This window comes from Oncorhynchus keta, chromosome 33, assembly GCF_023373465.1.
Source record: "Oncorhynchus keta strain PuntledgeMale-10-30-2019 chromosome 33, Oket_V2, whole genome shotgun sequence".
Taxonomy (NCBI): Eukaryota; Metazoa; Chordata; class Actinopteri; order Salmoniformes; family Salmonidae; genus Oncorhynchus; species Oncorhynchus keta.
In genome coordinates this window covers 9,081,074-9,153,162 of record NC_068453.1, presented here as the reverse complement: position 1 = coordinate 9,153,162, position 72,089 = coordinate 9,081,074, and the positions used below count along the sequence as shown (strand labels likewise).

Genomic DNA, 72,089 nt, shown 5'->3' with positions numbered 1-72,089 from the left:
TAACTCCCTGACTGATGTCTTGAGATATTGCTTCAATATATCCACATAATTTATCCACATAATTTTCAATCCTCATGATGCTATCTAGTTTGTGAGGTGCACCAGTCAGTCCTGTAGCAAAGCACCCCCACAACATGATGCTGCCAACCCCGTGCTTCACATGATGGTCATTATGGCCAAACAGTTCTATCATCAAACCAGAGGACATTTCTCCAAAAAGTCCAATCTTTGTCCCCATGTGCAGTTGCAAACCGTAATCTCGCTTTTTTCTGGCAGTTTTGGGGCAATGGCTTCTTTCTATCTGAGCAGCCTTTCAGGTTCTGTCGATATAAGACTCGTTTTACTGTGGATATCGATACGTTTGTACCTGTTTTCTCCAGCATATTCACAAGGTCCTTTGCTGTTGTTCTGGGATTGATTTGCACTTTTCGCACCAAAGTACATTCATATCTAGGAGACAGAAGGCGTACTTGCGTACTATTTTTGTACAGATGAACATGGTACCTTCAGGGTTTGGAAATTGCTCCTAAGGATGAACCAGACTTATGGAGGTCTACAATTGTTTTTCTGAGGTCTTGGCTGATTTATTTTGATTTTCCTATGATGTCAAGCAAAGAGGCACTGAGTTTGAAGGTATGCCTTGAAATACATCTACAGGTACACCTCCAATTGACTCAAATTATGTCAATTAGCCTATCAGAAGCTTCTAAAGCCATGACATAATTTCATGGAATGTTCAAAGCTGTTTAAAGGCACAGTCAACTAAGTGTATGTAAACTTCTGACCCACTGGAATTGCGATACAGTGAATTATAAGTGAAAAAATCTGTCTGTAAACAATTATTGGAAAAATTACTTGTGTCATGCACAAAGTTGATGTCCTAACTGACTTGACAAAACTATAGTTTGTTAACAAAAATGTGTGGAGTGGTTGAAAAACAAGTTTGAATGACTCCAACATAGGTGTATGTAAACTTCCGACTTCAATTGTACATGCTGGCACAGCATCATTCAAAGACTGGAATTTGATAACCCTGGTATTGGATATGACTGAAAAATAATCTTAAAGACATTCATACCTGAACTGCACCTTTATTTGCCAAGGTAGAGTACATGATCAATGAATATATTAAATGTACAGACTACAATGTAGGGATCTCATGCATGGTAATTACTACATGTATAAACAACCTGCATCCTTGACACAAAGTTATATTATATTCTACTCAATCCATAGGCTTCATTAATGTCATTCAGACTGTTTTGAAGTTGATACAACTGGCTATGAGAGCTGAGGTTCATAGCTAGGTTCTGAACTAATATGTATACCAAACGTTTGGGTTCATACACAGATCGGCAAGATAGCTAGCTACACATCCATAGGCATACAGGTATTTTTATCCTCCACTGCACAATAAGCAAGAACATACACTCAATTTGCAGTAAATGCTTTAGCTAGCTAGATTCTTTACATCCACTGTTTCACAAGACGATAGCCTGGTTTGCTGGTTGTTTCAGGTGTCCCTAAAACATGAAACAACCAGAATGACAATTTCATACTCATGTCACAACACCCATAAAGCTAACCAGCTAACTGGCTAGTCAGCTAGCTTGATAAATCGTAATTTTTGTAAATTAACTTTATGATAAAACAAATATGTATAATCATTTGTCTCTACATTAACTAACATATTCCTGTCAACTGTAAATGTTTTGCATGATTCGTTATGACATTATAATCACTTCCATTTGCTTCGATTCTAGTATTTTTGTCACCCTCAACTTTGTGAGCAGTGCCGCACGGACTTTGAACTTTCCTGCACAAGCAAAGTTGTCTCCTCGTACCTAGCTATATAAAGCGGTTACCTATGTCAGCATGTCTCTCTGACTGTTGTCATTATCGAATAACTCAGTGTAAGTAAATTTGGACACGAAGTTTGAAGCGAATGTGACTCGTTAGCCAATTCATTCTGTCGCCAAACAGTTTTCACAGGTTAAAGCCAGAACAAATGGAATGTCAATCCCACCATCTTTACCAATATGCGGTTGTTTCTGTCTTGTCTTTTACTACAGGTGTTTGTCCACCATGGTTGGGACTTTCCCGCTTCTATCAGTGCAGCCAATGCGGGGGCTCGTGGATGAGAAGATCCAGGTAGTTGTGAGGAATTTACCTCCAGCGCTCTCGGTGACACTGCATTCCCTTCATCACTCTGAGGATAATGACTTTTGGGAGGCATTCGGCCATTACACCAGCGACGGCCAAGGCATGGTGACAGGTAGGTTTGTGACCGCCGACCGGGCTTACAGACCGTGTTCTTGGATGTAGCCGTGGCCTAACTTCTGTATGAAATCCCATACTCTTCTTTAATTCAATTACACGTTGTCCTGGTGGTCGCCAATAAGATCAGCACGCGCTGAAACATGAGATGCTGGCGGCTGGCCAATATTTTTGCCTGCTAGTTTGCCTTCTATTGTCATGAAGTTAGTACAATATCACTGTACAACACAGCAAACCTTGAGTAAAAGATAGCAAAATAGATGTTATTAAAATCAATATGGTTGTTTGTAGCTCCCTCCAGTAACCACGAGCAAAACAGTTCCTTGATTTTAACTGGTGGTTTTATTCTGTAGTTTTAGTCATAATTATCACCTTCGTGAGAACTATAAAGTAAATGAAAATACAGTTAGGCACACTCTTAAAATGTTCTTGTTTTATGACTTATTAGCTTGACACAACTCTGATGTGCATGGGGCGGTAGGGTAGCCTAGTGGTTAGAGTGTTGGACTAGGAACTGAAAGCTTGCAAGTTAACCCACTGTTCCTAGGCAGTCATTGAAAATAAGAATTTGTTCTTAACTGACTTGCCTAGTTAAATAAAGGTAAAAAAAAAAAAAAAAAACATACATAAAACCAGTTTAGCCAGAGATCTAACCATATCAGATTAAACACATAAACAAAGGAAAAATACCTTGTTGGCTGCTTATTGTAGAAGGGAGGATATCCCAAACTTCACACGTCTTATTCCTGTCATGAATTCACGCTTCATCCTTAACTTCTTACGGTATAGAGGGCAGCATTTTCACTTTTGGATAAATAGCATGCCCAATTTCAACTTTCTGCTACTCATGCAGGAATTATAACGTTACCATCCTATTATAACGTTACCATCCTAACATACACACTTCAACCGTTACGAACTACACCCGAACACTGTGTGGGATTGCCTCACCCCAAAAGTGTGTTGCTACGATAATAATCCCCGTTACAACAGTTCTTAGCCACGTAGTTCCGTTTGTTTTACAGTTTCCCCGCATAGCGAACACGTAAACAATTCAAACAAAAAACAACGACAAAGACTGACAGGTTAGTTGTCAGTTACAGTCATGCAGTGGACCTGTAGTCAGAAGTAGTATAATTATTCAAATGCAACACACGTTGAAAGGTGTGACCAAAGTTGGTCAACATCTTGGCAATAGTGTTCCACTAGAACAAGTTCAAAACAACTGTGAACTTTGATATTGGAAATATTCGACTTCAGTGTGTTCAAGGCAACTGGGCTGAGCTCCGACTAGGAAAAATAAAAAAAAATTAAACTGTCAATCAAATTCCAAATCAGGAACTCGGCCTCTTTCTTAAACTCTAACTTTCATACCTGAAGATCACTGACATCATTATTCGTTTTTTTCTGAGTTGTTTTGAAAGCACCATTCAATGTGTTTGAGAATTTTTAAAAAAAGTAATCGTTGTTCTTTACTGGCTTGCCTAGTTAAATATATTATTGTTTACAATGACGACCTACACCGGTAAAACCCGGATGGCACCAGGCCAATTGTGCACTGCTCTATGGGATCCCAATCACAGCTGCTTGTAATACGGCCTGGAATTGATCTAGAGTGTCTGTAGTGATGCTTCTAGCACTGAGATGCAGTGCCTTAGACTGCTGCGCCACTCGGGAGCCCCAGTTGACAGACTGACAACTCTTAAAAACGAGCTCTGACTACAAAAAAAATAGTTTTGAATGGTCATCCAAAGTCCAAGTCAGGAACTCCAGCCTCTTTCTCTTTTCTGTTGTTTATGTAGTTGCTAAGGATGCCAGTCTTGGAGGAACATATGAAGGAGCAGAGCCCATGGGTCTACTGTGGAGCATGCAGCCTGTTCCAGGCAGTCGGACAGGCCTCAGGTAATACACCAATGCAATTCAATATTTGCGGTCAATTTTACATAGGATAAACGCATCATTTAGGGTGACCGGGCCCGGCTAGACAAGTCAAATAAACTCTCTCTGTCTCTCAGGTTGAGAAAGATGGATGTCCTCACTCCTATGGTGGTACACATCTCTGTGTACAGTGGGCACATGACTGAGGGCTTCAGCAAGCAGTCTCCTCTAGCGACCGTTGTCACAGAACGATGGTACATGGCACCGGGTGTGTGCAGAATTGACATCAGGGAACATGGAGTCCGAGGGACCCTCTTTTTACCTCCAGGTCCTGGACCCTTCCCTGGGGTGTTGGATATGTGGGGAGGGGGTGGGGGGCTGGTGGAGTACCGCTCTGGCCTCCTGGCGTCACACGGTTTTGTTTCCATGGCGCTAGAGTACCTTTCCCATGACAAGAACAGAACCTCAGACATCGAATCAAAAACCTACTTTAAGGTGATTCTCATACTCTGTGTGTGTGCCTACATGCTTGTGCTTGTCTTAATGTTCAGAAACGGCCCTGAGAGGGCAGAGTCCTCCTGTGACCCATTATCCAGACTCACTGTTATATTACATCACCTCACGTTATATTACATCACATCCGCTACATTGGATCCTACATTGTAGCCTTATCACTTGAACTTGAGCTCCATCTCTTTGTTATGTAGAAAGCGTTCAGGATTGTGCAGGAGCACCCCCTGGTGATGAAGGACAGAGTTGCTCTGTTTGGTCTCTCCTTAGGCGCGTCAGTCGCCCTCAACTTGGCAGCCTACTCCAAAGACATCAGCGTGAGCCTCTCCCTCCCACTCTCCTCTTTTTCCTCCAGATTGGAGCTTTGTATTTATAGAGTGAATTCAGATTCAGTCATCTTTAATGTCCCAACCCTGACCATGTGCATATGAGTTTGTTTCGTGTGTAAACAATAAATACTGTGTGTATTCCAGCCCAGATGCTGTGTGTGTATCAGTGGGAGTCACATCCACCGGGTCAACCAGGCTTTCAGCAAATTGTTTAGAAAGATGAACAAGTGAGTGGTGTGTGGCTGAAAAATAAACCCAAATCTGTTCAAAGTGAAGGTGTAGGTACCGTGAAGTGAAGGTACCGTGATTATCGTGAAGTGAAGGTACCGTGATTATGAAGCTTGTGACATTCAGCCCAAATGAAGAAAAAGAGACTAAAAACATAATTATTTATTGCCAGGGATAGGTATAAGATCCGATTTGATGAAGAGGGCCGTCTGGTCGCGAGAGACATCATTCTGCCTATCCCAACCGACCTTGGAGAGAAAGTGGATGTAAGTCAACACACACAAACACACACAGTGGGTTTGTTTACTCATTGCTGTGTCTTCTGACAGATGGGGAGGATAAAGTGTCCATTGATGTTGGTCGTCGGGGAGGATGATCAGAACTTGGCGACAGTGGAGTCTGCCAAGGACGTGAGTACACACACAAACATGATTACAAGCTTCCTATGAAATCCATCATTTTCATTGACGCTGAATATTACCTCTAACTTCTGACTTGCAGATGACCCAGATGATGCGTGCAGCGGGTAACGAGCACCTGCTGACCATTCTACAATACCCTGATGCTGGACACCTCATTGAGCCGCCCTACACACCCCACTTCAGAGCCAGCAACTTCATGGTGCAGCAAACACGACAGAAAGGTACTGTACACACAACTTACACCTATAGTATACACACCTGAACTAAGATATATATATATAAACCAATTCTTTACTTCCAATGTAACTAATGATTGTGTATGTGTTGCAGTGATGGTGTTGTGGGGAGGGTACACCAAGCCGCATGCCGATGCTCAGGAAGACTGTTGGGAGAAGATCCTTAGCTTCCTACGGCAACACCTCTACCCCAGTCCCGACTCTGTCCCTGAGGCCAAGCTGTGATGTCACACCCGGGGAGCATCAAGGGCCTAGTATGATTGACTAAGCTATAACTGTTCAAATAAATGAACACTTAAAATATGATAAAGTCTAAGCCTTTGGGGGGGATGGGAGGGTTCTACTAAGCTGTCATGGAATTGTTTTAGTCATACCATAGATAATTTAGCTATTTGATTTAGAATTGTAGGACTCCTAAGCCAGGTGTATGCTACACGATTTTGGCCCCAATTTAGCTCTCCCAGACAAGTTTTTGAAATTGAAGACCAAATCCCCATGTCATTGCCTACCCGAGGCGTTTGGCCGTCACAGCGCTCATTTAATGTGAGCGGGTAAAATACACAATCTGAGGGCTACAAATCTCATCTTTGAGCAGTCCCAGACGTCCCAATATTTTCAAAATGTTTTGAGAACGGGTGATCAGCAATAGCCAATGAGAGCTCGCCAGAGAAGAAACCAGTGAGATGATGATATTTCTCATCCCCCAGAATGTGAGCTACTACTACTACTACTACTACTACTACTACTACTATTACTACTACTACTCAAAGTATGCGTTTTACTTGCCTTTAACAAAAGCGTCAAATCGTTGAAGTTCACAAGCAAAGTTATTCAATTCAAAATGCTAGATATTTCAAGTCAGTATGGCAAGCGTGAATGTCTGACTGAAAACGTTTGAGGCTGCTTTGAGCCACTGCTCGTTGTAGCTATGTTAACAATCTAATCACATAATTATTTTCGCGAGACAGCGTGGTATCGAAAATCCTAACGACCAAGTGAAGTATCTTGTAGTGTGTGATCCCTCTCTCCTTCCATCCCTCCTTCTCCCTCCACAGTATCCATCTCTCCTTCCATCCCTCCTTCTCCCTCCAGACTATCCCTCTCTCCTTCCATCCCTCCATCTCCCTCCAGACTATCCCTTTCTCCTTCCATCCCTCTGTCTCCCTCCACATTATCCCTCTCTCCTTCCATCCCTCCTTCTCCCTCCACACTATCCCTCTCTCCTTCCATCCCTCCTTCTCCCTCCACACTATCCCTCTCTCCTTCCATCCCTCCTTCTCCCTCCACGCTATCCCTCTCTCCTTCCATCCCTTCTTCTCCATCCACACTATCTCTCTCTCCTTCCATCCCTCCTTCTCCCTCCACAGTATCCATCTCTCCTTCCATCCCTTCTTCTCCATCCACACTATCCCTCTCTCCTTCCATCCCTTCTTCTCCATCCACACTATCTCTCTCTCCTTCCATCCCTCCTTCTCCCTCCACACTATCCCTCTCTCCTTCCATCCCTTCTTCTCCATCCACACTATCTCTCTCTCCTTCCATCCCTCCTTCTCCCTCCACACTATCCATCTCTCCTTCCATCCCTTCTTCTCCATCCACACTATCCCTCTCTCCTTCCATCCCTTCTTCTCCCTCCACACTATCCCTCTCTCCTTCCATCCCTCCACACTATCCCTCTCTCCTTCCATCCCTCCTTCTCCCTCCACACTATCCATCTCTCCTTCCATCCCTTCTTCTCCATCCACACTCTCTCTCTCCTTCCATCCCTCCTTCTCCCTCCACACTATCCCTCTCTCCTTCCATCCCTCCTTCTCCCTCCATATTGTGAAAATTAACAGCTCACCTGACTAACAGCTACCAGCTCCCCCGTGAGCTAATGCAGTCTCGCTCTAAATTCAAAAGCCACTGAAAAGCCATGCAATAAAACACACACGAGAGCGCGGGTGCACACACACAAACACACACACAGACATTGTTCCAGAGTGATGATAAACTTAATTGGGGCCATACTTGCGAACATTAGAAACAGTTCAAATTGAAAGTTTCTCCATCTCAATATGCGCATTAGCCTACTTAAGTATTTGATTTACTTGCATGTGATAGAACGCTACAATGTAGCTGGTCCCATCAGATAGTGAGTGATTATTTCCTGTAACAATGTTCCCATCAGGCTTTCAAAGATCTTAGACTTCATATCCACTGACCAATGGCTTTTCTTAAAATAAGTCAACCATGGTCACTAGTGGGATATTTTAAAAGGTTCAATGCAGCTGTTTATATCTCTATCCAAAAATATCTGCTGATTGTTTTCAACTAAAATCAGTGGTGTGGATTTATGGACGCCAAGGGAAGCTAGTCTTCCCCAGATATTTGACTAATACATTTTTTTTAAATGATCTTTCGTCTCTGTATTTTCATAGTTTTTATCAATTCACAGATCTCTGGATCTCACCGGAGAAGCAAATGGCTGGGCACTGATTCCTGTCTGCACTTCTCCATTGGGACATTCAGGACCTCAGCCTTGACCAGCCTGACATCTACAGGGAGAAGGAGGGGGCCACTGAATAAGGAATTCAAATCAACAGACTTTTGGATATGTGTTTAGAATTAAACATTTCTGTACTTCCTGGACTTTGGAATCTCTCTCTCACTGTGTCCCTCACCTAGCTAATGAAGTAATGGCTCGTCCAACATTACTAGCTGTTCCAGCTGGCAGATATCCTTTGATACGTACAGTAGCTAGTTTTAATGTGTTATGGGATTTTTATCAATAATGACTAAATGAGGTATATATTTATATATTTTATTTATTTAAAAAAAAAAGTTTTACCTTTATTTAACCAGGCTACGCTGCCGCCCGCTGCTGCTCCAGTTTCAACTGACCTGAGCCCTAGGACCATGCCCCAGGACTACCGGGCATGATGACTCCTTGCTGTCCCCAGTCCACCTGGCCGTGCTGCTGCTCCAGTTTCAACTGTTCTGCCTGTGATTATTATTATTTGACCATGCTGGACATTTATGAACATTTGAACATCTTGGCCATGTTCTGTTATTATCTCCACCCGGCACAGCCAGAAGAGGACTGGCCACCCCACATAGCCTGGTTCCTCTCTAGGTTTCTTCCTAGGTTTTGGCCTTTCTAGGGAGTTTTTCCTAGCCACCGTGCTTCTACACCTGCATTGCTTGCTGTTTGGGGTTTTAGGCTGGGTTTCTGTACAGCACTTTGAGATATCAGCTGATGTACGAAGGGCTATATGAATAAATTGGATTGGATTTGATTTGATTTGATTTTTCTTTTGACTCACCCTATCAACTTTTCTCGACTTTTTTCATTTTTCTATCTCTATTATCCCTCCCTCGGCTTCAGCAGGCTTCACATATATGGGTGGTGATATTGCAGGTAGCTCCTGCAGCCGTATTCTCACAACCACGATTTCATCGACAGGATTACCTCTGTATTCTTGGTATACTCGAGATGGATGTAGTTTGTTACCCTCACCCCCGCCCAAATGGCTAACTTTTTCATCTGCGGGAGTGGAGGGCAGCGCATCTTGGCTCTTTTTGGGTTTCCTCCTATTTTCACCCTCAACTCTCTTTTTTGCTTCCGAAAGCTTCCGAAAGCCAAACTCTGTGTACAACCTCTGTGTACAACCTCTGTGTACAACCTCTGTGTTCATACCGCTTACTCCATTTTGGACAGAATTCTATGTTTCTCTCATCTTTATGCTCCATAAATCGCTGGTCTCCCGTTAATACCGGGACCTCCTTTGAGGATTTACTACCCATATTTGATAAATCCTTGCCGTTACTTGTAGCTATGGTATTTAATCACTTATCTATGCCTTTCTATTTTTTACCTTCTATGTGTGTGTATTTCTATGATCTAAGTATGTGCTATATACCATTACCTAGTTACAATCTATGTGTATGGACTTATATGATTCTTCTCCTTTCTGGAAACTTCGTCTATAGATTTGACTTTTGATCGGACATTAAATTTCACCCGTATACAATTATAAGCTCATTATAAACTATTGTTCCTTGGGACTGTCAACGTTAATATCTCATATCTCACTTCTCTAGACTAAGTTTCCCTCTTCACTTTTTTGGATATTACTTTCTTTAAGTATTGAATATTGAGTATTGTAACGGGGTTCTTCTGTCGAAGGAGAGGCGGACCAATACGCAGCGTGGTTGAAGTTCATGGTTTTTAATAAGAAAAACTATACATGAACAAACTACAACACAATAAATGTGAAAACCCGAAACCAGTCCCGTGTGGTACAAACACTGACACAGGAGACAATCACCCACAAAACCCAACACCAAACAGGCTACCTAAATATGGTTCCCAATCAGAGACAATGACTAACACCTGCATCTGATTGAGAACCATATCAGGCCTAACACAGAAACAGACAAACTAGACACACAATATAGAATGCCCACTCAGATCACACACTGACCAAACAAAACATAGAAACATACAAAGAAAAATATGGTCAGGGTGTGACAAGTATTGAATTGTTTGTACCAAACGAACGTCCTATTTACCCATACCTACTATATCCCTTCCTTCCTTCTGTTATATTTATTTGTGGTAGAATTCGTTACCTCAGGTCTTTTCGGACCTGCCTTGCTTTCTATCGATTTTGGTTCAACTACAAAGTAGTAACCTAGTGTATTTGTTCAGAATATTCAAGCACCTATCATTGATTAATTCTAAGCTTCTTTAGAACATCCAATCAAAAATATCTTAAATCATTCATCCCAAATTCGAGAATAAAGACTGTTTACCGTCGTCCTGTAGACTGGGAAAAGCAATGCCGGTTCGATTCCGTCACCTTCTCTGTCGACCTCAGATATATATACTGGCCTGTCCTTTAAACCTCAATTCAGAGGCCAGGTCTTTAAATAACGAGTCCAGACCCGTCCGTGCACGGCTTTCGACTCTACCCTCGGACGACAGAGGCAAGTTTTTGGAAATCTGCTCTAAGGACCAATTGTTACTGTAATTTCATTATTTCCAATATGTTTTCATTAATTGAATTCACTTAGTCTATTTTATGAGAATTTGTAAGATTCTTATTTGCCTAAAATAGACGGAGACCAGTCTGATCAAAAATAGATAATAGTATTTATTCTCGGAGCGCGTGTGGTGGAAAATCGGATCAAATACAACGCATACCAGAACTTGTGAAATCAATCAGGCTTTAATACAAAAGTATAGCAAGCCGGAGTGCCCCGCGGAACACACACCTTTTCCAGAGCCCTGGCTCCAGTATTTATCCACATATTGCATATGAGCCCATCCTACATGCAAATAAAGTTACATTCCAATCCGTGCATCCTGCTTGTTCAGCTCAATAACGCCCATACCTGGTTTCCGTCAAATTATAATGATGACAAGACCCTTGCTTTGTTCCTGCACTTTGCTAAATGCATTCTTTTGTTTGTGTATTATCTAGGATCAGCAGACTATGTGTCTCCTCAGTTTCTAGCGTGTCCAGCTATACTAAAAATACTATACATTCCTCTATTTTACAGCCCTATGCTATGGCTCTGCACTTAGCAGAATATGTTACTATGTATGTGTGTCTTTATCTCAGAGCAACAGACTATGTGTCTTCTCTGTCATTCCTTCTGCATCTCTACGTCCTAAAAATATGCGAACTATGTCTATTGGTCATCAGTTAGTCATTTGACTGACCCCCTCCTTTGTATATCCCTCTGGCCTTGGTATGTCCAGCTATCCTAGCACCTGTGTCACCTTCCCTTAATGTAGTCTGTTTTTAGTGTTCAGCTATTCTATACATCTTATGCATTTGTCTATGTGTTATATTTGCTCCCACACGCGCTGCCATGTAACCACGAACAACAGTTTATATACAAAATATGACGTCACAGGTTCTAGAATGAATCTCCTCCTTCCGACCAAGACAGAGCAAGTTTAAAAGTTCATTCCGACCCACTAGCGCACACACAGGACACACAACATAACTAAATTAACTCTTGATCCCTCACCATTATCGATCACCACTTAGCTGACAGTTCTAGTTAACAGAAAACCTGGGAATGCACTAACTGCCTTAAACACCCCAGAGCTAAGTTTCGTCGGTTCAACCATAGGTTAAAGACCTTTTCTGCTTACTTAAAAAAAACACTTCCAACCTCATCCAACCTGGCTGGAATGGTATTTATTTAAATGTAATTACCCCCTGTTTCAGGCTCCACAATCCCTCACTTATGAACTCATATTGTTAATCAGATATAATAAAACAGAGTATAAGTTTACTTAGTTACAGTTCTATTTAAAATGGGGATATTGTTTAGTCAGGTATTCATACAATTCCTAACACCAATGTACATTACACCAGTGGCATTGGTAGACAATGTAAGTAACCTAGTTTATGTCCCTGAATGCCTCTGTTCAATGTGCCTAGCCTGTCAGATGGCTGAGAGGTATGGTGAATGCTTCTGTCTCCCCCTGCTGCCAACAACTATGATGATGATGCGCACATCAATGAGAGAGAGATACAACATCCCGGGCAGCTTAATTGATGACTGGGCAGTGTACATGTTCTGTGGGCCCTGTGCTCTATGTCAGATGGCAAGAGAGATGAAACACCAGGGTTGAGATTGAAAGGCAATCAATCCATTTGAGTTTTGGGGGTCTGTGCATACCTAATAAAAGAAGAAGAAAAACATTGATGGATTTATATTACATACAGTATCTGATGAATTCCAATTGAATAAGTCATGCATGGAATTTAGAATTGTAAGTCGCTCTGGATAAGAGCGTCTGCTAAATTACTTAAATGTAAATGTAAATGTAAATGTTGAGCCTACAGCTATTGTATGCAAAAAGCATGTGCATATGAACCAGACTTATGCTGTTAGCACTGAGGCGGTGTGCCCTAGTAGGAAGTCCACTGTGTGCAGCTAACCCTGCGCTAACATAAATAACATGAGAATGTCTACTTCTGCTAACCTTCCCAGTAAAGCAATGAAAACAAGCAAGCATCCTAGAAAAGTGCTCAAAATAGCCCATGTTAACATAATAACTTGCTAGTAACATAATAACTTGCTAGTAACATTCAAATTCGGAATATATCTGAAACTGACTTAGATAATACCTTTGATGATACCGAGGTGGCAATACAAGGTTATAACATTTACAACAACAAAAAAACAGAAATGCCAATGTTGGAGGTGTTACTGTTTATATTCAGAACTTCATTCCTGTAAAGCTTAGAGAGGATCTCATGTTAAATACTATTTAAGTAATATGACTACAGGTTCATATGCCTCAACTAAAGCCCATGCTTGTGGGAAGCTGCTATAGACCACCAAGTGCTAACAGTCAGTATCTGGATAACATGTGTGGAATTCTTGATAATGTATGTGATATCAACAGAGAGGTATATTTTCTGGGTAACTTAAATATTGACTGGCTATCATCAAGCTGCCCACTCAAAAAAAGCTTCAAAACTGTAACCAGTGCCTGTAACTTGGTTCAAGTTATCAGTCAACCTACCAGGGTAGATACAAACAGCACAGGAATGAAATCATCAACATGTATTGATCACATCTTTACTAATGCTGCAGAAATGAGCTTGAAAGCAGTATCCAAATCCATCGGATGTAGTGACCACAATATAGTAGCCATATCTAGGAAAACCAAAGTTCCAAAGGCTGGGCCCAAAATAGTGTATAAGAGGTCATACAATAAGTTTTGTAGTGATTCCTATGTTGTTGATGTAAAGAACATGTATTGCTCTGTGGTGTGTAATGAGGAGCAAGCAGATGCTGCACATGACATAATTATGAAAGTGTTTATCCCAGTTACTAATAAGCATGCACCCATTACAAATGTATGTAAAAACTTACATTCCTGTGGACTGATGAGGAATTGAAAAAAATGTATGGTTGAGAGGGATGATGCAAAAGGAATGGCAATGTACTGTAAATTGAGAAATTATGTAACTAAACTGAATAAAAGGAAGAAACTACACTTTGAAACAAAGAAATTACATAAAAAATGATAGTAAAAAGCTTTGGAGCACCTTCAATGACATTTTGGGGGAAAGGGCAACTCAGTTCCATCATTCATTGAATCAAATTGCTCATTCATCAAAAATATTAAATTCCTTGAAGTGAGTGTGAAAGAGGTGAAATAATTGATATCCATCAACAATGACAAGCCACGGACGATATTGCCTATTTGCCATATCTTCAATTTAAAGCCTACTGGAAAGTTGTCGTGGGAAATTGCAAGATTATGTTATAGTGCTTGTAAGATTATATTATAATCTTTGTATTGCATTAGAACGGTTGTTTTATTCGACAGAATATAATCTGTCGACTATTGTGTGTGTGTGTTCCACTGAGGATGTGTAACGGTTTTCTTGGTGTGGTGAAGGAGATTCCGACCAAAATGTAGCGTGTAGATTGCGATCCATGTTTAATGAAAAAAAACGTAACACGAATCTAAAATACAAACACTACAAAACAAAGAACGTAACGAAAACCGAAACAGCCTATACTAGTGAAACCTGACACAGCCAGGAACAAGGACACTAAGGACAATCACCCACGACAAACTCAAAGAATATGGCTGCCTAAATATGGTTCCCAATCAGAGACAACGATAAACACCTGCCTCTGATTGAGAACCACTCCAGACAGCCATAGACTTTGCTAGATAACCCACTAAGCTACAATCCCAATACCACCACCAAAACCCCAAGACAAACACACCACAATACAAAAACTCCATGCCACACCCTGGCCTGACCCAATACATGAAGATAAATACAAAATACTTTGACCAGGGCGTGACATGATGGGCCTCTATGTGATAGCACTGGCTGTTGTTCTGTGTATTTATAGTATCATTCAAGTCATTTGTTGAAGGCCCAAGCCTATACTACACCATCTACTGGTATAACGTCGTTATAGAATGCCCGTTCTAAAACAAGCTCTAGACTTTTATTTTGGAAATGAAATCAGAAGCTGCAAAGCAACTCTAACGTCTTGGGCTAAAGTTGCTTGATTGATTAGCAAACTTCTGATAGATACGTTCGGTTCATGTCCTTTACAGTTGCCACATTCCTGACACAAGTTTGTACGTATAAAAAGATCTGTAACCGAGTAAAGGGAGACGTAAAGTAAGAATTGAAGGTGTAAATATTCATTGATAGTCGTAACATAGTGTGTGTACTTTTACAGATTTAATATAACAGTTACGTTTCATATTTCATGCGTTATTAACATCACATTAGTCAGCGACAATTTTTTTGCATACAAAAGAGCTGAGCAGATTTGTCAAATGCTGTTGGTAACTTTCTATATAAATGAATCTCCCAGTATCTTGTATTTTGTTTTCTATGTTTAACTTATTTTGTGTCAAAAATGTGTTTGAAGTTATTCAGGGGGAGGTGGGACAAAAAGGGAAAAATTAACAATGCCCGAATGTTTTGTCTTCCATTTTCTGTGAAATTAAGTTATAACATATCATATATATTTTTGAACGGAATCTACAATTCTACAATTGAACCTTTTGTGTCCATTCTGAATCACCACCTGTTCTGAAACTGTTCTGTTGCTGTTATGACCATGGGGTTACAGCAGGACATCAGCACACCACAGCTCTTGATGCATGAATGTTTCATAAATATGCAGTACATTCCTTTCAGTTACACACGTCATTGTTTAGAGAAAGTGTCTGTATACCTATATTGATAGCAGTACAATTTTATTTCTAGATGCATGGAATTAAAAGTGTGCGATAAAGTGTAATTGTGACAAAACATTTAAGGTGACCTTATTGGATTTCACAAAACTATAAATGTACTTCATCATTCCCCATGATTGTTTTTCCATCACAGTGACATAAACACCACCAGGGGGTGCTGTGAATCCTGTGCTGCGGTTAGGACCATGGGGTTACAGTAGGACATCAGCACACCACTGCTCTCGATATGTTTTATAAATATGTTGCACATTCCTTTCAATAACACACGTCATTGTTTAGAGAAAGTGTCTGTATACCTATAATTTATTTCTGAAATTAAAAGTGTGCGATAAAGTGTAATTGTGACAAAAATGTAAAGGTGACCTTGTTGGATTTCACATAACTGTATAAATGTGCATTATCATTTCCCATGATTGTTTCTCCATCACAGTGACCCCCCCAATGGATTTTTGACATGTTTTGTACAGATTGCAGGACTAAGAACAATCACCCCCCACACAAAGCACACACAATACAGTAGTCATGAGCCCCAGCATCAAAGGGCTTACCCTCGATTAATAGTACATTATGATAAAACACCTCTCCTTGTGTTTCTGCAGATGATTTATGCAGCTGCTGTTGATGTAGGATCTGTTTGTTTTTTAATGACTGCACAGAAGTCTGCCAACACGGGGATTCACTTCCTATAACTTCCTCTCTCAGTTTTCAGTTCAGACACTTTCTTTTCTTTTATGTAAGTACAATGAAGTCTTACATTGCTGTTGAAACAAACTTCTCATCCTTGAAGAATGTGGGAACAGCTCATTCAGACACATCAAAAACCTTCTGGAGGTAGTTTAAATATATTTCAAATGGGAAGGACGCAGTACAACAGGGATCATTATCTAAATAGAAATTACATTGAGGGCTACCAGGTAGTACAGTATGTGCTGGTAAATAACATTGCTGTAGGTGTTCTCACTTTATATGGCGCCGATGCAGGGATGCTAGTATCTGACTGAAAGTTATCCCACTGACTTCACCTGCCCTGGGAGATGACAACTGTCTCTCCCATGGTGAAAGGTTCCCTTCTTACTCTATAAATGTTGCCTTGTTAACTAAGTATGTTCTGTTATGCGCATCCTATCGAATCCTGTACCCTGTTACATAGCGGCAGTTGACCTTGGTCCGGTCGGTCTGCAGAGACACAACTCATACCGATGTGACCCCTTTGGGGTGTTGGTGGCAGGTTGCTTGAGTTCATTCTTAGGACATGGGTTGGAGATGGCCTGTATCCTTCCAGGACCCTCTGAGTTGAAGTTAATGAGTGAACAGGTGAGAGGCAAGTAACCTCATTGGCAGCCTCATCTGATGGTGATTGACACACACACACACAGGAAGCAATCAGTCTGATCCTTCACTAGTCTGGTCAGATTACGTGGGCATCTCTCCCTTGTAACAGGTTGTACAGGGGTTGTTGATAATACGTTTTCTAGCAGCTGATGTGATATGCATGTCCTTGGTAGAGGATGAATAGGTTGTTGTTGAAGATGATGTGTTTGATCTCAACTCTATAATCCCATTGTTCTATGAGGTATCTGTCAGAATAGGTTTCTTGAGTTATTGCTAAAGATGAGAATGTGTTTGATGTCAACTCTATATAATCAGATGCACTATACGTGATATGATGGGTACTGTTTGTTCTCAGGAGAGGATGAAGTGATTCTGTGGGACTGGGCAGCCAAAGGCAGCACTGGATCTGATTAGCCCTCCTCTTCTTTGCCATTCCTCCTCAAGTACTAGTCTTTTTCCAGAGACGCACCACACGCACCCTTACACTCTACAATATGTCTACCATGTGTGAGACTCTTACCCAATACTGTGCTATACTGTGCGCTCTCTTGCCAAAAGCTCCATCTTCTTCTAACGCAGAAAATATAATATAAGTTCTTTCTGCTATCTAAGATTTCACAAAATCTTCCTTCATATACCCTGTAAGACTACCTTTAAACCCATATCACTAACATGTCATCTATAGCCCTGTAATAACAAGAACAACCCCGTAATAACATCTCAGTAATATTACTCATCTACAGCCCTCTAAGCCGCATATGTGCGTGTGTGTGTTTTGCACGTCTGTGCAACGGATCCACTGTGTGCCTCTCCCGTTATTATAGGAGTCTGCTGTGATATTAACAGGGTTAAAACGTAATAATAATAATAATAATAATATATGCCATTTACCCTCCCTTAGGCCACCAGCCAAGCTAAAACGACCTACCAACTGGCAGTATTGGCCTTGTGATGATAGATTTGCTATGTTTCTTTTATTAAAGGTATTTGTTTTGGCCATATCTTGTTCCTAATCAATGCAATGCTAGGTGCTGACATGTTTACAGTTCTCCTTATCCAAAACAACAATGAGTGAGGGAAGGAGAAACTGAGGGGAAAAACCCCAGATTGGAATGGTTACAAACTGTAGAGAGAAGGACAGTAAAAGGGAGAGTTAGCGAAAGAGTGTAGGGAAGTCAGAAAGACAAATAGAGGGGTACGGGGAGAGCGAGAGAGATTGACAGACCTATAAAAGACGGACTGAGTACGATGTATAGTTTAGATATATGCCATTTTGGTGTTAGGCAGGATGTGACTCCACCCTAACGTCTTTACAATTAATGTTTTGGGGTCATTCCATCTCCACTGCCATCTGTACTTCCTGCCTCCAAAACAATATATGTCCTTTTCCTGTCCTGTCCTGTTTGGCTTCCTACTGGGACGTAGCGTCCAATCCCAGGAGACCACCTGGCCGCTGTACACCCTCAACCCCAGAGACTGGGCCAGCTCTCTCCCTCTCTCCTCTCTGTGTGTGATGTGTTTGTTGAGTAACTTTTACAACAGAAAATAACCAAGTGGGACACAGGAGTACCATTTCAATAAATTTAGTGAAAGTCAAGCTCGAGAGATACAAAATAATAATGATGTCATCTGAGTGGTCAATCAAGGTTTAACAGAGTTTTTATTCTATGCCTATGCATTCACTGTGCCGAACACTAAACTGTCTCTCTCTTCCTATCTCTATCAAGCTCTCCCTTCTCTCTCACTTCATCTCCCTCTCTACATGTGGTCTTATAACTGGCTCAACCTTTCTCTCTGAGAGAGTCCAGTAATTTTTAAGTACCAGTGTGCTGGCCTTTGACCCCCCCCCTGCGTTTCCCTTTCTGACTGGGCATCTCTGGCTCTGCTCAGCGTTGCATTACCCAGAGCTCTGTTGGTGTCAACCGGTGCTTGTCTCATAGATCTAGAGTTTGTATCAGTGCATGTTGTCTATATATTGTGAAGGGGGTCATGTTGAAGTTCAGAGTCGGCAGGTGAAGGATATGGAATAGCCTATATGTAGATGCTGGACTGAATTTGATATGTAAGTGATGATGATCATCATCAATGGAGTATTGTGACATTGTGGTATAGTAAGTCAGTATACCCTTCTTCTTTACCCCACTCAGCTTGTGTACATCAGTCCTTGAGAGACACCCGAGTCTCCCTGCAGTTCCCCAAGAAGAAAGAACAGACCCGCCCCCTCCTCCTTTTGGACCCTCCAGTCCACACATCCTCATATAAAAAATAAAAAAATTGAGTCATTTAGCAGACACTCTTATCTAGAGCGACTTATAGGAGCAATTAGGGTTAAGTGCCTTGCTCAAGGGCACAAAAAAAAGATTTTTCACAGAGTCGGCTCTGTGATTTGAACCAGTGATCTTTCGGTCACTGGCCCAACACTCTGAAACTCTAGGATACTGATAATGACAATAATAATTAGGTGGGTATCACGCCCTGACCTTAGTTATCTTTGTTTTCTTTATTATTTTGGTTAGGTGAGGGTGGTTTGTTTAGTTTTTGTATTGTCTAGGGGTTTTTGTATTGTCTAGGGGTTTTGTGTTTATATGTCTATGGTTGCCTAGATTGGTTCTCAATCAGAGGCAGCTGTTTATTGTTGTCTCTGATTGGGGACCATGTTTAGGTAGCCATTTTGCCTAGGGTATTTGTGGGTTCTTGTCTATGTGTAGTTGCCTGTTAGCACTTATGTGTATAGCGTCACTGTTCGTTTGGTTGTTTGTTTCAGTGTTTCATTCTTTAATAAATTAAGAATGTACGCTTACCACGCTGCGCCTTGGTCTCCTCCTTACGACGACCGTGACAGTGGGTGCTTATATTTGTCCTATTTCACACATGCACACGTGTGTATTATAAGCATGTGTGAATTGGAAATGTTTTTTGGGGATATCCCAACCCCCGAGACACCCTCAGAGTGGGGTCACGGCGAGTGTCTGCCATTATCAACAGTAACCCTGGAGAAATTAGGGTTACGTGCTTTGCTCAAGGGCACCTGGACAGATTTTTCACCTTGTTGGCTCGGGAATTCAGAAAGCAACATTTTGGATACTGGCTCAATGCGCTAACCACCGCTAGGCTACCAGCCGCCCTGGGTCGTGTGTGTGTGTGTGTGTGTGTGTGTGTGTGTGTGTGTGTGTGTGTGTGTGTGTGTGTGTGTGTGTGTGTGTGTGTGTGTGTGTGTGTGTGTGTGTGTGTGTGTGTGTGTGTGTGTGTGTGTGTGCGTGCGTGCGTGCGTGCGTGCGTGCGTGCGTGCGTGCGTGCGTGCGTGTGTGTGTGTTTCTTTTAGGAAACACAGACACAGCAGCACATTTTGGGAATGTGAACTTGACCCTAGAAAGGGAGTAGGCAGACATGCACAGTCTTACACACACACCTGAGGGAACAGGGCAACAAAAGGACAGGGAGAACTCAGTGAACCTTAGTGAATCACTAGCCAAACTAATCCCATTTCTCCAGGGGAAATGTCATTCCGGCTTTCAAATTACTCTTGGAAGTTGTGACAGTAGAATGCACAAGGTGCAATTGCGACATTTGGTAGTGCATCATCAGTTTTCCTCTTGTCGTGTCAGTCATTGCATACCTTAGAGAGCTATTTATAACTTATAATCAGAAATGTGCAGATCATCTAACCGCTGTTAGCTAATGTTTTTTTTGCTAGGTTTTTTACCCCATAGATTTTGTTGTAATGTTTGAATCACTCAAATATCAAATGAACACACATTGGACATGGAAAAATGTATAGAATTGTAAGAAAATAAGCTTTAAAACGGCAAAATGTTCTCTGCACCCCATTACAAAATGTGTAGAATTGCAGAAAATAAGCTTTAATCATACAAAACCTTAAAACCAACAACCAACTCTTTGTGTCATGAACTGTGTTTGTGCTCATAGAAAAAGATGACTTGCGTGCGGAATGTTCCCCCCCCAGTGAAAAAGTTTGGGCACCCCTGTTATAGAGTACTGTGTGTGTGTGTGTGTGTGTGTGTGTGTGTGTGTGTGTGTGTGTGTGTGTGTGTGTGTGTGTGTGTGTGTGTGTGTGTGTGTGGCAGTGGTGTAAAAATAACGACTACTTAAGTCGTTTTTGGGGGTATCTGTTCTTTACTTTACTATTTATATTTTTGAAAATGTTTACTTCACTACATTCTTAAAGAAAATATTGTACTTTTTACTCCATACATATTCCCTGACAACCAGAATGACTTTTAATTACTTAACAGGACAGGAAAATAGTCCAATTCACGCACTTATCAAGAGAACACCAAGAGAACACGTGGTCTTCCCTACTACTGTCACGTTCTGACATTAGTTCTTGTGTTATTTCTTTGTTTTAGTTGGTCAGGACGTGAGTTGGGTGGGTATTCTATGTTTTGTGTTTCTTGTTTGTCCTGATATGGTTCTCAATCAGAGGCAGGTGTTAGTCATTGTCTCTGATTGGGAACCATATTTAGGTAGCCTGTTTTCTGTTGGGGTTTGTGAGTGGTTATTTTCAGTCTTTGTGTGGCTGCACCAGATGGAACTGTTTCGGTTGTCACTTTGTTGTTTTGTATTTTTGAAGTGTTCAATTGTTTATTAAAAAGATGAACACTAACCACGCTGCGCTTTGGTCCTCTCTATCTCCAGATGACAACCATTACAACTACTTCTGGCTTGGCGGACTCACTAAGCACAAATGCATCCTTTGTAAATAATCTGAGTGTGCCCCTTGCTATCCGTAAATGATTAAAACAAGAAAATGGTGCTGTCTGCTTTTAAGTGATTTTTTTAATACTTTAAAGTACTACTTATTAAGTTGTTTTGGAGGGTATCATGCTGAAACATGAGGTGATGGCGGCAGATGAATGGCACGATAAAGGCTTCAGGATCTTGTCACGATTGGCAATTGTGCATGTTGTCCGTAATTTATGCCTTCCCATACCATAGCATACTCAAAATCCAAGATGGCGTAGCAGTCAGACTTCTTTGTCCTGTCGTGTCCCTTGTATATATCGTTTTACATATTTTTCGTCGCATTTCCTTTAAAATATTTTGCTAAAGCTCAACATCTAAATACTCTCCTGCAACCCGCATCACCCAATGTTATGTGCATCTGCTTTTTTTCCCTAAAGTATTTATATTTACTTAGGATCTGGAATCTCTCAACTGAAGCTAGCCAGCTAACTATCAGCTATCAGTCAGCAAACCATTGCCAGTGGTCATCAGCAAACCTTCAGATCGGAAAGCTCTCGTCAGTTCAAACAACGTGACTCTAACCAGAGCGTAACGGACCTGTTATTTTTATCCCCGGATTCCTACCGCAAACTGAACATTTTCATCTGGATCTTCACAACTAGCTAACCGCAATCCCGGTTGACTACTCCTGGCTAGCGTTTCCATCCCAGAGCAAGCACCAATTAGCTTGAAGCTAGCCCGGCCAGGGCTCCTGTGCGACCACCGAAGTATACTCCTGGGCTACAGGGGCTAGAAAGTTAACCTTTGGGGGATGTCGCGATGGGGGTAAGTCTGTTTTTGCCTCTTCGTACGGTGACGTCGATGGACCAGTCGTGGAATTAATAGGGTTCCAAGTAGCTCTAGGTAGCTAGCAGGCCTAGCTGGTTAGCATAATGGGCCTTCAGCGGGCGTCGCGGGCGTCGCGCCTGTTGGAGTCCTCGGGCAGATTATGTCGGTATTCCAGTCGTAGGGGATCTGTGGGGTTCCATGCCCCATACCGGCTGTAGAAGGGGAACCCGCAGATCCCCTACGACTGGAATACCGACATAATCTGCCCGAGGACTCCAACAGGCACATCAGGTGCGACGCCCGCTGAAGGCCCATTATGCTAAACAGCTAGGCCTGCTAGCTACCTAGAGCTACTTGGAACCCTACTAATTCCACGACTGGTCCATCGACGTCACCGTACGAAGAGGCAAAAACAGACTAACCACCATCGCAACGTCCCCCAAAGGTTAACTTTCTAGCCCCTGCTATCTGCTTGCTTGCTAACCTGGTCTGCTAACTGCTAGCTTGCCTGGCCCAGTCTGCTAACTGCTAGCTTGCCTGCCCGGGCTGCTAACTAAAAGCCCTTGCTAACTGCTTGCTTGCTAACCCGGTCTGCTAACTGCTTGCTAACCCGGCCTGTTAACTGCTAGCTTACCCCAGTCTACTAACTGCTAGCTGCCGGCCCTGGCCTGCTAACTGCTTGCTTATCTGCCCGGTCTGTAACTGCTAGCCCATGCTAACTTCTTGCTTGCTAACCCGGCCTGCTAACTGCTAGCTTGCCCCGGTCTACTAGCTGCTAGCTTGTTTAGTCCCGGCCTACTAACTGTTAGCTTGTTAGTGTCGGCCTACTAACTGTCTGAATCACCATGTCCCCAGCCAGCCCAACCACTCACTGGACCCATATGTTCACTTGGCTATGCATGCCTCTCTCTAATATCAATATGCCTCATCCATTACTATCCTGGTTAGTGGTTACTGTCTAATTTCACTGTAGAGCCTCTAGCCCTGCTCAATATGCCTTAACCAACCATGTTGTTCCACCTCCTACATATGCGATGACATCACCTGGTTTATATATCTCTAGAGACAATATCTCTCTCTTCATTACTCAATGCCTAGGTTTACCTCCAATGTACTCACATCCTACCTTACCTTTGTCTGTATGTAACGGATGTGAAACGGCTAGCTTAGTTAGCGGTGCGCGCTAAATAGCGTTTCAATCGGTTACGTCACTTGCTCTGAGACCTTGAAGTAGTAGTTCCCCTTGCTCTGCAAGGGCCGCGGCTTTTGTGGAGCGATGGGTAACGATGCTTCGTGGGTGACTGTTGTCGATGTGTGCAGAAGGTCCCTGGTTCGCGCCCGGGTATGGGCGAGGGGACGGTTTAAAAAAATTATACTGTTACATTGATGCTGTTGACCCGGATTACTGGTTGCTGCGGAAAAAGGAGGAAGGTTAAAAGGGGGGTGAGTGTAACGGATGTGAAACGGCTAGCTTAGTTAGCGGTGTGCGCTAAATAGCGTTTCAATCGGTTACGTCACTTGCTCTGAGACCTTGAAGTAGTAATTCCCCTTGCTCTGCAAGGGCCGCGGCTTTTGTGGAGCGATGGGTAACGATGCTTCGAGGGTGACTGTTGTCAATGTGTGCAGAAGGTCCCTGGTTCGCGCCCGGGTATGGGCGAGGGGACGGTTTAAAATTATACTGTTACATGTACACTATGCCTTGAATCTATGCTATCGTGCCCAGAAACCTGCTCCTTTTACTCTCTATTCTGAATGTGCTAGACGGCCAAATCGTATAGTCTTTAGCCGTACCCTTATCCTACTTCTCCTCTGTTCATCTGGTGATGTGGAGGTTAATCCAGGTCCTGCAGTGCGTAGCTCCACTCCCACCACCCAGGTGCTCTCATTTGTTGACTTCTGTAAACGTAAAAGCCTTGGTTTCATGCATGTTAACATTAGAAGCCTACTCCATAAGTTTGTTTTACTCACTGCTTTAGCACACTCTGCCAACCCAGATGTCTTAGCCGTGTCTGAATCACGGCTTAGGAAAACCACCAAAAACCCTGACATCTCCATTGCTATCTATAATGTTTTCCGCCAAGATAGAACTGCCAAAGGGGGCGGTGTTGCTATCTACTGCAAATATTAGTCTGCAGAGTTCTGTATTACTATCTAAGTCTGTACCCAAACATTTTGAGCTTCTACTTAAAAAAATTCACCTTTCCAGAAACAAGTCTCTCACTGTTGCCGCTTGCTATTGACCTCCCTCTGCCCCCAGCTGTGCCCTCGATACCATATGTGACCACCCCTCATCACTGTCAAACGCTCCCTGAAACACTTCTGCGAGCAGGCCTTTCTAATCGACTTGGCCGGGGTATCCTGGAATGACATTGGCCTCATCCCGTCAGTAGATGATGCCTGGCTATTCTTTAAAAGTGCCTTCCTCACCATCTTAAATAAGCATGCCCCTCTCAAAAAAATTAGAACTAGGAATAGATATAGTCCTTGGTTCCCTCCAGACCTGTCTGCACTTGACCAGCACAAAAACATCCTGTGGCGTTCTGCATTAGCATTGAATAGCCCCCGTGATATGCAACTTTTCAGGGAAGTTAGGAACAAATATACACAGGCAGTTAGAAAATCTAAGGCAAGCTTTTTCAAACAGAAATTTGCAGTAGTACTTACTAAAAAAAGTTCTGGGAGACTGTAAAGTCCATGGAGAATAAGAGCACCTCCTCCCAGCTGCCCACTGCTCTGAGGCTAGGAAACACTGTCCCCACCGATAAATCCACTATAATTGAGAATTTCAATAAGCATTTCTCTACGGCTGGCCATGCTTTCCACATGGCTACCCCTACCCCGGTCAACTGCCCAGCACCCTCCACAGCAACCCGCCAAAGCCCCCACCATTTCTCCTTTACCCAAATCCAGATAGCTGATGTTCTGAAAGAGCTGCAAAATCTGGAGCCCTACAAATCAGCCAGACAATCTGGACCATCTCTTTCTAAAATGATCTGCCGAAATTGTTGCAACCCCTATTACTAGCCTGTTCAAACTCTCTTTCGTATCGTCTGAGATTCCCAAAGATTGGAAAGCTGCCGCGGTCATCCCCCTCTTCAAAAGGGGTGACACTCGAGACCCAAACTGCTACAAACCTATATCTATCCTACCCTGTCTTTCTAAGGTCTTCGAAAGCCAAGTTAACAAACAGATTACTGACCATTTCGAATGCCACCATACCTTCTCCGCTATGCAATCTGGTTTCAGAGCTGGTCATGGGTGCACCTCAGCCACGCTCAAGGTTCTAAACGACATCATAACCGCCATCGATAAGAGACATTACTGCGCAACCGTATTCATCGACCTGGCCAAGGCTTTCGACTCTGTCAATCACAACATTCTTATTGGCAGACTCGACAGCCTTGGATTCTCAAATGATTGCCTCGGCTGGTTTACCAACTACTTCTCTGATAGAGTTCAGTGTGTCAAATCGGAGGGCCTGTTGTCCGGACCTCTGACAGTCTCTATGGGTGTGCCACAGGGTTCAATTCTCGGGCCGACTCTCTTTTCTGTATACATCAATGATGTTGCTCTTGCTGCTGGTTATTCTCTGATCCACCTCTACACAGACAACACAATTCTGTATACTTCTGGCCCCTCCTTGGACACTGTGTTAACTAACCTCCAGACGAGCTTCAATGCTCTTAAACGCAAGTAAAACTAAATGCATGCTATTCAATCGATCACTGCCCGCACCTGCTAGCCCGTCCAGCATCACTACTCTGGACGGCTCTGACTTAGAATACGTGGACAACTACAAATACCTGGGTGTCTGGTTAGACTGTAAACTGTAAACTCTCCTTCCAGACTCACATTAAGCATCTCCAATCCAAAATTAAATCTTAATCGGTTTCCTATATCGCAACAAAGCATCCTTCACTCATGCTGCCAAACATACCCTCATAAAACTGACCATCCTACCGATCCTCGACTTCGGTGATGTCATCTATAAAATAGCCTCCAACACTCTACTCAACAAACTGGATGCAGTCTATCCCAGTGCCATCCGTTTTGTCACCAAAGCCCCATACACTACCCACCATTGCGACCTGTACGCTCTCGCTGGTTGGCCCTCGCTTCATACTCGTCGCCAAACCCACTGGCTACATCTACAAGTCTCTGCTAGGTAAAGCCCCGCCTTATCTCAGGTCACTGGTCACCATAGCAGCACCCACTCGTAGCACGCGCTCCAGCAGGTATATCTCACTGGTCACTCCCAAAGTCAATTCCTCCTTTGGTCGTCTTTCCTTCCAGGTCTCTGCTGCCCATGACTGGAACGAATTGCAAAAATCTCTGAAGCTGGAGACTCGCATCTCCCTCACTAGCTTTAAGCACCAGCTGTCGGAGTAGCTTACAGATCACTGCACCTCTACATAGACCATCTGTAAACAGCCCATCTATCTACCTACCTCATCCCCATACTGGTATTTATTTATTTATTTTGCTCCTTTGCACCCCAGTATCCCCAGTATCTGGGGTGCTCTGCACCCTCTGCACACTCATCTTCTGCCGATCTACCATTCCAGTGTTTAATTGCTATATTGTAATTACTTCGCCACCATGGCCTATTTATTTCCTTAACTTACCTTATTTGCACTCAGTCTATATAGACTTTTTGTTTTCTTTTGTTCTACTGTATTATTGACAGTATGTTTTGTTTATTCCATGTGTAACTCTGTGTTGTTGTATGTGTTGATTTGCTACGCTTTATCTTGGCCAGGTCGCAGTTGCAAATTAGAACTTGTTCTCAACTAGCCTACCTGGTTAAATTAAGGTGAAATAAAAATATGTTTTTAAAAAACAAAACATCGCCACCATGAGGCACTCTGTCACAACGTTGACATCATGACATGGGGCGGCAGCGTAGCCTAGTGGTTAGAGCGTTGGACTAGTAACCGGAAGGTTGCGAGTTCAAACCCCCGAGCTGACAAGGTACAAATCTGTCGTTCTGCCCCTGAACAGGCAGTTAACCCACTGTTCCCAGGCCGTCATTGAAAATAAGAATATGTTCTTAACTGACTTGCCTGGTTAAATAAAGGTAAAATAAAATAAATAAATAAACACACCATCTGCCTGTTAATTAACCAATTAAATTGTAACAAAGCAAAACACGTTTCTAAGAATTTGTAAGGTTATTATTTGCATAAAATAGACAAAGATCAGTAGCGTTTATTTCCTGAGAGCTCTGGTCATAATACCATGTACATTGGTTTATATACCTCACATTTCGTAATAAATGTCTCTCAGATACAATGGCAATATAGTTCACAAGCCTTCTCACATCCACCTGTTAAACAATATACTACAAGCCCAAGGTCTCTCTCCTCCCTGGGTAGGGACAGAATGTCCTGTAAGGAACAAAGTATTCCAGCCAGTCTGACGATAGCTCCATTCGTTTATACCAAGGAACAGAAAGTCATTGTTCTAATTCTTGACTAAAACTACACACATTATATTCAGTATTATGATTATAATAAGATTCATACATTCCTACAGTAACAGAGTAGTATTCTGTTTAGTTAAATCAAAATCAAATCAAATCAAATGTATTTATATAGCCCGTACATCAGCTGATATCTCAAAGTGATGTACAGAAACCCAGCCTAAAACCCCAAACAGCAAGCAATGCAGGTGTAGAAGCACGGTGGCTTGGAACAACTCCCTAGAAAGTCCAAAACCTTGGAAGAAACCTAGAGAGGAACCAGGCTATGTTGGGTGGCCAGTCCTCTTCTGGCTGTGCCGGGTGAAGATTATAACAGAACATGGCCAAGATGTTCAAATGTTCATAAATGACCAGCATGGTCAAATAATAATAAGGCAGAACAGTTTAAACTGGAGCATCATGTCAGGTAGTCCTGAGGCATGGTCCTAGGGCTCAGGTCCTCTGAGAGAGAAAAAGAAAGAGAGAAAGAGAGAATTAGAGAGAGCACACTTAAATTCACACAGGACACTGAATAGGACAGGAGAAGTACTCCAGATATAACAAACAGACCCTAGCCCCCCGACACATAAACTACTGCAGAATAAATACTGGAGGCTGAGACAGGAGGGGTCAGGAGACACTGTGGCCCCATCCGATGACACCCCTGGACAGTTATAATTCTAAGCTGAATGTATACATAATTTAGTCATTATACATAAAAATCTCATAACACTGCCCGATACAGTTGAAACCGGGATTAATCCGTGAAGAGCACACTTCTCCAGCGTGGCCATCAAAGGTGAGCATTTGCCCACTGAAGTTGGGACGATGCCAAACTGCAGTTAGGTCAAGACCCTGGAGAGGACGACGAGCTCACAGATGAGCTTCCCTGAGACGGTTTCTGACAGTTTATTCGGTTGAGCAAATCCACAATTTCATCAGCTGTCCGTCCGGGTGGGTGGTCTCAGATGATCCCGCAGGTGAAAAAGCTGGATGTGAATCTGAATTCTGTAAAATGATGTTGGAGCCGGCTTATTGTAGAGAAATGAACATGACATTTTCTTGCAACAGATCTGGTGGACATTTCTGCAGTCATCATGCCAATTGCACGCTCCATTAAAACTTGAGACATCTGTGGCATTTTTTTGTGGCCTTTTACAGTCCCCAGAACAAGGTACAACTGAGTAATGATCATGCTGTTTAATTAGTGTCACGTCCTTCGTAAGGAAGAGACCAAGGCACAGAGTGGTAAGCGTACATTCTTAATTTATTAAAGAATGAAACACTGAAACAAACTAACAAAATAACCGAAAGAAAGGTGCCGCTATACACATGCATGCTAACAGGCAACTACACATAGACAAGAACCCACAAATACCCTAGGAAAATGGCCACCTAAATATGGTCCCCAATCAGGGACAACAATAAACAGCTACCTCTGATTAGGAACCATATCAGGCCACTATAGACCTACATATACCAAGACTTACAAAAAACCCTAGATATACAAAAAGCCCTAGACAATACAGATTTCTACTTCTCAGGTGAGAATGCTGTTTAGGTAAGGGTGTGATGTCTGTACAAAAACAAAACAGGCTATTTTAAATCACCCAACAATATACCCAATACACCCTATAACCCACACACTCATGTATCAATCTGATTGACGGATTGTGTTGTGCTGTAAGCAGGCTTAGGTGTATAACTGTGGCGCCTTCCACCTTCAAATAATAGGCAAGAGGGCCAACCATGGAGAATAGTAAGATACTTCAATATTTCTATAACTACTCTATATTGTTTGTCCTCGTGTGTCCGTTCATGTTTTTCAGCATAAAGTACTCTGCAGCCCCTTAGTGTGGTGTGGACACCAGGAAAGGCCACACAGAGATTTCTGTTGAACACTGTCACGTTAACTACCTTATTTTTCAAGAACAGTCTCGTTCAATTCATCCATCTCTCCTCTTCCGGGGCGGCAGGGTAGCCTAGTGGTTGGAGAGTTAGACTAGTAACCGAAAGGTTGCAAGTTCAAATCCCCAAGCTGACAATGTACAAATCTGTGGTTCTGCCCCTGAACAGGCAGTTAACCCACTGTTCCTAGGGCGTCATTGAAAATAAGAATTTGTTCTTAACTGACTTGCCTAGTTAAATAAAGGTAAAATAAAAAATAAAAGAATCCTCTAAGTTATATCAACTGTGTCAGTGAACCCTTCCCACATCTGAACTGGCTACATAGAGGGCACAGGATGATCTGAGGTTAGAGGTCACTTGGCCATGTCAACAGGAAGTTTATTAAAGAGATACTTTACATTGAAATACAGACAGAGATGCAGTAGTCCCAGAGTTTATGATCCAAGGTCAGTTTTGCATTTCACCTCCTGATTATTATGATGATTAACAATGTTAGAATAAGAACACAAGCACATGGTCTCTCTCACTGTCCATCTGTCTCTCATCTGCAGATATGTTTCGATGTGAGAGGATGCCAACCCCCAGTCCCATCATCGCCACCTCACCCGCTTTTAAGATAACCTTCGGGCGACTAGAGACACTTATGTAATTGTGATGAACTGAGAATATTTAGGTAGCACTGTGATTCATTAATCATATGCTGCCTTCCCTGCTCCTATGTTTTACCTCTTTCCCTTTCTGTCTTTTACACCTCTCTCGCCATCTCCTCTTTCTCCCTCTGTTTTTATAATGCACAAAAAATGTGCATTGAAGTACAGATTAAACTTCTATTTATAATATTACAATTCTAATATGTATAATGCATATATTTATAACACTTTGATAATGAACTTCTTTCAATAAAGCATTTCACATTCTCTACTGGTTAAAATTAAGTCTGATTTGATGAAATATTATCCTGTGTTTATCAGATCATTGCATTATATAGACATTATATAGACGTCGTTAATGACAACTTACATCAGCCTCGTAAACTGTGGATATTGGCTTGAAAACTCCCCATAATGTAAAAGCCTGTAGTATTGGCCTAGATATTGATGATGTTTTATGTTATGACCAGGCAAAGGTTGCAAATTATTTCAACACATTTTTTACCACTATAACCTCATCTCTGGTTAATAAGTTACCTATCTGCTCTGGACACTCTGGCTAGTCTTTCATTAACAACTTTTACCATAGCAAAGGTATCACAAATGATTTGTTTGAGCTGTGCTTGTCTCAACCTTGATTCAGTGTAATTTTGTTTATGCCTAATCTGCTTTGTATACTGGGCTATCAAAAAAGCTGAAAAAGAGAACACAGGTCATGCAAAATAATCAGGTGTATGCTGAATGTCCCCCTAGGACCCACATGGGGTACAGGAGTTCTGGGAGGTGGGCTTGTTGCCTTTGGAGTCCAGAGTGGTGCAACTTAATCATGTTTGACATCTTAAATGACCGTGCCCCACATGAAAAACCACATTGATATGGTCTATAACCAACACAGCACGTACTTCCTTGCCAGGCATGTGTCTATGGAATAGCCTTCCCTTGGAGATCAAGCAAATAAAAAGTAAAAATAGCTTTAAAAAGCAGGCAAACTTTTTCATTTGGCAAGGTAGTCTAAGTAAGGGAAACCACTCCATTGCCCCTTGTGCCCCTTCTGCCTGTCCGGTGTATTTATTTGAAGGATCGGTATGATGTGCAATTAATAGATTGTTTTAATGTGAAATGAATATGGTTGATTTAGGGTTAGAGAGAAGTGTATTGAATAGTGCCACTTTTTAGGATGTCAATATAAATTAATGAATTTATGGTTGTTTGTCATTTTGTCTTGTCTTTTAATCATGTGTTATCGTTTTTACCATCAAGGTGTCACGTTCATCACGTTCTGACCTTAGTTCTTTTGTTATGTCTTTGTTTTTGGTTGGTCAGGGCGTGAGTTTGGGTGGGTAGTCTATGTTCTTTTTTCTATGTTGTGGTTTTGAGTTTGTCCTGGTATGGTTCTCAATCAGAGGCAGGTGTCGTTCGTTGTCTCTGATTGAGAATCATATTTGGGTTGCCTTTTCCCACCTGTGTTTTGTGGGTGAATAATTTCTGTTTAGTGTTTTTCGTCACCTTACAGAACTGTTTCAGTTTCGTTTCATTCTCTATGTTATTTTTGTTTAGTGTTCTGAGTTGAAATAAAATCAACATGAACACACTGTCACGAATCCCGCTTCCTGAGTCTGTGTTTGCCTGTGTTTCTGTCCTGGAGTGTGTTTCCGGTGTCCTGGAACGCACCCTGTCTGGTTGCCGGGCAATGTAGCCAGTTGGGAGTTCTGATTACCAGCACCTGTATCCCATCAGCTATCTGCACACCTGGTCCTGATCATCATCTCTCCTCTTCATAAGCCCGGACCTGACATCCATTCCCTGCCGGATCGTTAGCCATGAACAGTATGTTGTGCCAGAGTATCAGCATCAAGTTGGATAGAATTTAAAAAAAAAAAAAATTGTACGTATTGTTTACCTTAAACTTACCTCCGTTTGTTCTGTTTTCAGTTACTCACCCGGATCATTTACCCCATTCCCGCCTGGTCGTCGTCGGATTCCGCTACCCCATTGGATCCACCTATTTACTCCCATCAACTCACCACCGCTGCCCGCTACGCCACCTGGATATATCTACCCATTCACATTCACTTGTAAATAAATACTCACCTTCTTCCTACTCTCCTTGTCCTGGTCTGCTTCTGGGTTCGATTTTGAAAGAATGTGACACACATACCACGCTGCACATTGGTCCGATATTTCCTACTCGTCATCAGACGAAGAAGACAACCGTTACACGAGGACCACTTTGGAAATAAGCGTTTTAATTCATACTTTCAAGTGATAACCTCTGGGTCCACATTGTACATGTTGTTGTATATGTATGTTGCCCAAAATAAATTCAATTTCATTCCATTCAAGGACATTAGATATTGAGATGAACTGGTTTTAGAGTATTTACATGATGCATAGGAAGTGTAGTGTACTGTTTTTTAAATTATATTTCTCTATATATGAATTACAAATCAGAATTTAACTAGTTAAATCCTGTTTCTAGTCTATTAGCTTCAATGTGTAACCATTGATGTCCCAGGACCAATATTGGTAAACACTGTTGAAGTGTATAATTGTAATACATACAGTTGAAGTCGGAAGTTTACATACACCTTATACAAATACATTTAAACTCAGTTTTTCACAATTCCTGACATTTAATCCAAGTACAAATTCCTTGTCTTAGGTCAGGTAGGATCACCACTTTATAAGAATGTGAAATGTCAGAATAATAGTAGAGAGAATGATTTATTTCAGCTTTTATTTCTTTCATCACATTCCCAGGGGGTCAGAAGTTTACATTCACTCAATTAGTATTTGGTAGCATTGCTTTTAAATGGTTTGACTTGGGTCAAACGTTTTGGGTAGCCTTCCACAAGCTTCCCACAATAAGTTGGGTGAATTTTGGCCCATTCCTCCTGACAGAGCAGGATGCTTGTAGGTTTGTCAGATTTGTTGGCCTCCTTGCTCGCACAAGCTTTTTCAGTTCTGCCCACAAATGTTCTATGGGATTGAAGCCAGGGCTTTGTGATGGCTACTTCAATACCTTGACTGTGTTGTCCTTAAGCCATTTGCCACAACTTTGGAAGTATGATTGGGGTCATTGTCCATTTGGAAGATCCATTTGCGACCAAGCTTTAACTTCCTGACTGATGTCTTGAGATATTGCTTCAATATATCCACATAATTTTCAATCCTCATGATGCTATCTAGTTTGTGAGGTGCACCAGTCCCTCCTGCAGCAAAGCACCCCCACAACATGATGCTGCCAACCCCGTGCTTCACATGATGGTCATTATGGCCAAACAGTTCTATCATCAAACCAGAGGACATTTCTCCAAAAAGTCCAATCTTTGTCCCCATGTGCAGTTGCAAACCGTAATCTCGCTTTTTTCTGGCAGTTTTGGGGCAATGGCTTCTTTCTATCTGAGCAGCCTTTCAGGTTCTGTCGATATAAGACTCGTTTTACTGTGGATATCGATACGTTTGTACCTGGTTTCTCCAGCATATTCACAAGGTCCTTTGCTGTTGTTCTGGGATTGATTTTCACTTTTCGCACCAAAGTACATTCATATCTAGGAGACAGAAGGCGTACTTGCGTACTATTTTTGTACAGATGAACATGGTACCTTCAGGGTTTGGAAATTGCTCCTAAGGATGAACCAGACTTATGGAGCTCTACAATTGTTTTTCTGAGGTCTTGGCTGATTTATTTAGATTTTCCTATGATGTCAAGCAAAGAGGCACTGAGTTTGAAGGTATGCCTTGAAATACATCTACAGGTACACCTCCAATTGACTCAAATTATGTCAATTAGCCTATCAGAAGCTTCTAAAGCCATGACATAATTTCATGGAATGTTCAAAGCTGTTTAAAGGCACAGTCAACTTAGTGTATGTAAACTTCTGACCCACTGGAATTGCGATACAGTGAATTATAAGTGAAAAAATCTGTCTGTAAACAATTATTGGAAAAATTACTTGTGTCATGCACAAAGTTGATGTCCTAACTGACTTGACAAAACTATAGTTTGTTAACAAAAATGTGTGGAGTGGTTGAAAAACAAGTTTGAATGACTCCAACATAGGTGTATGTAAACTTCCGACTTCAATTGTACATGCTGGCACAGCATCATTCAAAGACTGGAATTTGATAACCCTGGTATTGGATATGACTGAAAAATAATCTTAAAGACATTCATACCTGAACTGCACCTTTATTTGCCAAGGTAGAGTACATGATCAATTAATATATTAAATGTACAGACTACAATGTAGGGATCTCATGCATGGTAATTACTACATGTATAAACAACCTGCATCCTTGACACAAAGTTATATTCTACTCAATCCATAGGCTTAATTAATGTCATTCAGACTGTTTTGAAGTTGATACAACTGGCTATGAGAGCTGAGGTTCATAGCTAGGTTCTGAACTAATATGTATACCAAACGTTTGGGTTCATACACAGATCGGCAAGATCGCTAGCTACACATCCATAGGCATACAGGTATTTTTATCCTCCACTGCACAATAAGCAAGAACATACACTCAATTTGCAGTAAATGCTTTAGCTAGCTAGATTCTTTACATCCACTGTTTCACAAGACGATAGCCTGGTTTGCTGGTTGTTTCAGGTGTCCCTAAAACATGAAACAACCAGAATGACAATTTCATACTCATGTCACAACACCCATAAAGCTAACCAGCTAACTGGCTAGTCAGCTAGCTTGATAAATCGTAATTTTTGTAAATTAACTTTATGATAAAACAAATATGTATAATCATTTGTCTCTACATTAACTAACATATTCCTGCCAACTGTAAATGTTTTGCATGATTCGTTATGACATTATAATCACTTCCATTTGCTTCGATTCTAGTATTTTTGTCACCCTCAACTTTGTGAGCAGTGCCGCACGGACTTTGAACTTTCCTGCACAAGCAAAGTTGTCTCCTCGTACCTAGCTATATAAAGCGGTTACCTATGTCAGCATGTCTCTCTGACTGTTGTCATTATCGAATAACTCAGTGTAAGTAAATTTGGACACGAAGTTTGAAGCGAATGTGACTCGTTAGCCAATTCGTTCTGTCGCCAAACAGTTTTCACAGGTTAAAGCCAGAACAAATGGAATGTCAATCCCACCATCTTTACCAATATGCGGTTGTTTCTGTCTTGTCTTTTACTACAGGTGTTTGTCCACCATGGTTGGGACTTTCCCGCTTCTATCAGTGCAGCCAATGCGGGGGCTCGTGGATGAGAAGATCCAGGTAGTTGTGAGGAATTTACCTCCAGCGCTCTCGGTGACACTGCATTCCCTTCATCACTCTGAGGATAATGACTTTTGGGAGGCATTCGGCCATTACACCAGCGACGGCCAAGGCATGGTGACAGGTAGGTTTGTGACCGCCAAACGGGCTTATAGACCGTGTTCTTGGATGTAGCCGTGGCCTAACTTCTGTATGAAATCCCATACTCTTCTTTAATTCAATTACACGTTGTCCTGGTGGTCGCCAATAAGATCAGCACGCGCTGAAACATGAGATGCTGGCGGCTGGCCAATATTTTTGCCTGCTAGTTTGCCTTCTATTGTCATGAAGTTAGTACAATATCACTGTACAACACAGCAAACCTTGAGTAAAAGATAGCAAAATAGATGTTATTAAAATCAATATGGTTGTTTGTAGCTCCCTCCAGTAACCACGAGCAAAACAGTTCCTTGATTTTAACTGGTGGTTTTATTCTGTAGTTTTAGTCATAATTATCACCTTCGTGAGAACTATAAAGTAAATGAAAATACAGTTAGGCACACTCTTAAAATGTTCTTGTTTTATGACTTATTAGCTTGACACAACTCTGATGTGCATGGGGCGGTAGGGTAGCCTAGTGGTTAGAGTGTTGGACTAGGAACTGAAAGCTTGCAAGTTAACCCACTGTTCCTAGGCAGTCATTGAAAATAAGAATTTGTTCTTAACTGACTTGCCTAGTTAAATAAAGGTAAAAAAACAAAAAACATACATAATACCAGTTTAGCCAGAGATCTAACCATATCAGATTAAACACATAAACAAAGGAAAAATACCTTGTTGGCTGCTTATTGTAGAAGGGAGGATATCCCAAACTTCACACGTCTTATTCCTGTCATGAATTCACGCTTCATCCTTAACTTCTTACGGTATAGAGGGCAGCATTTTCACTTTTGGATAAATAGCATGCCCAATTTCAACTTTCTGCTACTCATGCAGGAATTATAACGTTACCATCCTAACATACACACTTCAACCGTTACGAACTACACCCGAACACTGTGTGGGATTGCCTCACCCCAAAAGTGTGTTGCTACGATAATAATCCCCGTTACAACAGTTCTTAGCCACGTAGTTCCGTTTGTTTTACAGTTTCCCCGCATAGCGAACACGTAAACAATTCAAACAAAAAACAACGACAAAGACTGACAGGTTAGTTGTCAGTTACAGTCATGCAGTGGACCTGTAGTCAGAAGTAGTATAATTCTTCAAATCCAACACACGTTGAAAGGTGTGACCAAAGTTGGTCAACATCTTGGCAATAGTGTTCCACTAGAACAAGTTCAAAACAACTGTGAACTTTGATATTGGAAATATTCGACTTCAGTGTGTTCAAGGCAACTGGGCTGAGCTCCGACTAGGAAAAATAAAACATTTTAAACTGTCAATCAAATTCCAAATCAGGAACTCGGCCTCTTTCTTAAACTCTTAACTTTCATACCTGAAGATCACTGACATCATTATTCGGTTTTTTTCTCAGTTGTTTTGAAAGCACCATTCAATGTGCTTGAGAATTAAAAAAAAAAAAGTAATCGTTGTTCTTTACTGGCTTGCCTAGTTAAATATATTATTGTTTACAATGACGACCTACACCGGTAAAACCCGGATGGCACCAGGCCAATTGTGCACTGCTCTATGGGATCCCAATCACAGCTGCTTGTAATACGGCCTGGAATTGAACCAGAGTGTCTGTAGTGATGCCTCTAGCACTGAGATGCAGTGCCTTAGACTGCTGCGCCACTCGGGAGCCCCAGTTGACAGACTGACAACTCTTAAAAACGAGCTCTGACTACAAAAAAAATAGTTTTGAATGGTCATCCAAAGTCCAAGTCAGGAACTCCAGCCTCTTTCTCTTTTCTGTTGTTTATATAGTTGCTAAGGATGCCAGTCTTGGAGGAACATATGAAGGAGCAGAGCCCATGGGTCTACTGTGGAGCATGCAGCCTGTTCCAGGCAGTCGGACAGGCCTCAGGTAATACACCAATGCAATTCAATATTTGCGGTCAATTTTACATAGGATAAACGCATCATTTAGGGTGACCGGGCCCGGCTAGACAAGTCAAATAAACTCTCTCTGTCTCTCAGGTTGAGAAAGATGGATGTCCTCACTCCTATGGTGGTACACATCTCTGTGTACAGTGGGCACATGACTGAGGGCTTCAGCAAGCAGTCTCCTCTAGCGACCGTTGTCACAGAACGATGGTACATGGCACCGGGTGTGTGCAGAATTGACATCAGGGAACATGGAGTCCGAGGGACCCTCTTTTTACCTCCAGGTCCTGGACCCTTCCCTGGGGTGTTGGATATGTGGGGAGGGGGTGGGGGGCTGGTGGAGTACCGCTCTGGCCTCCTGGCGTCACACGGTTTTGTTTCCATGGCGCTAGAGTACCTTTCCCATGACAAGAACAGAACCTCAGACATCGAATCAAAAACCTACTTTGAGGTGATTCTCATACTCTGTGTGTGTGCCTACATGCTTGTGCTTGTCTTAATGTTCAGAAACGGCCCTGAGAGGGCAGAGTCCTCCTGTGACCCATTATCCAGACTCACTGTTATATTACATCACCTCACGTTATATTACATCACATCCGCTACATTGGATCCTACATTGTAGCCTTATCACTTGAACTTGAGCTCCATCTCTTTGTTATGTAGAAAGCGTTCAGGATTGTGCAGGAGCACCCCCTGGTGATGAAGGACAGAGTTGCTCTGTTTGGTCTCTCCTTAGGCGCGTCTATCGCCCTCAACTTGGCAGCCTACTCCAAAGACATCAGCGTGAGCCTCTCCCTCCCACTCTCCTCTTTTTCCTCCAGATTGGAGCTTTGTATTTATAGAGTGAATTCAGATTCAGTCATCTTTAATGTCCCAACCCTGACCATGTGCATATGCTTATGAGTTTGTTTCGTGTGTAAACAATAAATACTGTGTGTATTCCAGCCCAGATGCTGTGTGTGTATCAGTGGGAGTCACATCCACCGGGTCAACCAGGCTTTCAGCAAATTGTTTAGAAAGATGAACAAGTGAGTGGTGTGTGGCTGAAAAATAAACCCAAATCTGTTCAAAGTGAAGGTGTAGGTACCGTGAAGTGAAGGTACCGTGATTATCGTGAAGTGAAGGTACCGTGATTATGAAGCTTGTGACATTCAGCCCAAATGAAGAAAAAGAGACTAAAAACATAATTATTTATTGCCAGGGATGGGTATAAGATCCGATTTGATGAAGAGGGCCGTGTGGTCTGGAGAGACATCATTCTGCCTATCCCAACCAACCTTGGAGAGAAAGTGGATGTAAGTCAACACACACAAACACACACAGTGGGTTTGTTTACTCATTGCTGTGTCTTCTGACAGATGGGGAGGATAAAGTGTCCATTGATGTTGGTCGTCGGGGAGGATGATCAGAACTTGGCGACAGTGGAGTCTGCCAAGGACGTGAGTACACACACAAACATGATTACAAGTTTCCTATGAAATCCATCATTTTCATTGACGCTGAATATTACCTCTAACTTCTGACTTGCAGATGACCCAGATGATGCGTGCAGCGGGTAACGAGCACCTGCTGACCATTCTACAATACCCTGATGCTGGACACCTCATTGAGCCGCCCTACACACCCCACTTCAGAGCCAGCAACTTCATGGTGCAGCAAACACGACAGAAAGGTACTGTACACACAACTTACACCTATAGTATACACACCTGAACTAAGATATATATATATAAACCAATTCTTTACTTCCAATGTAACTAATGATTGTGTATGTGTTGCAGTGATGGTGTTGTGGGGAGGGTACACCAAGCCGCATGCCGATGCTCAGGAAGACTTTTGGGAAAAGAGCCTTAGCTTCCTACGGCAACACCTCTACCCCAGTCCCGACTCTGTCCCTAAGGCCAAGCTGTGATGTCACACCCGGGGAGCATCAAGGGCCTAGTATGATTGACTAAGCTATAACTGTTCAAATAAATGAACACTTAAAATATGATAAAGTCTAAGCCTTTGGGGGGGATGGGAGGGTTATACTAAGCTGTCATGGAATTGTTTTAGTCATACCATAGATAATTTAGCTATTTGATTTAGAATTGTAGGACTCCTAAGCCAGGTGTATGCTACACGATTTTGGCCCCAATTTAGCTCTCCCAGACAAGTTTTTGAAATTGAAGACCAAATCCCCATGTCATTGCCTACCTGAGGCGTTTGGCCGTCACAACGCTCATTTAATGTGAGCGGGTAAAATACACAATCTGAGGGCTACAAATCTCATCTTTGAGCAGTCCCAGACGTCCCAATATTTTCAAAATGTTTTGAGAACGGGTGATCAGCAATAGCCAATGAGAGCTCGCCAGAGAAGAAACCAGTGAGATGATGATATTTCTCATCCCCCAGAATGTGAGCTACTACTACTACTACTACTACTACTACTACTATTACTACTACTACTCAAAGTATGCGTTTTACTTGCCTTTAACAAAAGCGTCAAATCGTTGAAGTTCACAAGCAAAGTTATTCAATTCAAAATGCTAGATATTTCAAGTCAGTATGGCAAGCGTGAATGTCTGACTGAAAACGTTTGAGGCTGCATTGAGCCACTGCTCGTTGTAGCTATGTTAACAATCTAATCACATAATTATTTTTGCGAGACAGCGTGGTATCGAAAATCCTAACGACCAAGTGAAGTATCGTGTAGTGTGTGATCCCTCTCTCCTTCCATCCCTCCTTCTCCCTCCACAGTATCCATCTCTCCTTCCATCCCTCCTTCTCCCTCCAGACTATCCCTTTCTCCTTCCATCCCTCCATCTCCCTCCAGACTATCCCTTTCTCCTTCCATCCCTCTGTCTCCCTCCACATTATCCCTCTCTCCTTCCATCCCTCCTTCTCCCTCCACACTATCCCTCTCTCCTTCCATCCCTCCTTCTCCCTCCACACTATCCCTCTCTCCTTCCATCCCTCCATCTCCCTCCAGACTATCCCTTTCTCCTTCCATCCCTCTGTCTCCCTCCACATTATCCCTCTCTCCTTCCATCCCTCCTTCTCCCTCCACACTATCCCTCTCTCCTTCCATCCCTCCTTCTCCCTCCACACTATCCCTCTCTCCTTCCATCCCTCCTTCTCCCTCCACGCTATCCCTCTCTCCTTCCATCCCTTCTTCTCCATCCACACTATCTCTCTCTCCTTCCATCCCTCCTTCTCCCTCCACACTATCCATCTCTCCTTCCATCCCTTCTTCTCCCTCCACACTATCCCTCTCTCCTTCCATCCCTCCTTCTCCCTCCACACTATCCCTCTCTCCTTCCATCCCTCCTTCTCCCTCCACACTATCCATCTCTCCTTCCATCCCTTCTTCTCCATCCACACTATCTCTCTCTCCTTCCATCCCTCCTTCTCCCTCCACACTATCCATCTCTCCTTCCATCCCTTCTTCTCCCTCCACACTATCCCTCTCTCCTTCTATCCCTCCTTCTCCCTCCACACTATCCCTCTCTCCTTCCATCCCTCCTTCTCCCTCCATATTGTGAAAATTAACAGCTCACCTGACTAACAGCTACCAGCTCCCCCGTGAGCTAATGCACTCGCTCTAAATTCAAAAGCCACTGAAAAGCCATGCAATAAAACACACACGAGAGCGCGGGTGCACACACACAAACACACACACAGACATTGTTCCAGAGTGATGATAAACTTAATTGGGGCCATACTTGCGAACATTAGAAACAGTTCAAATTGAAAGTTTCTCCATCTCAATATGCGCATTAGCCTACTTAAGTATTTGATTTACTTGCATGTGATAGAACGCTACATTGTAGCTGGTCCCATCAGATAGTGAGTGATTATTTCCTGTAACAATGTTCCCATCAGGCTTTCAAAGATCTTAGACTTCATATCCACTGACCAATGGCTTTTCTTAAAATAAGTCAACCATGGTCACTAGTGGGATATTTTAAAAGGTTCAATGCAGCTGTTTATATCTCTATCCAAAAATATCTGCTGATTGTTTTCAACTAAAATCAGTGGTGTGGATTTATGGACGCCAAGGGAAGCTAGTCTTCCCCAGATATTTGACTAATACATTTTTTTAAATGATCTTTCGTCTCTGTATTTTCATAGTTTTTATCAATTCACAGATCTCTGGATCTCACCGGAGAAGCAAATGGCTGGGCACTGATTCCTGTCTGCACTTCTCCATTGGGACATTCAGGACCTCAGCCTTGACCAGCCTGACATCTACAGGGAGAAGGAGGGGGCCACTGAATAAGGAATTCAAATCAACAGACTTTTGGATATGTGTTTAGAATTAAACATTTCTGTACTTCCTGGACTTTGGAATCTCTCTCTCACTGTGTCCCTCACCTAGCTAATGAAGTAATGGCTCGTCCAACATTACTAGCTGTTCCAGCTGGCAGATATCCTTTGATACGTACAGTAGCTAGTGTTAATGTGTTATGGGATTTTTATCAATAATGACTAAATGAGGTATACTGCACTGGCAAGAATTCTACCCTGTCTTTCTTGTAGTATTAAATCATGTTTGTTCATTAGGAAGGGGTTATATGGCATGTACCTTGGAAGAAAGCAATGTATGTGGAGATAAGAGAGGACATGGAGAGCTCCTCCAGAGTTATAGTGTCTGGGGGAGCTTGGGTTATAAACTGTGGTTAGACTCATGACAAAATCCATGTTGGTGTGTATGTATGTGCCTAGTTTAGGATGGTATAAGAAGGAATGTATTTGTGAAAACTTGAGAGCTCTCACAAATAAATTGGGATCTGATCAATTGTGAGCTGGGAATTCTGTCTGTTTCATTTAAGACCAGAACTTTACAACCTCTGGGTATCAGACAGATAAATATAATATATAAATATAATTGGAATTTATGAACACTGATTAAATAATGACTTGACATAATGGTAAGCAATACATTTTTGGACCAACCTTTACTTGGCGGTACTTTTCTAAATTCCTGACTTGGAAACCATCGCTGTCTCTATGGCCAGTTGCAGGTGAAACGTTGGACTTTAGAAAATGCTCCGTTATTATTTTAAATATTTTCTCATTGACTTAGACAAGTGAGTGTCATTCAAAGCCATGCTTGATTTCCTTGATACGTTCATGACATGCAGCACTTTGGGGTGGACACCTAACCATCTCACTGAGAGAAGATCTAAAGTAGACAAGATGGCAGCATACACATTGTTTGATTACTTCATGGAGCAAAAATATATACATTTTTAATAACGAAGCATTTTTTAAAGTCCAACATTCCACCTGTCACTAGCCATGGAAGTTTAGAAGATTTCCCTGCCTGATAATGTCACGACTCCTACCGAAGGTGGCTCCCCTTCCCGTTTGGGTGGCGCTCGGCGCTCGTCGTCACCGGCCTACTAGCTGCCACTGATTTTTTGGTTACACCTGTTGTAGATAAGGTTATTGGTTGGGCTTTATTAGCCAGCCGGCCCGCCTGTTCTTTGTGCGGGATTGTTCTATGTGTACTTGTTGTGCACTCATGTATGTCACGACTGTATTGTTTACGTGAGCTGTTTTTGGATACGGTTTAGTTCCCCTGTGGTTTGGGGTATTTGTGTTGAGTGGCGTCTACTTTTTCACCTGGTCGGTGTATTAAAGACGTGTCTACTCTGAACTCTCTGTTTCCTGCGTCTGACTCCTTCCTCCACTACACCCCGGACATTACAGATAAATAACAATATAGCAGTAAATTATAAAATAGCCTCCACCAGTTTTGCCTTACAATCAGTCTGTCAGTCTTGCATTAGAATAATAAGGGTTAAACTTACTCTGCCAAAACGCACGGTCCTCTGGTCAAGCATTGTCAAAAATGCTTGATGTGGCATGCCATGTTCAACTCTTCATATGAAGAGATCACGTCTGTTGAGAAGACAGCGGCAGGTCAATAGCCACTCCTTTGCAGGTCTTTCATGCCTGCTGTACCAGTCTCCTTGCAGTTCTCACAATGGACCTCTGGCAATGCCAATTTCGAATGACCTAAGGAGAGGAATGGGTCAGGAAAGTGGTTATAAGTCTAACAGACCTGCCAGGACAAACCCAAGTTGCCTGTTGTGGACACAAGCCAAAATTTGCAGTATCTCTACAGGCAGAATACGAGCTAAATAAAAACCTCAGATATCAGAATACAATTAACAAAAAAGGTTATTCAACATGGCAAGGAAGGCAAATAAAATTAGTGCTCTTTAAAACAGTAAAAAACTGGCAGTGGCAGTGGCTGTAGGAAGCCTTTAACTATGGCATCCCGATTGTGGACCACAAAAATGGAATGCCTGGCTCTGTCTCAATTGGGACAGAAGAAGGGGCACGGAATGCAATTTCTACCACGCACGACAGCTGGATTGGAAGCGCACTGTTGACATCTGGGTGATGATCCTCTACTGCCAGCCAGTTATCAATGAGATATGGCCTCGCATCTTTACACCATTTTGAAGACATTTGCTGTCTGGTAGCCTGGTTTGATGAGGCCGTTGAGTGGTGGTGGTGAGGCCTCATCGTGGACATCGGAACTGTCCAAGAGCTCCTGCTGTTCTTGGAGCAGGGCATCTGTCCAATAAATAGCTGAAAGATTAAGAAAGTATTGAAAAGTGGCAGATCTAGGTATTATGCGCTTGAATCATCACACAACTAATTCAACGGAGTCAAAGGACCAAAGCAAGAGGAGCATGGCAATCAACAATGGTCGCGTGTCACGAGCCGTGGAAGCCGAAGACTGCGGCCTCCCGCAAAGCAGTCTACTATCCCAATGAGAGGTCCAGAGCAGATACAAACAACTGATAGTTTCGCCACCCTGGAGTCTGATCCCTCCTCTGCTCTCATCCTTCTAGACCTATCGGCTGCCTTCGATACTGTGAACCATCAGATCCTCCTCTCCACCCTCTCCGAGTTGGGCATCTCCGGCGCGGCCCACGCTTGGATTGCGTCCTACAGGCAGGTCGCTCCTACCAGGTGGCGTGGCGAGAATCTGTCTCCTCACCACGCGCTCTCACCACTGGTGTCCCCCAGGGCTCTGTTCTAGGCCCTCTCCTATTCTCGCTATACACCAAGTCACTTGGCTCTGTCATAACCTCACATGGTCTCTCCTATCATTGCTATGCAGACGACACACAATTAATCTTCTCCTTTCCCCCTTCTGATGACCAGGTGGCGAATCGCATCTCTGCATGTCTGGCAGACATATCAGTGTGGATGACGGATCACCACCTCAAGCTGAACCTCGGCAAGACGGAGCTGCTCTTCCTCCCGGGGGAGGACTGCCCGTTCCATGATCTCGCCATCACGGTTGACAACTCCATTGTGTCCTCCTCCCAGAGCGCTAAGAACCTTGGCGTGATCCTGGACAACACCCTGTCGTTCTCAACTAACATCAAGGCGGTGGCCCGTTCCTGTAGGTTCATGCTCTACAACATCCGCAGAGTACGACCCTGCCTCGCACAGGAAGCGGCGCAGGTCCTAATCCAGGCACTTGTCATCTCCCGTCTGGATTACTGCAACTCGCTGTTGGCTGGGCTCCCTGCCTGTGCCATTAAACCCCTACAACTCATCCAGAACGCCGCAGCCCGTCTGGTGTTCAACCTTCCCAAGTTCTCTCACGTCACCCCGCTCCTCCGCTCTCTCCACTGGCTTCCAGTTGAAGCTCGCATCCGCTACAAGACCATGGTGCTTGCCTACGGAGCTGTGAGGGGAACGGCACCTCAGTACCTCCAGGCTTTGATCAGGCCCTACACCCAAACAAGGGCACTGCGTTCATCCACCTCTGGCCTGCTCGCCTCCCTACCACTGAGGAAGTACAGTTCCCGCTCAGCCCAGTCAAAACTGTTCGCTGCTCTGGCCCCCCAATGGTGGAACACACTCCCTCACAACGCCAGGACAGCGGAGTCAATCACCACCTTCCGGAGACACCTGAAACCCCACCTCTTTAAGGAATACCTAGGATAGGATAAAGTAATCCTTCTCACCCCCCTTAAAAGATTTAGATGCACTATTGTAAAGTGGCTGTTCCACTGGATGTCATAAGGTGAATGCACCAATTTGTAAGTCGCTCTGGATAAGAGCGTCTGCTAAATGACTTAAATGTAAATGTTAAATGTAAATGATCTTCCTGCACCTTCATCGCTGGGGGAACCTGTGTCTGCGGCTGCTGTACCTACTCCTACTTCCTCCCCTATGATTTTGAATTCAACGTCAGCAACCTTCTATCCCTGCTCTGAATTAAGCAGGGCTTCTCCATCTATCGGAGACCTGCACCAGGCACCGGGAGCTACGGGCTCAAGTTGTCCTGCCTCTTGCCTGTCCTTAAAGGGTTCTCCAAATCCTGTGAAGCGTGTGAGTAGGCGGATATCCTCGTCCATCTCGCTAGCTGGGTTCTTGGGCAGCTCCATGGTAAGAAACGTGACTGTTCCTGGTGCAAAAACAATGTCCTATCCCGGAGCTTGAGTAAATGAAAATACTAAGCTGCTCCCGAATGTACTATGTCAGCACATGGAAATACATTCCATCGTAGTCCATGTGGGTTTTAATGGCATTATGAAGGGCAGCTCTGAACAGTTGAAACTGGATTTGAAAGAGGTGATTGACTCTGCTAGATACTAATAAAATACCAATAATATCTGGCCTTGTGTCCTCTCTGAATCGTGGCATTAAACGCTTTATCAGGATGCTTTCTCTCCACAACTGGCTAAGTGATTATTGCAGCTCAATGGGTGTAACTTTTGTTGACAATTTTGATACCTTTTGGAAACAAAACACATTTTGTAAGGATGGGATCCACCTAAATCAATTGGGTTCCTGGATCCTTTCACAGCATTAAAAGGCTGCGTTGAGACAATCCCTACCATTGTGTCACTGAGTTGTCATAATGCGTTAGCAATTGTTACTGTAATTTCATTATTTCCAATATGTTTTCATTAATTGAATTCACTTAGTCTATTTTATGAGAATTTGTAAGATTCTTATTTGCATAAAATAGACAGAGACCAGTCTTATCAAAAATAGATAATAGTATTTATTCTCGGAGCGCGATGCCATGTAACCACGAACAACAGTTTATATACAAAATATGACGTCACAGGTTCTAGAATGAATCTCCTCCTTCCGACCAAGACAGAGCAAGTTTAAAAGTTCATTCCGACCCACTAGCGCACACACAGGACACACAACATAACTGAATTAACTCTTGACCCCTCACCATTATCGATCACCACTTAGCTGACAGTTCTAGTTAACAGAAAACCTGGGAATGCACTAACTGCCTTAAACACCCCAGAGCTAAGTTTTGTCGGTTCAACCATAGGTTAAAGACCTTTTCTGCTTACTTAAAAAAAACACTTCCAACCTCATCCAACCTGGCTGGAATGGTATTTATTTAAATGTAATTACCCCCTGTTTCAGGCTCCACAATCCCTCACTTATGAACTCATATTGTTAATCAGATATAATAAAACAGAGTATAAGTTTACTTAGTTACAGTTCTATTTAAAATGGGGATATTGTTTAGTCAGATATTCATAAAATTCCTAACAGCAATGTACATTATACCAGTGGCATTGGTAGACAATGTAAGTAACCTAGTTTATGTCCCTGAATGCCTCTGCTGAGCCTACAGCTATTGTATGCAAAAAGCATGTGCATATGAACCAGACTTATGCTGTTAGCACTGAGGCGGTGTGCCCTAGTAGGAAGTCCACTGTGTGCAGCTCACCCTGCGCTAACATAAATAACATGAGAATGTCTACTTCTGCTAACCTTCCCAGTAAAGCAATGAAAACAAGCAAGCATCCTCAAAAAGTGCTCAAAATAGCCCATGTTAACATAATAACTTGCTAGTAACATAATAACTTGCTAGTAACATTCAAATTCGGAATATATCTGAAACTGACTTAGATAATACCTTTGATGATACCGAGGTGGCAATACAAGGTTATAACATTTACAACAACAAAAAAACAGAAATGCCAATGTTGGAGGTGTTACTGTTTATATTCAGAACTTCATTCCTGTAAAGCTTAGAGAGGATCTCATGTTAAATACTATTTAAGTAATATGACTACAGGTTCATATGCCTCAACTAAAGCCCATGCTTGTGGGAAGCTGCTATAGACCACCAAGTGCTAACAGTCAGTATCTGGATAACATGTGTGGAATTTTTTGATAATGTATGTGATATCAACAGAGAGGTATATTTTCTGGGTAACTTAAATATTGACTGGCTATCATCAAACTGCCCACTCAAAAAAGCTTCAAAACTGTAACCAGTGCCTGTAACTTGGTTCAAGTTATCAGTCAACCTACCAGGGTAGATACAAACAGCACAGGAATGAAATCATCAACATGTATTGATCACATCTTTACTAATGCTGCAGAAATGAGCTTGAAAGCAGTATCCAAATCCATCGGATGTAGTGACCACAATATAGTAGCCATATCTAGGAAAACCAAAGTTCCAAAGGCTGGGCCCAAAATAGTGTATAAGAGCTCATACAATAAGTTTTGTAGTGATTCCTATGTTGTTGATGTAAAGAACATTTATTGCCCTGTGGTGTGTAATGAGGAGCAAGCAGATGCTGCACATTACATAATTATGAAATTGTTTATCCCAGTTACTAATAAGCATGCACCCATTACAAATGTATGTAAAAACTTACATTCCTGTGGACTGATGAGGAATTGAAAAAAATGTATGGTTGAGAGGGATGATGCAAAAGGAATGACAATGTACTGTAAATTGAGAAATTATGTAACTAAACTGAATAAAAGGAAGAAACTACACTTTGAAACAAAGAAATTACATAAAAAATGATAGTAAAAAGCTTTGGAGCACCTTCAATGACATTTTGGGGGAAAGGGCAACTCAGTTCCATCATTCATTGAATCAAATTGCTCATTCATCAAAAATATAGAATTCCTTGGAGTGTGAAAGAGGTGAAATAATTGTTATCCATTAACAATGACAAGCCACGGACGATATTGCCTATTTGCCATATCTTCAATTTAAAGCCTACTGGAAAGTTGTCGTGGGAAATTGCAAGATTATGTTATAGTGCTTGTAAGATTATATTATAATCTTTGTATTGCATTAGAACGGTTGTTTTATTCGACAGAATATAATCTGTCGACTATTGTGTGTGTGTGTTCCACTGAGGATGTGTAACGGTTTTCTTGGTGTGGTGAAGGAGAGTCCGACCAAAACGTAGCGTGTAGATTGCGATCCATGTTTAATGAACAAAAACGTAACACGAATCTAAAATACAAACACTACAAAACAAAGAACGCAACGAAAACCGAAACAGCCTATACTAGTGAAAACTAACACAGGCAGTAACAAGGACACTAAGGACAATCACCCACGACAAACTCAAAGAATATGGCTGCCTAAATATGGTTCCCAATCAGAGACAACGGTAAACACCTGCCTCTGATTGAGAACCACTCCAGACAGCCATAGACTTTGCTAGATAACCCACTAAACTACAATCCCAACACCACCACCAAAACCCCAAGACAAACACACCACAATACAAAAACTCCATGCCACACCCTGGCCTGACCCAATACATGAAGATAAATACAAAATACTTTGACCAGGGCGTGACAGGATGGGACTCTATGTGATAGCTAACGTCTTGGGCTAAAGTTGCTTGATTGATTAGCAAACTTCTGATAGATACGTTCGGTTCATGTCCTTTACAGTTGCCACATTCCTGACACAAGTTTGTACATATAAAAAGATCTGTAACCGAGTAAAGGGAGACGTAAAGTAAGAATTGAAGGTGTAAATATTCATTGATAGTCGTAACATAGTGTGTGTACTTTTACAGATTTAATATAACAGTTACGTTTCATATTTCATGCGTTATTAACATCACGTTAGTCAGCGACAATTTTTTTGCATACAAAAGAGCTGAGCAGATTTGTCAAATGCTGTTGGTAACTTTCTATATAAATGAATCTCCCAGTATCTTGTATTTTGTTTTCTATGTTTAACTTATTTTGTGTCAAAAATGTGTTTGAAGTTATTCAGGGAGGTGGGACAAAAAGGGAAAAATTAACAATGCCCGAATGTTTTGTCTTCCATTTTCTGTGAAATTAAGTTATAACATATCATATATATTTTTGAACGGAATCTACAATTCTACAATTGAACCTTTTGTGTCCATTCTGAATCACCACCTGTTCTGAAACTGTTCTGTTGCTGTTATGACCATGGGGTTACAGCAGGACATCAGCACACCACAGCTCTTGATGCATGAATGTTTCATAAATATACAGTACATTCCTTTGAGTTACACACGTCATTGTTTAGAGAAAGGGTCTGTATACCTATATTGATAGCAGTACAATTTTATTTCTAGATGCATGGAATTAAAAATGTGCGATAAAGTGTAATTGTGACAAAACATTTAAGGTGACCTTATTGGATTTCACAAAACTATAAATGTACTTCATCATTCCCCATGATTGTTTTTCCATCACAGTGACATAAACACCACCAGGGGGTGCTGTGAAACCTGTGCTGCTGTTAGGACCATGGGGTTACAGTAGGACATCAGCACACCACTGCTCTCGATATGTTTTATAAATATGTTGCACATTCCTTTCAATAACACACGTCATTGTTTAGAGAAAGTGTCTGTATACCTATAATTTATTTCTGAAATTAAAAGTGTGCGATAAAGTGTAATTGTGACAAAAATGTAAAGGTGACCTTGTTGGATTTCACATAACTGTATAAATGTGCATTATCATTTCCCATTATTGTTTCTCCATCACAGTGACCCCCCCAATGGATTTTTGACATGTTTTGTACAGATTGCAGGACTAAGAACAATCACCCCCCACACAAAGCACACACAATACAGTAGTCATGAGCCCCAGCATCAAAGGGCTTACCCTCGATTAATGGTACATTATGATAAAACATCTCTCCTTGTGTTTCTGCAGATGATTTATGCAGCTGCTGTTGATGTAGGATCTGCTTGTTTTTTAATGACTGCACAGAAGTCTGCCAACACGGGGATTCACTTCCTATAACTTCCTCTCTCAGTTTTCAGTTCAGACACTTTCTTTTCTTTTATGTAAGTACAATGAAGTCTTACATTGCTGTTGAAACAAACTTCTCATCCTTGAAGAATGTGGGAACAGCTCATTCAGACACATCAAAAACCTTCTGGAGGTAGTTTAAATATATTTCAAATGGGAAGGACGCAGTACAACAGGGATCATTATCTAAATAGAAATTACATTGAGGGCTACCAGGTAGTACAGTATGTGCTGGTAAATAACATTGCTGTAGGTGTTCTCACTTTATATGGCGCCGATGCAGGGATGCTAGTATCTGACTGAAAGTTATCCCACTGACTTCACCTGCCCTGGGAGATGACAACTGTCTCTCCCATGGTGAAAGGTTCCCTTCTTACTCTATAAATGTTGCCTTGTTAACTAAGTATGTTCTGTTATGCGCATCCTATCGAATCCTGTACCCTGTTACATAGCGGCAGTTGACCTTGCTCCGGTCGGTCTGCAGAGACACAACTCATACCGATGTGACCCCTTTGGGGTGTTGGTGGCAGGTTGCTTGAGTTCATTCTTAGGACATGGGTTGGAGATGGCCTGTATCCTTCCAGGACCCTCTGAGTTGAAGTTAATGAGTGAACAGGTGAGAGGCAAGTAACCTCATTGGCAGCCTCATCTGATGGTGATTGACACACACACACACAGGAAGCAATCAGTCTGATCCTTCACTAGTCTGGTCAGATTACGTGGGCATCTCTCCCTTGTAACAGGTTGTACAGGGGTTGTTGATAATACGTTTTCTAGCAGCTGATGTGATATGCATGTCCTTGGTAGAGGATGAATAGGTTGTTGTTGAAGATGATGTGTTTGATCTCAACTCTATAATCCCATTGTTCTATGAGGTATCTGTCAGAATAGGTTTCTTGAGTTATTGCTAAAGATGAGAATGTGTTTGATGTCAACTCTATATAATCAGATGCACTATACGTGATATGATGGGTACTGTTTGTTCTCAGGAGAGGATGAAGTGATTCTGTGGGACTGGGCAGCCAAAGGCAGCACTGGATCTGATTAGCCCTCCTCTTCTTTGCCATTCCTCCTCAAGTACTAGTCTTTTTCCAGAGACGCACCACACGCACCCTTACACTCTACAATATGTCTACCATGTGTGAGACTCTTACCCAATACTGTGCTATACTGTGCGCTCTCTTGCCAAAAGCTCCATCTTCTTCTAACGCAGAAAATATAATATAAGTTCTTTCTGCTATCTAAGATTTCACAAAATCTTCCTTCATATACCCTGTAAGACTACCTTTAAACCCATATCACTAACATGTCATCTATAGCCCTGTAATAACAAGAACAACCCCGTAATAACATCTCAGTAATATTACTCATCTACAGCCCTCTAAGCCGCATGTGCGTGTGTGTGTTTTGCACGTCTGTGCAACGGATCCACTGTGTGCCTCTCCCGTTATTATAGGAGTCTGCTGTGATATTAACAGGGTTAGTAAGTACCCTCCCTTAGGCCACCAGCCGAGCTAAAACGACCGGCAGTATTGGCCTTGTGATGATAGATTTGCTATGTTTCTTTTATTAAAGGTATTTGTTTTGGCCATATCTTGTTCCTAATCAATGCAATGCTAGGTGCTGACATGTTTACAGTTCTCCTTATCCAAAACAACAATGAGTGAGGGAAGGAGAAACTGAGGGGAAAAACCCCAGATTGGAATGGTTACAAACTGTAGAGAGAAGGACAGTAAAAGGGAGAATTAGCGAAAGAGTGTAGGGAAGTCAGAAAGACAAATAGAGGGGTATGGGGAGAGCGAGAGAGATTGACAGACCTATAAAAGACGGACTGAGTACGATGTATAGTTTAGATATATGCCATTTTGGTGTTAGGCAGGATGTGACTCCACCCTAACGTCTTTACAATTAATGTTTTGGGGTCATTCCATCTCCACTGCCATCTGTACTTCCTGCCTCCAAAACAATGTATGTCCTTTTCCTGTCCTGTCCTGTTTGGCTTCCTACTGGGACGTAGCGTCCAATCCCAGGAGACCACCTGGCCGCTGTACACCCTCAACCCCAGAGACTGGGCCAGCTCTCTCCCTCTCTCCTCTCTGTGTGTGATGTGTTTGTTGAGTAACTTTTACAACAGAAAATAACCAAGTGGAACACAGGGGTACCATTTCAATAAATTTAGTGAAAGTCAAGCTCGAGAGATACAAAATAATAATGATGTCATCTGAGTGGTCAATCAAGGTTTAACAGAGTTTTTATTCTATGCCTATGCATTCACTGTGCCGAACACTAAACTGTCTCTCTCTTCCTATCTCTATCAAGCTCTCCCTTCATCTCCCTCTCTACATGTGGTCTTATAGCTGGCTCAACCTTTCTCTCTGAGAGAGTCCAGTCATTTTTAAGTACCAGTGTGCTGGCCTTTGACCCCCCCCCCCCTTCATTTCCCTTTCTGACTGGGCATCTCTGGCTCTGCTCAGCGTTGCATTACCCAGAGCTCTGTTGGTGTCAACCGGTGCTTGTCTCATAGATCTAGAGTTTGTATCAGTGCATGTTGTCTATATATTGTGAAGGGGGTCATGTTGAAGTTCAGAGTCGGCAGGGGAAGGATATGGAATAGCCTATATGTAGATGCTGGACTGAATTTGATATGTAAGTGATGATGATGATCATCAATGGAGTATTGTGACATTGTGGTATAGTAAGTCAGTATACCCTTCTTCTTTACCCCACTCAGCTTGTGTACATCAGTCCCTGAGAGACACCCGAGTCTCCCTGCAGTTCCCCAAGAAGAAAGAACAGACCCCCCCCTCCTCCTTTTGGACCCTCCAGTCCACACATCCTGATATTTAAAAAAAAAAATGGAGTCATTTAGCAGACGCTCTTATCTAGAGCGACTTATAGGAGCAATTAGGGTTAAGTGCCTTTCTCAAGGGCACAAAAAACAGATTTTTCACAGAGCCAGCTCTGTGATTTGAACCAGTGATCTTTCGGTTACTGGCCCAACACTCTGAAACTCTAGGCTACTGATAATGACAATAATAATTAGGTGGGTATCACACCCTGAACTTAGTTATCTTTGTTTTCTTTATTATTTTGGTTAGGTCAGGGTGTGATGAGGGTGGTTTGTTTAGTTTTTGTATTGTCTAGGGGTTTTTGTATTGTTTAGGGGTTTTGTGTTTATATGTCGATGGTTGCCTAGATTGGTTCTCAATCAGAGGCAGCTGTTTATCGTTGTCTCTGATTCGGAACCATGTTTAGGTTGCCATTTTGCCTAGGGTATTTGTGGGTTCTTGTCTATGTGTAGTTGCCTGTTAGCACTTATGTGTATAGCGTCACTGTTCGTTTGGTTGTTTGTTTCAGTGTTTCATTCTTTAATAAATTAAGAATGTACGCTTACCACACTGCGCCTTGGTCTCCTCCTTACGACGACCGCTACAGTGGGTGCTTATATTTGTCCTATTTCACACATGCACACGTGTGTATTATATGCATGTGTGAATTGGAAATGTTTTTTTGGGATGTCCCAACCCCCGAGACACCCTCAGAGTGGGGTCACGGCGAGTGTCTGCCATTATCAACAGTAACCCTGGAGAAATTAGGGTTACGTGCTTTGCTCAAGGGCACCTGGACAGATTTTTCACCTTGTTGGCTCGGGAATTCAGAAAGCAACATTTTGGATACTGGCTCAATGCGCTAACCGCTAGGCTTCCAGCCGCCCTGGGTCGTGTGTGTGTGTGTGTGTGTGTGTGTGTGTGTGTGTGTGTGTGTGTGTGTGTGTGTGTGTGTGTGTGTGTGTGTGTGTGTGTGTGTGTGTGTGTGTGTGTGTGTGTGTGTGTGTGTGTGTGTGTGTGTGTGTGTGTGTGTGTGTTTCTTTTAGGAAACACAGACACAGCAGCACATTTTGGGAACGTGAACTTGACCCTAGAAAGGGAGTAGGCAGACATGCACAGTCTTACACACACACACCTGAGGGAACAGGGCAACAAAAGGACAGGGAGAACTCAGTGAACCTTAGTGAATCACTAGCCAAACTAATCCCATTTCCCCAGGGGAAATGTCATTCCGGCTTTCAAATTACTCTTGGAAGTTGTGACAGTAGAATGCACAAGGTGCAATTGTGACATTTGGTAGTGCATCATCAGTTTTCCTCTTGTCATGTCAGTCATTGCATACCTTAGAGAGCTATTTATAACTTATAATCAGAAATGTGCAGATCATCTAACCGCTGTTAGCTAATGTTTTTTTTGCTAGGTTTTTTACCCCATAGATTTTGTTGTAATGTTTGAATCACTCAAATATCAAATGAACACACATTGGACATGGAAAAATGTGTAGAATTGCAGAAAATAAGCTTTAATCATACAAAACCTTAAAACCAACAATAGAGGTGTGAACTCTTTGTGTCATGAACTGTGTTTGTCCTCATAGAAAAAGATGACTTGCGCGCGGAATGTTCCCCCCCAGTGAAAAAGTTTGGGCACCCCTGTTATAGAGTATTGTGTGTGTGTGTGTGTGTGTGTGTGTGTGCGTGCGTGCGTGCGTGCGTGCGTGTGTGTGTGTGTGGCAGTGGTGTAAAAATAACGACTACTTAAGTCGTTTTTGGGGGTATCTGTTCTTTACTTTACTATTTATATTTTTGAAAATGTTTACTTCACTACATTCCTAAAGAAAATATTGTACTTTTTACTCCATACATATTCCCTGACAACCAGAATGACTTTTAATTATTTAACAGGACAGGAAAATAGTCAAATTCACGCACTTATCAAGAGAACACGTGGTCGGTCTTCCCTACTATTGTCACGTTCTGACCCTAGTTCTTGTGTTATTTCTTTGTTTTAGTTGGTCAGGACGTGAGTTGGGTGGGTATTCTATGTTTTGTGTTTCTAGGTTGGGTTTCTTGTTTGGCCTGATATGGTTCTCAATCAGAGGCAGGTGTTAGTCATTGTCTCTGATTGGGAACCATGTTTAGGTAGCCTGTTTTCTGTTGGGGTTTGTGAGTGGTTATTTTCAGTCTTTGTGTGGCTGCACCAGATGGAACTGTTTTGGTTGTCACTTTGTTGTTTTGTATTTTTGAAGTGTTCAGTTGTTTATTAAAAAGATGAACACTAACCACGCTGCGCTTTGGTCCTCTCTATCTCCAGATGACAACCATTACAACTACTTCTGGCTTGGCGGACTCACTAAGCACGAAGGCCCTAAAAATTGTCAAAGACTCCAGCCACCCTAGTCATAGACTGTTCTCTCTGCTACCGCACTGCAAGCGGTACCAGAGCACTAAGTCTAGGTCCAAAAGACTTCTTAACAGCTTCTAACCCCAAGCCATAACACTCCCAGACTATTTGCAATGTCCCAACACTCCTCTTTTACACTGCTGCGACTCTGTTTATTATCTATTCATAGTCACTTTAACTGTACCTTCATATTACCTCAATTACCTCGACTAACCTGTGACCCCGCACATTGACTCTGTACCGGTACCCCCTGTATATAGCCTCGCTACTGTTATTTTACTGCTGCTCTTTAATTATTTAAATGTTTTATTTAACACTTTTTTTCTTAAAACTGCATTGTTGATTAAGGGATTGTAAGTTAGCATTTCAATGTAAGGTCTACTGTTGTATTCAGTGCATATGTGTCACGACTTCCGCCGAAGTCGGTCCCTCTCCTTGTTCGGGCGGCGTTCGACGTCTCCAGCCTTCTACCCATCGCCGATCCACTTTTAATTTTCCATTTGTTTTGTCTTTGATTTACACACTAGGTTTCAATTCCCCAATTACATGTTCATTATTTAACCCTCTGTTTTCCCCATGGTTTTTATGCGTGATTGTTTTATGTATGTTCGTTTCCGTTATTGTGGGCTCGGTATAACAACATGTTATTGGAATATTTGAGTAAAGTTACTTTTGTTTCTCATCTCTGCTGTCCTGCGCCTGACTCCTCTGCACCAGCTACACCCAGACCACAACAACATGACAAATGACATTTGATTTGAAATAGTGATATTTCATTTAGTATACACTGTACATTTCAAATATGTCATATGATTACAAAAACATCAAATGTCGATGCATGGCTTTTATCTAAATGTATTTAGACTGGAATGTATTTAAAACGGAATGGAATCCAGGTGCCAGTCTCCCGCCTCGACACTCCCCACAGAATACTCAACACCGAACGGACTAATTTCAAGCTTATCAACTCTCACAGATTGGAAACCCTAAGGGATGATGGAGAGTCAATGAAGGAAACAACAACATACTTCACAAAGATGGAGTGAAGGGCTTGATGGGGAGAGGGGTAGAGAGCGGTTCGTTGGGGGAGAGTGATGAAGGGAGAAAGAAGAGTGGTGTGTTATTGTTTTTATTCAACCGTTAAAAAAAAATATATAAACATTTTTAATGGGACAATGTACTGTAAACCTAAACATAACCACACAATCATCAAGTCGCAGTCAACCTGTCATTTAAAAATTGCAATTACCATATATTAGGCATATGATGAGTTACTGAACAACACATACTGACAGACCTGACCTCTCGGTTCATTTGGAATGACTGGTTAATGGCAACGATTCTGATCGCTGCATGAGTCTGGGCCCATAAGAGCCTGTAAGAGCATACATATTAGAGTGTTTTAGATGCTTCCTGAATGTGTCAGTTCACATTTAGCAAGAAGAGACAGGATATCCTAGTTATAGCCTGCCACATTTCCACTGACGGATTGATGAGCGTTGAATACCTCTCTGAGCAGAAACACAATCTCCAGGACAGATGGATGCACTGACTCTGTTCACATTGTTTCCATTAAGCCTCCCCCTAAAACCTACGACAGCCGTCGTCGCTGTGGCACATAAACTGAACCATATGGACAGTGTTTAGTGCGAGCACGCGGTCAAGAATCCATCGGGATTGACAGTTCCTGTGGGAGTGGTGAATGCAATCTTTGCAAGAGCTTTTCTCTGAGCTCCGCCGGGGTAGGGCCCGGGAGTGGTACCCGGGTCAGGAGTGTGGTGTGGCGGATGCTGCTGTTCGAGTCCTGATGGCCGAACCTGTGGAACAGCCTCCGGCAGCACGGCAGACAGTGGACCATGTCAGAGAGGAGGTGGCCGCTGAAGATCATGTAGATCCACGGGTTACAGCAGCTATTCAGACTGGCCAGCAGAGCTGAGATGATGACTGCGGTGTTCTCGGAGTCTGGAGAGAGAGAAAGGGGGAAAAGGGGGTGTCGGCCAGTCAGTGAAGGAGAAAACATTCAAGCCTGTTCTGTTTATCTACTAGCAGTGACACACACTATTTATGCATACTCTCGAGGGAGTCTCAGCAAGCCACTAGGTCTGAAGGGTCACTGACTCTCCAGCAAAATATTTAATTAATGTTTGGAGATCTCCAGGAGAGATTAGAGTCAGTGCATCCATCTCTCCTGGAATAAGTCAAGGGATCTGAATAGTTTCCAAAAGCACTGTAGTTTTAACCATATTTTTAGGTTATACAGTGTTTGTTCACATTTACTTTGTTTACTAACATTGGCGTAAAACAAGCATATGTTTTCGGTTCTAATGTGGCACGACAGTTTAATGAAGCTCATAGGGCATTTCTAAGTTATATTCTTCAATAATCAAGTGGGTACATATTCTTCACTTATAAGTCTAAAAATGGATGTACAACTGATGATTGCCTCTAAGATGAATGCACTAACTAAAACCGATGGTCGTTTTCACAACTGTCTGTCACACCTACACAACGGTTGTTTTATATGGCACGTGTTTAAAACACTTACGTATGCCCTTTAGGTGATTCTGCTGTCTTGCTATTCCGCACTGTCCGATAATTCAAGCCACCGCAGATGGAATAACATCAGCTACATTCAGACCTCATCAAGGCAATGGATTATGAGTTAATGCACAGAACTGAACTATTTTTGTGCACGGTTATTCCATTGCGGTCACAATAATGTACCCCAGGACTCCAGTTTGCACAGTCTATAGCTCAAGTAATACCTATTGACTGTCTGTATAGTCTATTTGTTTCAGTTAGGTCTATGTATCTGAGAAGGAGTCATAGAGTTTTCGTCTCACTATATCCGTGGTAAACTGTTGCGTAAAAGCTATATAAATTTGGAGAGCAGTGAAGCAGATTTTAGGGAAGCCCCTTGGGTAATGCGTGAAATATGTGCTGATGCTGTGCACTGTCACTAACATATTATTGAGTAAGTAGGCCTAAGCAATAATAGAATGTTTAAAAACACAATGAACGGAGACATGGCACCAGCGCGCGCTGCCACTAACTCACGGCTCAAAGCCGCAATACAACACGTACCATCCCACGAGAAGCTCTCATCCCACACCGACCACATCTGTACGGTGAAAAACGGAGCCCAGCACACCACGTACGCCAGCACGATCACGAACGTCATCTTCACTGTTCGCAGCTTGGCGCGCGAGATTGTGGTGATGCTGCTGACTGAACTCTTTCCGATCAGCCTATTCTTGGTCACAAGTGCCATCGCAATCGTGCTCTTCTGGGTCTTGTACTTTATGTTCAGCCAGATGGATCGGCAGATGAAGCCGTAGCAGAGCATGAGCACGGCCACGGGCACGAGGAAGATGCCCACGGTGATCCAGGTGATGTAGGCGCGCACACCCCACGGCTGGATGAAGTGTCCCCAGCAGTCATACACGGCCGAGCCCGGGCGGACCTCGCTCAGTGAGAAGATGAAATACTGGGGCATGCTCAGGGCAAGACTACACACCCAGGTGACCCCGATCATCATATAGGCGCGCTGCGTGGGCTGGTGAATGTTCTGCATCGGGTGACAGATTGCGATGTAGCGGTCCAGCGTCATCATCACCGTCATGTAGGTGGACGCGAACATCCCTAGCACCTGCAGGTGCTTGACGATACGACACAGAAGGTCAGGCCCGTAGAAGCGGAAGGTGACCTCCCAACAGAGCTGCGGCAACACCTGGAAAAAGGCCACAGCCAAGTCCGCGAGGCTCAGGTGTTTCATGAACAGGTGCATGCGCAAGGGCTTCCGTCGGCTCATGTACATGGCCAGCAGCACGCTCAGGTTCCCCACCACAGCCACGAAGAATGTCACGCTAAGCACCGTGATCTCGATCTTGGCGACCTCCTCGTTCCGGCCAAACGGGTCGCTGGAGTTCCCAAAAGTGCCTGTGTCGTTCCCAGGGTCCTCCATCGTCCCCGGCTTGCCGGTGGGGTCGAAGGCTATGTTCACATTTTCTTCCATGAGGGTGAGTGAGCTCTCTGAAGGGAAGAATGCGTCTCCGGAGAAGTGCATGAGTTTCCTGAACCAATCCGCGCGCACGATCACCTGCTGCCACCTAGCTTTAAATTTGAGCAATTCTTAGTCTATCGTCTACGTAAACTCGCTCTTTGCGCACAGACCAACATTTGTGTTGGCTTGGCAAAGATGTGGAGCACTTCATGGTGTGAAACTGTATCTGTGCGCAGTCGCCACCAACCCTTTTTAAATAATTGTATACCCCAGAGACCACAAACAGCCTCTAAAGAGCCTAGGACACAAAAACAACAGCAGAGAGAAACAACATGTACGGCAAACATTATTGTTTGCATGGGTGGAATTTCTCTGAAAGAGTCGTTACCACTTGCAAGTAAATAGGGAACACACCGATGTTTTACATTGTAAATGTCTCCAGATTCTGTACTACAAAGCCCAATAACGAATGGTGCAATTCGTGGGTAAATATTCACAATGTGCGCTACTGGTCAGTATTCCATATCCATTTACTTACCATACCTCTAAGAATTATTTTTGAAAAGGTAACAACAATCTTTTTTAAACATGTAAAGTGATACATTTTTGTATTTGAGATGATTATTATTATTATTATATTATGAAGATGATGAAGATGTTCTGATGTCATGTAACGTTTTTCTGTGATGTTTATCATATTACTGTGATGCCAGAGGGACTTTTCCACATTGTGTTGACCAGGGACGTCGCTAGGCCTATTTTAGGGGGGCTTTATCTGTCGTCTTGTGAAACAGTGGATGTATACAATTTTGTAAGCATGCAATGCAGATAGATTTAACAACGTAGCTAGCTAGCTATATTCTTGCTTAGTGTGCAGTGATGGAACAAATACCTGTATGTCTATGGATGTGTAGCTAGCTATCTAGCCGATCTGTGTATAGACCCAGACGTTTGGTATACATATTAGTTCAGAACCTAGCTATGAACCTCAGCTATCGTAGCCAGTTGTATCAACTTCAAAACAGTCTGAATGACATTAATGAAGCCTATGGATTGAGTAGAATATAATATAACTTTGTCAAGGATGCAAGTTGTATATACAAGAAGTTATTACCATAATTGAGATCCCCACATTGTCGTCTGTACATTTTAATATATTCACTGATCATGTACTCTACCTTGGCATATAAATGTGCAGTTCAGGTATGAATGTCTTTGAGATTATTTTTCAGTCATATCCAATACCAGGAGTATCAAATTCCAGTTTTTGAATGACTGTGTCTGCATGTATGTATTACAATTATATACTTCAACAGGGTTTGCTAATCTTGGTCCTGGGACATCAATGGTTACACATTGAAGCTAATAGACTAGAAATAGGATTTAAATAGTTAAAGGCTGATTTGTAATTCATATATAGAGAAATATAATTTAAAAAACAGTACACTACACTTCCAATGCATCATGTAAATAGTCTAAAACCGGTTTATCTCATTACCGAATGCCCTTCATCTGCATTGATCTGATAAACACAGGATAGGTGTAGTATTTAATCAAAAGCTTCAAAAGGAAGCTCTGTGCGGCCTCTCCTGGTGTCCACACCACACTAAGGGGCTGCAGAGTACTTTATGCAGAAAAACATGAACGGACACACGAGGACAAACAATATACAGTAGTTGTAGAAATAATGAATTATCTTACTATTCTCCATGGTTGGCCCTCTTGCCTATTTTTTGAAGGTGGAAGGAGCCAGTTATACACCTAAGCCTGCTTACTGCACAACACAATCCAACAATCATATTGATACATGAGTGTGTGGGTTATAGCGTATCTAATTGTCTTTAAAAAATCAATATGGGTGATTTAAAATAGCCTGTTTTGTTTCTGTACAGACATCACACCGGTGGCTAAACAGCACCCTCATCTGAGAAGTTGAAATCAAGGGGAGAGAAACTGGGAATTGAATAACTGCTGTTGACATCGTTAAGTAAATGGAAGAATACTCTTATTGCAATGTCAATGGCTCTTAAAAGAGCCTTTGGCTGTGCATAGTGTAGTCAATGGTGTTACCAGTGAAAAGCACCATCTTCGAAGAAGTACGAGGTGAAGATCTCCCGCACATAGATTTCCTCTCTTGCTGCGTTGTTGGACCCCATCCTTGAAACATCTCACAGAGCAGCAGACTTCTACTCTGGCACACGGCGGCGAGCTGCAGATCCCCTCCTGGTCCTCGTGTCCATCCTCATCAAGTTATGCAGGACACAGGTAGCCTTCACACACCTGAATTCCCCCAGGAGGCAGTCCCAGGTGGCGCTGGTCACCCAACCTGCAGTGCCCTATATATTAACTGTAGGCAATCGTTTTGAAGGATTCTCCAGTTACAAGGTATCTGTAGTAATGTGGAAGACAATGTAATTATTAGACTTTTACATCACTGGGTCATTGTGGATTAGTAGAGTATAATATCCCTTATAACAACTCATGAAAACATTGGATATCAAGATGAATGGGCACACACGTGCATATATAGCATGTGACAATAACAGGATCATATCAAAGAATGAATACAGAAATACAACTCGAAGCTTGATGAGTTGATCAACTGAATCAGCTGTGCAGTGCTAAGGCAAAACAAAAATGTGCACCCCTTTTGAGACCCCAGGACTGAGAACCACTGCTCTTCATATGTAGACGGTTTTTCATAGCTCTCTTTATCTGAGGACAGAACACCTCACAAGAAACAGACTTCATTATAGTCCAATTATACCGTACTGAATGTTATGTTACTATTATCTCCGTCCTCACTTCAAAGGACAGGAACTACACAAAAGTACCTGCCCTATCCAGACTAGCCTACTCTCACTTTTGACAGTTCGGCTGCTATCCTTTCCCGCTCCTCCATGGCTGTTAGCTAGCTAACTTACCTACAAATGCATTTGGAGTTATTTTTTTACAGTGATAAATGAATCAAGATACCGAGCTAATATGAGGTTAGGTAGCTGGTGATATTTAATTAACTTAGCTAGCTATCTATACATTATGTGAAGTTGGCAAGCTAGCCAACTAGCTAGTTCATTTAGCAGCTCATTTGAGTTTGTCTGCAATGTAGCTAGTTAGTTAATAATACGTCGGTTTTTCTTACATTTTTTAAATGTATTTACTTTACTTGAATAGGTTCTCCCAGCCATGTAGATAATTTGAAACAGGGCAGCAAAGTTTGTTTGTCACTAGAGCGTTTTCGAGGATATTACTATTGAACTATGTACCCATTTAATAACCAGACTTTCATACAAACTTGCTATGCTGAATTCTTGACGCACAATCGAACGTGCTGCCAGCACGCGCACAAGCGAGTCACAATGTATAATAATTCAAGATGTCTGAATACTTTCCAAAGGCACTGTAGTTTTAACCATATATTTAGGCTATACAGTGTTTGTTTACATTTATTTTGTTTACCAACATTGTAGTAAAACAAGCATATATTTTCGGTTCTAATGTGGTACAACCGTTTAACTAAGCTCATAAGGCATTTATGAGTTATATTCCTCAAGAATCAATGGGTACATATTCTTCATTTATATGTCTAAAAATGGATGAACAAATGATGATTGCCTCTAATATGAATGCACTAAGTTAGCTCTGAATAAGAGCATCTGCTAAATGACTAAAATGTAAATGTAAATGTAATTCATATTCTTTAGTGGAGCAATAGAAGAGCATTGCTTCCACATTACAGTAGAGACACAGGGCAGGGAGATTGTGTCCTCTTATCTCCTCTCAAATATTGTAAAGTCTATCTTTCTACCTGCCCACCCATGGCACTGACTCCCTCTGACTGCTGAAAATGATCCCTGGTCAGGTCGTCCACCTCTCTTGTCTTCTAACATAAGATACAACATGTGTGGGTTGTGTGAAACACTCCTCTACTTACTGAGCTCTTCTGATCTGAATTACAACATTGTCCCTGTAACCTTACAACAATTCCAATTAATCTGTACGCAGAGAGTGAAAACCAGCAGAGAGGGATGTGATGCAGCTCTCACAGAAGAGCATGTTTCTCACGTCAAAGAGTCGGAACCGGAGAGAGAAGGCCAGATGAGTGGTAAGTTATGTAACGTATTGTTAGATGACAAACAATGGAGGGTAATGGGAATGTCAGAGTATATGGATTCATGAAACGGGCCAGTCATTAGGCATGTCAGACTCTCACTGCAGGCAGTAATACATCACTCAACTCCATGTATCAAATAAAATGTTATTGTTCCATACACATATTTAGAAATGCTTGTGTTCCTAGCTCCAACAGTGCATTAATATCTAACAATACACAACAATACACATCTAAAAGAAAAATAATGGAATTAAGAAATATAGAAATATAATTAATGTCAGAGTCCGGAGTATAAATATTTACTTAACAAAAATATAAATGCAACAATTTCAATGATATTCCTGAGTTGGAGTTCATATTTAAATAAATTACGCCCAAATCTATGGATTGCACATGACTGGGCAGGGGCGCAGCCTTGGGTGGGCCTGGGAGGGCATAGGCCCACCCACTTGGGAGCAAGGCCCACCCACTGGGGAGCCAGGCCCAGCCAATCAGAATGAGTCTTTCTCCACAAAAGGGCTTTATTACAGATAGGAGTATTTCTCAGTTTCATCAGCTGTCCGGGTGGATAGAATATATAGTATATCTGTAGAACACTTAGGATAGAATACTATTTGTACAGTAATAATTTAATAGGATGGCCTTGACTAGAATACAGTATATATATATGTGAAATGGGTAAAACAGTGTGTAAACATTATACAATTTATCAGTGTTCCGTTATTAAAGTGACCAGTTTTCCATGTCAATGTTCATAGGGCAGCAGCCTCTAAGGTGCAGTAACCCGCTGGTAGCCAGCTATTGACAGTGACTAAGTTCAGGGCCTTGAGATAGGAGCTGTTTTTCAGTCTCTCGATCCCAGCTTTGATGCACCTGTACTGACCTCGGGTGGATGAGGTCCTTCATGATCTTCTTTGCCTTCCTGTGTCACGGGTGCTGTAGATGTCCTGGAGGGCACGAAGTGTGCCTCCGGTGATACTATAGGCAGACCGCACAACACATCACTGACAATCTGAAATGGTTCACCCACACAGACAATGTAGTGAAGAACCCTCTGGAGAGCCCTGTGGTTGTGGATGATACAGTTTCCGTACCAGACGGTGATACAGCCCAACAGGATGCTCTCATAGGTGTATCTGTAAAAGTTTGTGAGGGTCTTAGTGGCCGAGTTGCATTTCTTCAGCCTCCTGAGGTTGAAGAATAGAATAAAATAGAGCCCCTGAGTCTGAACTGAAAACAAAAGTAATAACTATAAGTAGTAACTATATTTGAACCACTGTTCCGGGAAGGAAGTAAAACATATTTTTAATAATTTAATTCAACATTGCCCAGTGGTCTGTAGAAGAACAGGTTGGTCTTTGAGATGTTCTGCTGGGGAGTAAAATGAAAAAAAAACTTTATTGGTCACATACACATGGTTAGTAGATGTTATTGCGAGTGTAGTGAAATACTTGTGCTTCTAGTTCCGACAGTGCAGTAATATCTAACAAGTAATCTAACAATTCCACAACAACTACCTAATACACTCAAATTTAAGTAAAGGGATGTAATAAGACGGCCCATCAGGAAGTCCAGGACCCAGTTGTACAGGGCGGGGTTGAGACCCAGGGCCTCAAGCTTAATGATGAGCTTGGAGGGTACTATGGTGTTGAATGCTGAGCTGTAGTCAATGAACAGCATTCTTACATAAGTGTTCCTCTTATCCAGATGGGATTGCCTGCAGTGTGATGGTGATTGTATCGTCTGTGGAGCTATTGGAGCAGTATGCAAATTGAAGTGGGTCTAGGATGGCAGGTAAGGTGGAGGTGATATGATCCTTGACTAGTCTCTCAAAGCACTTCATGATGACAGAAGTGAGTGCTACAGGGCGGTAGTAATTTAGTTCAGTTACCTTTGCCTTCTTGGGTACAGGAACAATGGTGGCCATCTTGAAGCATGTGGAGACAGCTGACTGGGATAGGGAGAGATTGAATATGTCCGTAAACACACCAGCCAGCTGGTCTGCGCATACTCTGAGGACGCGGCTAGGGATGCCATCTGGGCCGGCAGCCTTGCGAGGGTTAACACGTTTATATGTCTAACTCACGTCGGCCAACGAGGAGAGGGGGCACGCTTTCCTTGGTAGCGGGCAGCGTCGGTGGCACTGTATTATCCTCTTGTTATCTAATAGTTCTTCCCAGCTGTATGTAATAACACTTAAGATTTTCTGGGCTAGCAATGTAAGAAATACTACATTAAAAAAACTAAATATGGCAAAGTTTCCTAAGGACTAGAAGCGAGGCAGCCCTCTCTGTCGGCGCCATGTACAGATGATCATGAGATGGTTTAGTAGCCAGTCAGCCTATAGACCATACAGTGTGTGAGGTGACAGCACTCATAGTATGACAGACGCCAGCCATACCTCCCAGCATTGTGATGTGTATTAGGTTAACCCCCAGGTTAGGTTACAGCCTCTACCTTCAACTCACCTCACCTCATTCCTTACTCTCCTCAGCAGCCTCTAAGGTGCAGTAACCCGCTGGTAGCCAGCTATTGACAGTGACTAAGTTCAGGGCCTTGAGATAGGAGCTGTTTTTCAGTCTCTCGATCCCAGCTTTGATGCACCTGTACTGACCTCGGGTGGATGAGGTCCTTCATGATCTTCTTTGCATTCCTGTGTCACGGGTGCTGTAGATGTCCTGGAGGGCACGAAGTGTGCCTCCGGTGATACTATAGGCAGACCGCACAACACATCACTGACAATCTGAAATGGTTCACCCACACAGACAATGTAGTGAAGAACCCTCTGGAGAGCCCTGTGGTTGTGGATGATACAGTTTCCGTACCAGGCGGTGATACAGCCCAACAGGATGCTCTCATAGGTGTATCTGTAAAAGTTTGTGAGGGTCTTAGTGGCCGAGTTGCATTTCTTCAGCCTCCTGAGGTTGAAGAATAGAATAAAATAGAGCCCCTGAGTCTGAACTGAAAACAAAAGTAATAACTATAAGTAGTAACTATATTTGAACCACTGTTCCGGGAAGGAAGTAAAACATATTTTTTAATAATTTAATTCAACATTGCCCAGTGGTCTGTAGAAGAACAGGTTGGTCTTTGAGATGTTCTGCTGGGGAGTAAAATGAAAAAAAACTTTATTGGTCACATACACATGGTTAGTAGATGATATTGCGAGTGTAGTGAAATACTTGTGCTTCTAGTTCCGACAGTGCAGTAATATCTAACAAGTAATCTAACAATTCCACAACAACTACCTAATACACTCAAATTTAAGTAAAGGGATGTAATAAGACGGCCCATCAGGAAGTCCAGGACCCAGTTGTACAGGGCGGGGTTGAGACCCAGGGCCTCAAGCTTAATGATGAGCTTGGAGGGTACTATGGTGTTGAATGCTGAGCTGTAGTCAATGAACAGCATTCTTACATAAGTGTTCCTCTTATCCAGATGGGATTGCCTGCAGTGTGATGGTGATTGTATCGTCTGTGGAGCTATTGGAGCAGTATGCAAATTGAAGTGGGTCTAGGATGGCAGGTAAGGTGGAGGTGATATGATCCTTGACTAGTCTCTCAAAGCACTTCATGATGACAGAAGTGAGTGCTACAGGGCGATAGTAATTTAGTTCAGTTACCTTTGCCTTCTTGGGTACAGGAACAATGGTGGCCATCTTGAAGCATGTGGAGACAGCTGACTGGGATAGGGAGAGATTGAATATGTCCGTAAACACACCAGCCAGCTGGTCTGCGCATACTCTGAGGACGCGGCTAGGGATGCCATCTGGGCCGGCAGCCTTGCGAGGGTTAACACGTTTATATGTCTAACTCACGTCGGCCAACGAGGAGAGGGGGGGCACGCTTTCCTTGGTAGCGGGCAGCGTCGGTGGCACTGTATTATCCTCTTGTTATCTAATAGTTCTTCCCAGCTGTATGTAATAACACTTAAGATTTTCTGGGCTAGCAATGTAAGAAATACTACATTAAAAAAACTAAATATGGCAAAGTTTCCTAAGGACTAGAAGCGAGGCAGCCCTCTCTGTCGGCGCCATGTACAGATGATCATGAGATGGTTTAGTAGCCAGTCAGCCTATAGACCATACAGTGTGTGAGGTGACAGCACTCATAGTATGACAGACGCCAGCCATACCTCCCAGCATTGTGATGTGTATTAGGTTAACCCCCCAGGTTAGGTTACAGCCTCTACCTTCAACTCACCTCACCTCATTCCTTACTCTCCTCACTCACCCCAGGGGTCCGCAGACCCCACTTTGAGAACCCATGCTCTAGTGCACGCATGCACACACACACATACACATGTACTCACTGTCTGGTTGGAATGATATGTGTGTCCGCAAAACATCAAATCCATTTTTTCAATGTGGTTGTCATGATGAAAGTTTCCAGGCAGATATAAGGGGTATGAAGGGAATGAAGTTTGATTTGTTGGAATTTTGGCCAACTAAAGTTTTCACCAAAACAAAGGTGTTCTAATGAGAACATATCTGAAGTGCCATTCCCCTGTGCACACTCATAAGCTGTCATTCCTCAAGTCTGGTGTAATGTTCGTCGTCTTCCTCTGATGAGGAGTAAGAGAGATCGGACCAATTTGCAGCGTGGTAAGTGTCCATTTTAATAAGACAAACAGAACACAGAACACTACAGCAATATAAAATAACAAAGTGAAACAAACGAAACGGTCCCGTGTGGAAACAAACACTAACACGGAAAATAATCACCCACAACTCAAAAGTGAAACCAGGCTACCTAAATATGGTTCTCAATCAGGGACAACGATAAACAGCTGCCTCTGATTGAGAACCATAACAGGCCAAACACAGAAATCCCAAAACATAGAAAAAGGAACATAGACAACCCACCCAACTCACGCCCTGACCAAACTAAAACGAAGACATAATAAAAGAACTAAGTTCAGAACGTGACATCTGGGAACTCTTTGAGATGTTATGAGCTAGGTTGTATTTACAAAAATACTTATTGATAGCTGATGGTTGGTCCTGGAGTATGAGAGAGCTTATTCTGTGGGGGGAATAGGCAGGGTCTCCTATTGTTTCTATCTGTTGTATTGTATATCATGTGGGTGTTTTTTTTAGGGAGAGATCTTGAATTAATGTTTTGTCTCTGTGGAGTTCCTATATTGTGTGTGTTTTGATGTTTGAATAGTGTGTTGTGAAGAATGTGAAAGAACAGTTTTGCCATCAGTCTCACTGCCAGTGTGGTGTTGCTGTTGTTAGCTTGTCATGACTGTGTGTGTATTTGTGTATTTTTTTAATGTATTTATTTTATGCGTGGTTTCATGTTGGTGTTATTTGTCAGCCATACCAAAACTCATGGGAATCTTTGCATACCTTATCAGATTGTATATACTTTTAACACCCCCTATACACTCTTACACGTGTAGGAACATGCCATTATGTAAAGACTTTGGGATACTTGCGAACATTAGAAACAGCTTACATTTAAACAGTTTCTCTGACTCAAAATGAGCATCAGCTAATTAAAATCATTGATTTACTTGCACGTGATAGGACGTTGCATTGTAGCTGGACCCATCAGATCACCTGGGACACATTAGCCAGGTGCTATATATTGGCCAATAAGAGGCTTTGAAGCGACATTTTGGCCACATTGGCACTCCCCAGAAGAACCAGTCCTCCGTAGGAATATTTCTATTAATTGTTTCATAGACAAAATGACATGTATTTAAGTATTTTTGTTGTCGGAGTGGGGACAGTAACATTAGAACTTCTTAAAAATTATACTTTTATGAAAATGATTTAGTATATTTTTTTCATTTTTTATTGTTATGTGTAGCTCACATAATACAATTGTAAATGTATGCATTATGGTGTCTGTAATAAAATAAATGCATTTCTATAACTTCCTAAATATTTTTTACAGCGATGAGGGAGTGCCAAAATGGAAGCGTGGTGGCTTCAGAGCCCACTATTAATCATCTAGTGTATATATAAATCATTGGTTAGCCCTATACTTACCTATGGAAGTCCAGAGAGGACCAATGAATAAAAAAGTAAGTCCCTCATTATTTCGATTTCACAACTTATTTGTCTCATGATCACGACATAACAAAAGTTGTTTTGTCGAGTTCACAAGATAAACTCTATAAATAGGAGTGGACGTATTGATAGATTGACAGTATGGTTAAAGCGGCAGAGCTCACTGTGGATCAGCACATTTGTTTTTATTGATTGCTACACTAAGGGATGGTACATTTCATGCTAACATCATGCTTTCATGTGTGTTTGGCGCTCATTATCATTTTATAAGTTAGAATGTTAGCAAGCTAAATGTCCCTTAACTTGAGCTAAGAGCTCTTGGGGCATTTAAGCCCTGAACGATGCCTGACATGCAACCCTGTCTCCCAGGTTGTATGCCACCCCCAAGACCATAGCCAATCACATGCAAGCAACAACACAGCTAGCTTGGCTAGTCTTGTGAGTGAGTGAGTAAGTTAGCCAGGTAGTCTTGATAGCTAGCTAGCTAGCTAGCTTGTTATCTATGCTGGTTGTTAGCTTGCATAATTGATATGTGTATAATTGTAAGGGACACTTCATGTTTTGTGGATAATAGTTACATTTACAGTGGGTGAGCTCCATTCCTGACAGGCAGATCAGATTCCATTTCAGCCTCAGAGCTTGATCAGATTCAATATCAGCCTGCAAGCTAACATCCAGCATAGATAACAAGCTAGCTTACTAGCTAGCTAGCTAACTAGCTTACAAGACTACCTAGCTAATTGGCTAGCTCACGCTGGGAAACAGGGTTGCCTGTCAGGCATCGTTAAATGGCTGCATTGCGCACAACGCAGGCTTGATTTAAGTGGTTATCGTGCACCTGAACAAACTAATGGATGATGCGTGGTACTTTTGATTATCTCATGATCTCTCCAAAACAACTTTTGTCATGTGATCATGAGATAAATAGGTTGTGCTCTCAACATAACGAGGGTACCAGTTGGTAGTTACAGTCTTGTCCCATTGCAGTAACCCCCGTACGGACTCTGGAGAGGTGAAGGTCGAGAGCCATGCGTCCTCCGAGAAATGACCCAGCCAAGCCGCACTGCTTCTTGACACAATGCCCGTTTAACCTGGAAGCCAGCCACACCAATGTGTCGGAGGAAACACCCTGCACCTGGCAACTGTGTCAGCGTGCATGCGCCCGGACCACCACAGGAGTCGCTAAAGTGCAATGGGACAAGGACATCCCAGCCAGCCAAACCCTACCCTAACCAGGATGATGCTGGGCCAATTGTGAGTCAATGTAGAAAATAGTAAAAAAAATAAGTAAAGATAAACCCTTGAATGAGTAGGTGTGTCAACATTTTTGACTGGTACTGTACTGTAGATGGACGTGAACAAAAACTATTCCATAAGAGCATCCTTAGCAAAGTCAAGCACTCTCGTTATCATCCTAAAGATGGCAGTATTGCAGTACTAGTGTTAGTTATTTTAAAGAAGTTTATCGCAAGTCTGGACTCGAACCCACATTGGCGAGCATCCATACCAGAGGAAAGTGTATTGTTTATCGTTCTACAGTACACCTGTCAATCAACTGATCAACATATCCTATGGCACGCTGTAGACCTATTATTAATAAGGTGGTAACCTAACATAGCAGGTGTAAAATAAATGCCTGAGCGGCGTTTCTTTCTTTCCAGTCCTGACAAGAGAAAAAAACTGTCGAGAAGTTCTCATCTGCACTGTTGAACCAATCCAGTAAGTGTGGAGGAGAAGTTAAGATGGAGTATCACCTTGTTAACATCCAAAAACAGGCTCTCTTTCCATTTCCCCTGAAAACCAGATGCAATCCGGTTGATTCTGGCCAAAGGTATCACCCCAATTCACTTTCACTCCTC

At 42.4% G+C, this 72,089-nt stretch overlaps 3 protein-coding genes and 2 long non-coding RNA genes across 5 annotated transcripts in view; 2 read left to right on the top strand and 3 right to left on the bottom strand.

The window, feature by feature from the left end:
• The window catches only part of LOC127914597 (uncharacterized), a 12,806-nt gene extending 9,440 nt beyond the window's left edge, over window positions 1-3,366 (bottom strand). Inside the window, exon 1 of the long non-coding RNA XR_008088977.1 lies at window positions 2,968-3,366. This is a non-coding gene — a long non-coding RNA (uncharacterized LOC127914597). The remainder of the gene's footprint in view (window positions 1-2,967) is intronic.
• A 420-nt stretch (window positions 3,367-3,786) lies between these two features.
• Window positions 3,787-6,105, top strand: LOC118365927 (peroxisomal succinyl-coenzyme A thioesterase-like). Its single transcript, XM_035748223.2, has 9 exons — window positions 3,787-3,802; window positions 4,080-4,179; window positions 4,293-4,650; window positions 4,863-4,982; window positions 5,139-5,221; window positions 5,395-5,488; window positions 5,552-5,632; window positions 5,724-5,865; window positions 5,975-6,105. Exons 1-9 carry the CDS (start codon window positions 3,787-3,789, stop codon window positions 6,103-6,105), a joined length of 1,125 nt encoding a protein of 374 aa, XP_035604116.2.
• A 21,579-nt stretch (window positions 6,106-27,684) lies between these two features.
• Window positions 27,685-36,809, bottom strand: LOC127914598 (uncharacterized). Its single transcript, XR_008088979.1, has 2 exons — window positions 36,580-36,809; window positions 27,685-28,424 (listed from the first exon to the last, which is right to left on the bottom strand). It is a non-coding gene; the product is annotated as an uncharacterized LOC127914598 (long non-coding RNA).
• A 573-nt stretch (window positions 36,810-37,382) lies between these two features.
• On the top strand, window positions 37,383-42,383 carry LOC118365926 (acyl-coenzyme A thioesterase 5-like). Its single transcript, XM_052491612.1, has 10 exons — window positions 37,383-37,398; window positions 37,676-37,775; window positions 37,889-38,246; window positions 38,459-38,578; window positions 38,741-38,823; window positions 38,997-39,090; window positions 39,154-39,234; window positions 39,326-39,467; window positions 39,577-39,736; window positions 41,926-42,383. The coding sequence occupies exons 1-9, from the start codon at window positions 37,383-37,385 to the stop codon at window positions 39,705-39,707; spliced, it is 1,125 nt and encodes a 374-aa protein (XP_052347572.1). The 3' UTR covers window positions 39,708-39,736; window positions 41,926-42,383.
• Window positions 42,384-57,222: 14,839 nt separating this feature from the next.
• LOC118366186 (arg8-vasotocin receptor-like) lies at window positions 57,223-61,219 on the bottom strand. The gene is made up of 2 exons (XM_035748667.2): window positions 59,176-61,219; window positions 57,223-58,053 (listed from the first exon to the last, which is right to left on the bottom strand). The coding sequence occupies exons 1-2, from the start codon at window positions 60,155-60,157 to the stop codon at window positions 57,752-57,754; spliced, it is 1,284 nt and encodes a 427-aa protein (XP_035604560.1). The 5' UTR covers window positions 60,158-61,219; the 3' UTR covers window positions 57,223-57,751.
• Between the last annotated feature and the right edge of the window lie 10,870 nt (window positions 61,220-72,089).

Excerpts from the sequence above, each read along its gene's own strand:
- LOC118365927 (XM_035748223.2), top strand. Across the intron at positions 4,651-4,862 it reads AATCAAAAACCTACTTTAAG|AAAGCGTTCAGGATTGTGCA; the intron begins GTGATTCTCATA and ends TTTGTTATGTAG. Across the intron at positions 5,866-5,974 it reads GCAGCAAACACGACAGAAAG|TGATGGTGTTGTGGGGAGGG; the intron begins GTACTGTACACA and ends TATGTGTTGCAG.
- LOC118366186 (XM_035748667.2), bottom strand. The coding sequence starts at position 60,157 with ATGCACTTCTCCGGAGACGCATTCTTCCCTTCAGAGAGCTCACTCACC. Across the intron at positions 58,054-59,175 it reads TGAGAGCTTCTCGTGGGATG|ACTCCGAGAACACCGCAGTC; the intron begins GTACGTGTTGTA and ends CTCTCTCTCCAG.
- LOC118365926 (XM_052491612.1), top strand. Across the intron at positions 37,776-37,888 it reads GGCAGTCGGACAGGCCTCAG|GTTGAGAAAGATGGATGTCC; the intron begins GTAATACACCAA and ends TCTGTCTCTCAG. Across the intron at positions 38,247-38,458 it reads AATCAAAAACCTACTTTGAG|AAAGCGTTCAGGATTGTGCA; the intron begins GTGATTCTCATA and ends TTTGTTATGTAG.